The 72,089-nt window shown below is 38.0% G+C and overlaps 2 non-coding genes across 2 annotated transcripts; both read left to right on the top strand.

Annotated features, from left to right (window-relative positions):
• Nucleotides 1-55,805: 55,805 nt before the first annotated feature.
• LOC116141426 lies at nucleotides 55,806-55,912 on the top strand. Its single transcript, XR_004129794.1, has one exon. It is a non-coding gene; the product is annotated as a small nucleolar RNA R71 (small nucleolar RNA).
• Nucleotides 55,913-71,640: 15,728 nt separating this feature from the next.
• LOC116141425 lies at nucleotides 71,641-71,747 on the top strand. The gene has a single exon (XR_004129793.1). It is a non-coding gene; the product is annotated as a small nucleolar RNA R71 (small nucleolar RNA).
• The last annotated feature ends 342 nt before the right edge of the window (nucleotides 71,748-72,089 follow it).

Raw genomic sequence — 72,089 nt, 5'->3', positions numbered from 1 at the left:
ATGGATGGTCAATAAAAGTTAGAGATAAGGGTCATTTGGGATAATTTTTTTCATATCAGGGTATTTGGTCATTTCTCCCACAACATAAAGATAAGAACTCATTAATGCCATTTGACTTCTTAAAAACACTTAAAATTAAGCAATCCCAGAGGTAAATGACGAACTTACCCTTAATGCACTTTTATGGATACTTAGTACATTGGATTGGTATAAAAGACCATTATACCCTGGTTACGTTTACGCTATTAACCATATCAATCAACTTTAGAACCATTCTCACTCATTTCTCTTCAAATGACTCAATCACCCCTTACACTTAATACTGGCCACATCTCGAAATACATGGTTAAATTGACCATTGACCCTTCCATTCAAAAAAAGGAAAATTACTTGAAAAGTACATTTAATACCTTAAGCATTGGAATAATAACGCGGGGTTTCCCCATCTCCCCCCGTATAAAGAATTTTGTCCTCGAAATTAGTGAAGAGTCTGGCTTATCTTCTTTCATATACTTGACAACCTCCATGTCGCTTCTTTCACATTATTTAATTCATCCATAGTATTATACAAGCGGGGTACTTTTTTATTTCGGAGGCTATTTTATTTCTATCTAGAATCTGAACTGGGGCGTTCTTATAAATTAGTCATTCTTTTAACTCCACTTCATTTGCTTGTAATATATGCGAAGGATCAAGAACATACTTCGCAAAAAGGGAGGAAAAATGGAAAAACAATGGATCCAGTCCATCACTAGCTGGTAAGGCAAGTCTTATAAGCTACTTGACCCACTTTACTCAAGACGCATATGGACCGGCATATCTAGGGGCAAGCTCCCTTTTTTTCAAACATCATAACCCCTATAAAGAGATATTCCCAAACTTGTCTCCTCTTGGACTCTATTCCTTTCTTTCGGGTATGCATCGATCTTCTGGCTGTCTTGGGTCGATTTCATTCTCTCGTGGAAAATTTAATATTCTATCATTTTTTGTGTCATGGGTCTGGACAGAAGCTTAGTTAATGCATCTTTCTCCTATTCATCCAATGTAAGGAAGATCTACATCTTTCTTCCATACAAAAGCTTCATATGGTGCCATTTAAGGTTGCTTGATAAATGTTATAAGCGAATGCAACGAGAGGGGAGAATGTCACACTAATTCAATTGTGATCATATAGCAGGCCCGACATATCCTCCAATATTTGATTTGTTCTTTTGTCTGTCCATCGTCTTGTAGGATGATAGGCTGTGCTGAAATTAAGCTAGTACCCAAGGCCTTGTGCATGCTACTCCAGAATTTACGACAAAAATTACATCCTTGTTGAGACAATACTCCTAGGTACTCCATGTAATCTCCTATTTCTGGGACAATAATCATGCCTAGCTGATCAAAGAGATATTGTCTGTAACTAGAATGAAATGGGCAGATTTAGTTCAATCCTATCTACAACCACCCCAAATGGCATTATAACCCCTTTTGCACTCTAGGAAGACTTAAAGAAATCTATAGAAAGATCTTCCTTCCACAAAGGAATACAAGGGGCTTGAAACAAGCCTGAAGGCGCTGAGTTCGATTTAACCTGCTGACACACCAGGATCTGGTAAATACCTCAGTTACCATACTTTTTTCCTTTTTTTTAACACATAGCCTACCAATAGCTCTCCTCAAATCCTGAGACATACTTTAACTCCCTGGATGAGCAGGGTAAAGAGTACTATGTGCTTCCTCAAAAATCTTCTTTCTTAGCTCAATATCCTGAGGAACAACAATAGATCTCTAAATTTCAGGATCCATTCACCCCTTGTGATCTGATTCTCTGCCATCTTTCAACTGTTGCTCAATTCCTTAATAAACCCATCATTATTTGTTTTTCTCTAATTTCCCTAACAACTTAGACTGAACTTTCAATTGGTGGATAATTTCCCAATCTCCAAATCATCCCCTATTTCATTATTCTCTTGTTGCAAGTTGTTTCTGAAAAGTTAATTGAGATAAAGAGACTTTCCTGCTGAGGGGCATCTGCAACTACATTAGTTCCCTGCGATACTAATATCCCATCACGTCCTCACCAGCTCAAGCACATCTTCTCTACTTCATATCAATTCTTTCGGGTGAAAAACAGTATTTAAATTTTGTGATATGTGCAAAACTTACATTTACCCCAAAGATAAGTCTCAAATCTTCAAAGCAAAAACGCAAATGCTAATCAAAGATTCATGCGTGGGGTACCTCTTTCATAGTCTTAGCTTGATGAGAGGTATAAGACAATCACCTTACCTTTTGCTCAATACGCCACCAAAACAATTATAAGAGGCATCAATGTAAATATCATAAGCACTCCATCCTCTGGAAGGGTTATAAACAGGAGCAGTAGGTAATCTCTTTCATCTTGGAAACGCTTCTCAGAGGCTTCAGCCAGCTAAACGGGGCTTTTTTTTGTCAGAGCTGTGAGTGGAGAAGCTATTAGCAAAGCCTTTCCACAAATTCCTGTCAATCCTGCTAAACCAAGAAAAATTCTAATTCTTCTAATAGGATTTGGTCTTGGCCATTCAATCACGGCTCAATCTTACTTAGGGTCTCCACTGAAATACCTGTTTGTGAAACAACATGTCCAAGAATGTTACTTTGACCAACCAAACTCAGATTTGTGAGAACTTAGCATATAACTGTTTCTCCCTTGTCTTGTAGCACAAATCTCAAATGCTCTTCTGATCTCCCTTTGTTTTGGGAATAGACTAGGATATAATTCTAAAAAAAGTACTAGAAATTTAGATAGACAATCATGGAAAAATCCTATTCATTCAAATGCCATAACAACGCTAGTGCATGAGGCAATCCCAATGGCATCACTATAAATTCATAATGCCCTATTGTTTGAATGCAGTATTGGGGAATATCCTTGTCAGCAACCCTCACTGGATGGTAGCTTGACGGAAGATCAATCTTGGAAAACACAGAAGCTCCCTTAGTGATCAAGCAAGTCTCAATTCTTGGCAATGGATAAGTGTTTCACTGTCACTTTATGAGCTCCCTGTAATCAAACACTCTACACGAACCATCTTGTCTTGACATAAATAGGAGCTCCACATAGGAGAATGATATGGGATGAATGAAACCTTTATCTAAACCTTCCTGAGCGCTTCTTTACTCTTGTAACTTGCTAGAGCCATTCTATACGGGAGCTTTAGATATTGGTGGCGTACCAGGAGATAATGAGCTAGGTACCTACAACCTCCTTATCATCTTCATTGCCTTCCCTGCACTTATCATCAGGCGGGTAGATGACCTTCCCCACAGGTGAAATGTTCTCCAGCATCGAAGTTAACAACTGGCCTTCTTCTTCTGACAATCTATCAATACTCCATATTTGCTCAGGAAGTACATCCCGAAATCTATCAAAATCAGCATATCCAAAACAATAAAACACATTCAACTCATGCTAATCAATCACTATATTTCCCCCATCAACAACTTATCAGCAGCAAAATAATTCTCCCATTTAGGCATCTCCAAATTTACTAGCAGTCCACGTACAAGGCTCTAAAACTAGATCGTTTATAATACCATTATGAGATAAAGAATGGGTGCCCCAGACCGAATCAATCAGTACATTAAAGAGGTAGGTGGAATTGTAACTGACCAGTAACTGCAGATGGATGGCTTCAGCGCTTTTGAGCCATTGAGTAAACGCAGACAGTCGAACCTGCCAACATATCTGAAGGGAAGTAGCTTGAGTAACTGTACAGTACTTTGCCATGTGGTCCCGGTTGTTTTTGTTTACATTTGAACACACATTGGTCCCTAATAGACATTCCTAGTATGCGGCCTCCCACAGTTTGGAAAATGGGGAAGATTATTCTTCTCGTGTGGTTGTAGAGTTCTCTTATTCTTGCCAACCTTCGTTTGAATCTTGCTGAAATTTTTTTACCTTTATCGTCGGGGCTTGAGTGGATTCCCAACTTTAGCTTTCTAAACTACGGTCCTGGCCTGAACTAGAATACCAATCACAACTTGGGGTTCCTCCATCCCTCGCTTATTCACCTCAATCTTGCTCTAAGGCCCATTCCAAGGGCCTCACTATAAGTCTTGGTAGGGATGACCACGCTAATACACATCGGGCAATTTTTGGTGCAAAATCCATTAATAAATATCTTAACCGCACTGTTGAGTACTCACCATAGTAGGAGCAAAACGGGGGAAGGAGTTGACACAGTGTAGCATACTCGTTAACGTCATATACCTTGCTTCAATTCTGTGAAACTCTGAAGCTTACGGATTAACATGTCCGCTGACCTATTATACTTCAAATAGCCTTTTATGTCATTCATAGAAGACGCACTCTGTCCATAGGTATGCTCCATAGCTTCCACCATAACCGGCATCGCTCTCAAAACAAGGGGATAGGGTAAGCATAGGGCTTTTCCGGGTCACTCATGGAGAAACCAGGCCAATTACTCGTTCGCGTCTCGAACCACCCTCTGGTCAAAGGGGTCATTGAAACACTGAACTCTGGGGGTTGGTGTTTTTGAGAAGATTAAGATTGGCTCCACTTGTACAGAAGGTTGTAGACCATCGGCAATAACTGGTTCGGTACTGGAGGTGGAATTGGTATTTGGAAGTGAGGATGAACTTGGAGCTGAGGGATGTATGTTCACTTGGTTACTTATACTCTCGGGATAACCCTCCTAAAGGCTCTCAGTAAAGCATGCCGAATCATCCTGTTGATTGTAGCCTCTACAAAACGAGCATTTGGGCAGACGTAGATGGTCCCACTATCGGGGGCACAATGGTAGTCGGTGCTAACTGGTCCCTAGTGCCTGATCATTAATATTCTCCTCGCCCCCTCCTAGTAAACATTTCGTGGAAGGCCTCGTAGCCCACCCTTACTCACACAATTTCAATCAATATTAGCAATCTTTCATAACAATTAAAGAAAATATTACCGCAATCGGCTGGAGAGAGTATCGTGGGGCGCATGAGGAATGGTACGTCCATTAATTACAACACCATTTGCATCATTCAATTAAATAGGACAAATAACTATTACAATTCAACAAAACATCCATTCGAACACAAAATCGTACTCTGATACCAAATGTAAAAACCCCTCCCAAGCAAGCGTATTCCTAAGTATCACTAGCCATTGGAACCTAGAAAACGTCTCCGAGGAAAGAAGGGTATTTTACAATCCTATTTAAAGAATAAACTGTAGTTAAAAATATATCTATTTTTATTTAATAACCTTTTATATTCTAAACTATATAAGTTCATTGTACAAGTCAAAAATATAGTTCTTTCTTGGAGGACATTATGAAATCCATAGTAGTGCTACGAGGAATCATACCACACTGTACAAAATGTACGAGCAATTTGAGTCTTTGATTACACAAAACATATATACTCAGAATAATTCATGACATATACGGCATATGAGATATAAAACATAAGTACTACACTAAATACTAGCAAAACCATTCAAAAGTCATAATTAAAAACATCCCTTCCTGTCATAGAAGTCCCTCGGAATCCTCTCCCAGCTCTTCATGCTTAATCCTACTGCAAAAACATTTTAAAAACATTCGTGGGGAGAAGCGGCTAATCGGTCAGTAAGGAATATTGCCATTTATTAAAATAGTAAGGTCATATAATCATTATACAAGTGCTAGTACTAGGACCTTACATACTTACAAAAATATGCCTTCATTCTTTACACATAAAAACAAGTTCATAAAAACATACATTACACTTTGGACGTTTCTCAATAAACATAAGTATAACATAATTTCCATACCTAATATAACAGAGAACAGAATAGGACTTATGAAATCTTCATGTAAATGGAATTTTATTCTTTTGCGTTATACTGAGGGTTTCATTAGTCTTGGGTATCCGATCGGATTCATTTAAACCATTACCTTGTCTTGGTCGTCAGCACTAAGGACTCATGGAATCCTCTTTAACATTCATAAATTTTTCTAAATGACAACTAAATAAAGCTATATGCATTACCATTATGAATGCAAATAATGGACTGAACATTTTTTTGTGCACAGCCAAATCATACTAATTCTCCTACTAAACTTTTAAGTAATTCATTCAATTTCTCTACATACAAGGAATTTCGTAGTACGATATTCAGGGGTTATTGAATTAGAAACAAGGGGAATTTCCAATTAAGAAGGTGGAGGTGATGCCATACAGTTCGGTCGACCTGTTCAAGCGTAATTTTCCAGTATCTTCAAATGCGAATTTATTTGTGGCTAAAAAAAATAAAAGTTTAGGTCTGTTTCTCAAATTTTTAACACTTCAAGATCAACTCAATCGGAATTCTCTAATTTCAGTTATGACTGATTCACAAAGTGAAGCATGTACAGTATAGTAGCAAAAAAAGCCAAAGCCGAATTCTAGTAATTTTAACCATGTCACCTTCATGTTGTCACATCATATCATTTTCCATATAATTCTTTAGTATAAAAGGCATAAAACCTACCGTTTTACAAGAACCAAAAAGTGCAAACATCGTCCAAACTACAAACTCTCTTAATGGCATCATATCTCCACATGCCAACAATACACAATCAAACACCCATTTAAAACAATCATCACCAAAACATAGCATCACACTCATATAACATCAAAAAGTAAGTTTAATAAACCCTAGGTGTTATACATTTATCATAAGGGAGATTTTTTCCTATACCTTAGTGTACAAAGCACAAGGACAAGCTCATTAGCTACAAAGGTTCACCCTTTTACTATACACGTAACCACTTATGAAATTTCTCTTTTAACTAAAAGCTCAGAACAACTAGGGTTTGAAACTCACCTTTAAACTCTGAAATTGAAGTTCTTTATGTGTAGATGGTGATCTCTTTGAAAACCACCTTGAAATCCTTATTGAAAATTTGAGAAATAAAATGCTTGAATTAGTGGGGCTTTTATGGTGGATTTGAGGAGATGAAGAAGAAAGATGATGACTTGGAGGGTGTAAAAAGGCCGGACTCCTCTCACTAAAATCTGGAAATACTATTCAAATTGTTATTCTAATGGCTTGGTCAATAAACGGTAGATATAAGGGGTCAAATTTGGCATAAATTTTTCATATCAAGGCTATTGTGTCAGTTCTACCACAACATTAACGATAAGCACTCATTTATGCCATTGACTTCTGGTTACAAACACTTAAACAATTAAGTAAGCCCAGTAGGGTATAATGACTAACTTACCCTAATGTACGTTTATGGATACGAGTACATATGGATTTGTATAAAAAAGACATTATACCCTTGGTTACCGTTTACGCATTTAACAAATCAATCAACTTTATGACATTCTCCAGTATTTCTCTTACAATGACATCACAGCCTTACACTAAGAATGGTCCACATCTCGAAATACATGTAAATTGGAACAATTTTACCTTCCATTCAAAAAAAGAAAAAATTACTGGAAAAGTAAATCTTCATACTTAAGGCATTGGTAATAATAAACGCGGGGTTTACATTTACGTTTATATTAAATTAGAAATCTGCAAAAAATTAATCATGAATTTAGAAAACATACACGTTTGGAGGCGCTCCAAATTTTCAATGACGTTTTTGCTACCGACCAAGTGTAGGATCGAAACCCACGTAGTCCACACGAAGACAATCACAAAGAACTAGGAGGGATTTGCTCGATCCTCCTAGCTTAAGATTAAAGAAGAAAAATCAAATGAATGATTTGGGCAAAAGAATATGCCGTTGTGAGGAGAGTTTTGGGCTGTGGTAGTTGCTCTTTAAAATGAAAAGGAACTAATGAGAAAAAATCACCTTTCTTTCAATTAACACTTTTCTTTTATAGTGTATTTTAATGCCCTATTCCCATATGGAATAGGCTTGGGCTCCAACCCAAACACCCCATGGTACCAAACACCCAATTAGATATTATTTTATTCATCATATCTCCGTAAAACTCAATTAATATATTTAATCTATATATTAACATTTAACAAATGATGATTAATTAAATATATGCGAACACATATTTAAACGAATTCTATTTAATTTTCTAATAAATTAAATAAAGGCTACGACCTCAGCAAATTTAATTCACTGTGAAATACCAAAATACCCTTTCCCTAAAAAGACGAAAACAGCCTTCTTTTTCCTGAGTCTTAAATTTCTTATGTGTGTGACCCATAGGCTCCTCATCATACGGCAGTGTACAGTATCGCGATTAACACAATTAATCGTCTCACTATACACAGCCAAGATTGGCCCTACAAGGCATCAGGCCAAGATAGATTCGGATTCTAGCCAAAGTAGTTGGTCACGATATGGTACCGCAACGAGCTTTCATGCATACGTTATCTCGACGAGACAAAGGCATAGAAATAGTGTCAACCTTCGGTTATTCGATATTATGTATAGTTTGGACCAATGACTGTATTATAAACTAGATAGAGCCACACTCATCCACTGTGGCTACAGTTTAGTGTCATTGCACATATATGAATGCGCCATGAGATAACTTCTCCAGTACCGGAGTGATGAATCCTCTTATCCACCATAGTCTTGATACACTCCTAGATACAGCCAATCACCACCGTATTGAAGCTCTGAATGAACTGCGTTAGGCTAGTGTCAAACTGCACCAATCGTGCACAAGGCCTCCGTGATCTCAAGTCTAAATCAAATGCACCACCATCTGTGAGAGATTTTTCCATAGGACCCTGGGTTACCACCATATGGAATCCTCTGGTGGGTCGGTCGTGAAGCTTGTGGTGTATTCGCCTACAGCAAACCCATGTGTTGCACCAGGTGTCACAAAACAACCTTGACAAGTGAGATAGTCACTGCCTTTGACAGGGTCTTCAAACACTATGATAGCCTTACGTATTATCTGTGCCCTTACTGAATAACTAGGCTACAGACTTTCTAAATGGCCACCAATGTGCTCATAGGGTTTCTCTATCAAGATTTGAAACACTTGATACCCTCGTCATGGTTCTCCATTCTAAGACATATATCATACATATTGAATAATAATGATTTAGCGATATAGAATAAAATGCCTTTTTATGATTAATGAACATTATTACAAAGAGTAATTCTACATAATTGATGCTCTAGGGCATCTACTCTAACAATATCCACTTGCACTATAGCAATCATTCATGTATTTAATACCAAATGATCTCAAGTGTCTTCGCTCTGCTGCGACAAGGCTACAGGATCTGAGATTTCGTCAGTATGCACTTTACTAATCTGCAAGTCTTCCTTCAACTATCTCTTTGATGAGATGGAATCGTCGAGTATGTGTGGACTTCTGATGAGACTGGCTTCCTGCTTGAGCAATTGCTCATTTTGTCACACTAGATGTCTATAGGATCGACAATCTGGGAACCACACCAAGTTCAGTAATGAACTTCTTAATCAGATGCCTCTTGCCTTTGACAATACAAATATATCTCATTTGTAGGCGCTACAGTGCTTTGCTTGGAGCTTTTCCAGCTCACTGCACCGCCATTGAGACAAATACAAACCCTTTTGAGATCGATAATCTCTTTGTCAGTTTGGAAACTAGCATCACTGTATCCTTACATGAGCTCCTCTTCCTCCATAAACCAAAAACATATCCTAGTCTCTTCACAGTACTTAGAATATTCTTGATAGCCATCCATGACGCTCACCTGATCCGATGATATTACTACTAAGTGCTCAAGCAAATAGACATCAATCGAGTAATAACTGGCATACATGATGGATCCAATTGTTGATGCATATGGGATCTCTTCATCCTATCTCCTCATCTGTGTTTAGGACACAATCCTTAGAGAGATAAACACCATGTGACATCGGAAGAAATCCTTCTTGGATTTTCCATACTGAATTTTTAGTACTTTGTCAATATATGCACTCTGACTTAAGCCAAGCAACCTACGCGCGTCTATACGATCGATAAGATGTAGGCTGTTCCCCTAAGTCCTTCATGGAAGCACTGGATAACAAGTCTTTACCATGCAAGTTTGGTATATCATTCCAATCAGAAGTATGTCATCATACAACATCTAGGAATACTATTGCGCTCCACTCACTTTTCTTGTAAACAAGGACTCACTTCTTCTTGAGAAAACAATTCTTTACAGCTTTATCAAAACGAATGTTCCAGCTCCTTGAAGTTGCTTGAGTCCATAAATGGATCTCTGCAACTGCATACTTATTACCTTGCTATCAAGAAGAAACCATCAGGTTGTGTCATAACACATCCTCCTAAGGTTTGTTCAGGAAAGCAGTTTTGACACCATTGCCAAATTCATAGTCATGATATGCGAATTGCAAGCATAATCCGACGAATTTAATCATGGCAACGGCAAAAAGGTTTCTTCATATCAAGCCATGAATTGTTTGAAACCTTTGGCAACCAGTCGTGCTTTAAGTAGCACCTTGCCATCCATGTCAGTTTCTTCTTGAAGACCCATTTACACCCTATTGGTTTTACCCCTTAAGTGGTTCCACCAAGACCACATTTTGGTAATGGAGTCCATCTCGATTTCATGCTCAAGCCATTTAAGTACAATCTGATCCAATATAGCTCTAGTTCTAGGTTGCATCGTTTTGGTAGACTAGTAATACCATGTTGAGTCACGAGATAACCATATCTCTCGGGCTCATGGCGTACTTTTCCAGTACGTAGCTTTGTGCTACCTGAGGGGTTCACTTTGATCCACAGTTGTGGAGTAACCTCTATTTGCCAACCACTTCCGTGGCACATCATCTCCTTTCGTTATAATCTTTGGTTCTAGAACTTCATCGAGTTCTACTTTCTCCCCTAGTACTTCTTAGAAAATATTCCTTTTCTAGAAAGACACCAGATGACAACAAAAATTTTGCCTCTTCTGGGTGGTAGAAGTAGTACCTTTGGTCTCTGGATACCCCACAATATACATTTAAGGATTTTGGCCCAGCTGGTTCGAAGTCAATTTATTAACAAAAGCTTGCAACCCCAATCCTTAGATAAGACAAGTTGGGCTTTCGCCCACTCATAGCTCATATGGAGTCTATCTACAGATTTGATGGCACACGGTTCAAAACTGAGTGCAGTTTTAGGGCATAACCCCAGAACGATGCAGGTAAATCATAAAACTCATCTGACCTAACCATGTCAAGTAAGGTCCTGTTCCTCCTTTCTGACACTCATTGTGTTGGGTGTATAGAGAGGGTGAGTTGATGCTATCCACATTCCTTCAGGTACTCTGAAAACCCTAAGACTTAGTATTCACCCTCTCGATCCACTGAAGAGCTTTAAACTTTTGCCCAAGAGATTTTACCAGTTCTGAATTCTTGAATTTATCAAAGGTTCAGATTTATGTCCATGAGGTAGACATAACATATCTACTAAAATCATCAGATAAATGTGGGAAGTATAATATCGACCTCTGCGCAACTGTTAGTGGACCACATACTATTGGAGAGGTGCCCTAGAGCCAATCAATTATTGTGGAATTGACTTTGTAATGATGTTCATAATCAATAAAAGGCATTTATTCTATATCGGTAAATCATTATTATTCAATATGTATTAGAATGTCCTTAGAATGGTAGAACCCTGACGAAGGTATCAAGTGTTTCAAATCTTGATAGTGAGAACCCTATGAGCACATATGGTGGCCATTCTAGAAACGTCCGTAGCCCTAATTATTATGAAGTAAGGGCACAGATAATATGGTAAGGCTATCATAGTGTTGACAACCCTGTCGAAAGGCAGTGACTGATCTCACTTGTAAGGTTGTTGTGTGACAACCTGGTGGCAAACATGGGGTTGATTAGGCGAATACACCGTACAAGTCACTGGACTACCACCAGAGGATTCCATATGGATGGTAACTCCAGTGTCTATGGAACAAATCCTCTAACAATGGTGGGTACATGTGATCTTAGACTTGAGATCACGAAGCCTTGTGCAGATTGGCAGTTTACATAGCTAACCAGTTCTATTAGAGCTGTCAATAGGTGGTGATTGGCTGCATCAAGAGGTGTATCAAGACTTGGTGGATTGACAGAGGATTCATCACTCACGGTATAGGAGAAAGTTATCTCAGCGCAATTCAGTATATGGCAATGATACTAAACTGTGGCCACATGGGATTGAGTTGTTGCTCTATCTGAATTATAATACAGTCATTGGTCCAGAAACTAAATAAAATAAATCGAGAGTAACCGAAGGTTGAACTATTTCTAGCCGTCATCTTCGGATAACGTACATGAAAGATCGAATGTACGGTAACCATCTGACAGGTAGGCTTTGCTGAATCTGAATCTATCGGTGGCCATGATGCCTTGCTATGGGCCATCTTGGTCGGGTATTAGTGAGAAATTAATTGGTGTTAATCGCGATATATACATTCCGGTATGAGAGGAGCCTATGGGTCACACACATGAAGAAATTTAAGAGCCAGGAAGAAAGAAGGGGTTTCTCTCTTTTGGGCAAAGGGTATTTGGTAATTTCACGGCAATTAAATTTGCTGAGGTGTAGCTTTATTTAATTTTGTTGGAAAATAAATAAGTGAAATTACGTTTAATATGTGTTCGATATATTAAAATATTATCATTATTGTTAAATGTTAATATATATTAATATATATTAATATATATTAATGATTTAATTGAGATGATGAAATAAATAAAATATCTAATTGGGAGTGTTTGTAAAATGGGGTGTTTGGGTTGGAGCCCAAGCCTATTCCATATGGGAATAGGGCATTAAAATAACACTATAAAAGAAAAGTGGTAATTGAAAAAAGAGAGATTTTTTTCATTGTTCATTTTCTCTTTGAAAAGCAAGGAAACACAAGCCCATTTTCTTCTCCCACGGCAAATTCATTCGCCCAAAATCAATTCATTTGATTTTCTCTTAATCTTAAAGCTAAGGAGATTTGGCAAATCCCTCCTAGTTCTTTGTGATTGTCTTGTGTGACTACGTCGGTTCGTCTACACTTGGATCAGTAGCAAAAAAGTTCAAAGACAAATTTGGGAGCCTCCAAACGTGATGTTTTTCTAAACTCATGATTAATATTTCTGCAGATTTTATTATGATAAAAATGTAAAATATACCCTTGATCTTGGCTCTTGGGAACGATCCTTGTTATTATGATTTGTTTTTTCGCCCTATATGGACCGTTTTTAACAGTTGTATCGAGCCGGGTACCAAATTTTATAGTTTTTATGTGGATGGTGTTGATAACATGTATTTGATGATATATGTTGCCTTATAGAATCTGCCTTAAATCGGCCTTAAAGCTGTTTGAGAAATTATTAATGATTAATTTAATTTGTTGATGATTGCCAGTTTGGTGATATTGGTGATGGATTTTTGGTTGAAATCATGTGTATGATTGATTGAAAATCGTTTTAAGTGTATATGGTTACTGTATGAAAATACGGAGCTACAGATCTGGTGTACGCTCGCGCAGTATACCATCCCGCACGAGCTTACTCCCGCACGACTGTCCGAACGTGTGTCGAAACCAGTGCTCCCGGGCAATTTAAACCATCGTGCGGGCAAACGTACGTTGAGATGAACTCAGTAATAGTGCCACGTTGCACGATCTAACTCATCACGCCACGAGCGCACTTTCGAGTGTCGAAGGGGCCGCTTGTAAATTTCAAAACTTTTGACCAAACAAGATCTCAAAGTTAGGGGGTAATTGTAAATTAACCCAAAATCTCAAAAATTGATTGTTTTTGAAATGTATGTTTTGTATGTTTGTATATGCATGGTGACCTACAATGAGCCTTAGACTAAGGTGAATGTTTTAAATAATTTTGGGTATGTATGGTTGTATAATTTATAAAATAGGGTGCGTGTCCTCCTTTCTCTTTCTCGATGTACATCTCTTCTCATCTCATTCCCCTCGAAGTAAATGAGGGTTCTAAATTTATTGATAAAGAATGTATAATATTTTATTGTAAATAGAATAATTTTGTAATGTACTTGAAGACTGAGCAAAGGTCAAGGCAACCATACTTAGACTCAAGATGTTTATTACAGACCCTAGGTGACCCACCGATTCCTTAGGCTCGAGGAAATCGGTTTTAGTTGGGCCATGTACCGGACGTTTTAATATTTGTTTAGAATGCATGCTAAGGTTGAATGTTGAATAACATGCCAAACAATGTCATTCTAACAAAGATATAATTTGGTGAGACATTACGAACAAAACCCTCAATTAAAGTATATTAAATCACGTAAGCCTTCCATACCATGGTTTTAATCAAACCACTGTCCCGTCGTCGAAACCTTGTTCGCCAAAGCGAAGGGTACACTTTACCAGTGGGAGGTTAAAATGCATTAGAGTTTTCTTAATGGTGATGGGTGACTAAAATGACGTTTTGCTTGTCGCCAAAGCGAAGGTTGATAAAACACAGTCATAGGCATAGTAGAGCAGTACACATATTGTGGTACAGTGGTATATGTAGTGTCCATCTACTGAACTAGAATCACACTTGAGGACGATGGCTTAGGACCATTGGATTGTGTGATGGCTTGTTGGCTTTTTCACTTCGAGGTTGATAGTAGGAGCTATAACTAGGTGCATTAAGTTTGTGCTACCAATCAACCATTTGGGTTGTTCGCCAAAGGAGAGGTTTGAAATGGGAGGAGGGATCTTGGCACTAGGGAAGTCACGACTTTCCGAGTAATGGTGAGGGCTATTGACTTGAGTAAAATAGTGGAGCATGTTTATGAAAGAGCATATAAACAATAATAATGAACTGGTAATAATGGTTACTTTTCTGCATTGTAGATTCATTAAAATTGAGCAAAAATGAAACCACAGAATTAACTAACAAATCATCGAACTGGGAGAAAAATGGAATGGTGAAAATTGGTGACTGGTATAGAAGTAAATAATATACTAGTCAAGTGATAGATTACACCTATTGAGCAAGCTCTATCATCAAAGCCTACTGATAGTTCTACCATGAGATAGAGTATGATATGTGCATCATATGGCACCATATACGTCGACAACAGTGCCAGAAAAATGGATTTAGCTTCATTCTTCAGTTTTCTAAAGAAATGAGAAGATATGAGTGTTCGTTGTATTAGATGTAGATGGAAGAGGGTACCAAAATTGGCACCATATACTCAAGTGGGACCGAGTATATGAACAAGTGAGATTGGGGATGTAGACTAATGAAGGTTTAATGATAAACCTAGTATTTACAGTCTTGCCAAATTATTCTCAATTGTCTTGACTTCATTGAGGAAGATAAGAAGATAACCTTTCGAGCTTTGGATTTGTTAAAGGCTACTGAGTCAGGCATGAGAATGTCAAGAAACATTGAAGTTGGTTGAACCAGCTCAAGTGAAAAGGAAAAGGCTCATAAGTCAATGGAAGAACTTTGCAAAAAGGAAAGGCTTTGTCCCACTGTGGGAATCCCAACCACTGGAGAGAAACATTGCAAGGCTTCCTAGCAAAAGGAAGAAGAATGTACCTTCGTCAGTACGTGTTTGAGATTAACTCTCTATAAACATCTAGTTGACACAAGATGTGGTTCTCACATTTGATTAATGTGTAGGAACTACGGTAGAGTAGATTGCTTGCGAGGGAGAGGTGGACCTACCAATTGGAAATGAACGAGTCGTGCTGTGCATTTGCGTAGGATCTTATGTTTATTGCCGATGGACATTGTTCTTAACTTGTGGATTATTATGGTTTTCTTCAGTTTCTAGAAATTATATTCTGTGTCCACATAGGAAATGAGAATATTAGTTTACTAATGGATTATTGTCCTTGGTATAAATAATATTCTTTATGGAATTGTTTCATAAAATATGTTCTTAAGAAAGACAACAAGGATAATCTAAAATGACAACTATGCCAACTTTGGCAAGTTGAGCTAAACATACCTTAAAGAATGGGATAGATCACAACTCACCCTCCTTATACACCCCAACACAAAGGAGTGTCAAAAAGGAGGAACAGGACCTACTTGACATGGTTAGGTCCATGATAGTTCAGTGCTTACTGCATCGTTCAGGGTTATGCCTAGAAACTAACCAGTTTTGAACCGTGTGCCGTCAAAGTTTATAGATAAGACTCATATGAGTATGGAGTGGGCGAAACCCAACTTGTCTTATCTGAGGATTTGGGGTTGCGAAGCTTATGTAAGAAATTGACTTCAAACAATTGGGCCCAAAATCTTGTAAATGTATATTGTGGGGTATCCAAAAGAGACCAAAGATACTACTTCTACCAGAAGAGCGCAAAAATTTTGTTGCTCGATCTGTTCTTCTAGAAAAGAATATTTTCTAAGATGTACTAGTGGGAGAAAAGTAGAACTCGATGAAGTTCTAGAACCACAAGATATACTAGTAGAAGGACGGGATGATATGCCACAGGAAATGGTGTGAGCATCATGAGGAGGTTACTCACAACTTGTGGATCAAAACCAACTAAGTAGTAGGAGCTACGTAGATCTAAGAGAGTACGCCATGAGCCCAGAGATACGGGTATCTCGTGCTCAACATGGTGACGTACAGTATCCAAGACGATGAACCGGAACCTACGAAGAGCTATATCAGTCCAGATTCCATTAAATGGCTTGGATCCATGAAACTGAATGGACTCCATGTACTAGAACCAAGTGGGTCTTGTGGAACCACTGAAGGGTAAAACCATAGGGGTGTAAATGGGTCTTCAAGAAAGACTGACAGGATGGCAAATGCATACTTATAAAGAAGACTGGTTGCCAAGGTTTCAAACAAATTCATGGCATTGACTATGAAGAAACCTTTTCGCGCGTTGCCATGATTAAATCCATCCGGATTTGCTTGCAATTGCTGCATATCATGACTTGAGATTTGGAAATGGATGTCAAAACTATTTTTCTTGACGGAAAACCTTGAGAAGTGTATAGACACAACCTGATGGTTCGTTTTGATAGTCAAGCTAATAAGGTATGCAAGTTGCAGAGATCCATTTATGACTCAAGCAACTTCAAGGAGCTGGAAATTTGTTTTGATGAAGCTTAAAGAATTCGGTTTTATAAGAAGAAGATGAGCCCTGTGTTTACAAGAAAGTGAGTGGAGCTTAGTAGTATTCCTGTGTTTATGTCAAGAAATACTTCTGATGCGGAGAGATATACCAATTGCAGTTGGTAAGACCTTGGTTACAACGTGCTTCTCCAGAAGGACTTAGGGGAACAACCTATATCTTTGGAATAAGATTATTGTGATAGATCGTGTAGGTTGCTCAAACTAAGTCAAGTAATAGAACAGGTACTGAACACATACAGTATAGAAAAATGCAGAAGGGATTTCTTCTGATGGATATGGTGTTCTATCTCTGTAAGGATATGTGTCCTTAACCACATAATGAGACGAGAGACATGAAGAGGATGCCACAGTTCAGCAAGGATCTATCGGTATGCTCATGATTGATATTCTAATGTGCATTTCAACCCTTGTAGTGGGATTCAAATCAGGCTCAATCGAGAAGATGTTATGTACTTAGCACTGGAGGTCTTATGTGCAGTCAGCACATAGTAGAAGATAGTCAACCTAAATCCAAGTGAATGACAATCGGAATGAGTGTCAATGGACATTCTAAGTACTTGAAAAAGGCTTAAGAATATATTATTTCTTCTTGGATTATGGAGGAAGATGAGCTCACTGTAAGAAAACAGTGATGCTATTTCCAAACGGGAAGGGAAAAGAATGATTATAGTCACAATTTGGGATTACACAATTTTGTCTCAATGGAACTGCAGTGGTGGAAGAGGCCAACTCAGTATACTGCATGTGAATTCTACCAATTTGTGCTAGAGGTATCACATTTTTAATGCTACTGTGTAGCAGTTTAGAATCAAGAAGTGCATACTGAACTTTGAATTGTGTGATTTCAAGCATTGCAATATCAGTTATAGTTGACTGCCAATATACAATGGAGCCCATTGGTTGTGCTGAGGAATCACGGTATCCTCAGTAACCAAAACACTTACTTAGTTGATTCAATTAATCTGAATGGTCAATAAGAAAGGGAATGTGAGATTTGTAGAATACCTACGAACCCACTATTAAGTGTTATTCTAGCAGATCATGATGGGGCACTTGGGTCATTCATGTTGAGTGCATGAATGATGGCTATAGTGCAAGTGGGAAATTGGTAGGATTAGAGTGCAAAGGGAGACAATCAATTATTGTGGAATGGACTCTTTGTAATTAATGTTCATTAATCAATAAACAGACATTTTGATTTTATATCGCGGTAAATCATTATTATTGCAATATGGATGATATATGTCCTGTTAGAATGGTAGAACCAGAATGAGGGGTAATCAGTGTTTCAAATCTGATAGTGGAAACCAATAGCACATATGGTGGCCAGTTAGAACGTGTGTAGCTACAGTATATTCTGAAGTAAAGGCACAGATAATCCGGTTTAAGTCTATCACTATTGTTGAACGACCCTGTCGAAAGGCAGTGACTGATCTCACTTGTCAAGGTTGTTTGGTGACAACCTGGTGCAACACAGGGGTGCTTACTGTAGGCGAATACACAATAGCAAGTTTACTAGACTGACCCACCAGAGGATTCCATATGGATGGTAATCCCAGTGTCTATGGAACAAATCCTCTAACAAATGGTGGTACATGTGATCCTTAGACTTGAGATCACTAGAGCACCTTGTGCACCGATTGGTGCAGTTTGACACTAGCCTAACGCAATTCTATTCAGAGCTATCAATACGGCAGTGATTGGCTGCATCAAGGAGTGTATCAAGACTATGGTCGATTGACAGAGGATTCATCAGTCCTGGGTACGGGAGAAAGTTATCTCACGGCGCAATTCAGTATATGGCAATGACACTAAAACTGTGGCCATAGTGGGACTGAGTTGTTGGTCTATCTGAATTATAATACAGGTCATTGGTCCAGAAACTAAATAAATAATATCGAGAGTAACCGAAGGTTGACACTATTTCTATGCCTTTGTCTCATCGAGATAACGTACGATGAAAAGATCGAATTGTACGGTAACCATGTCATTGATAGCTAGTTGCTTTGCTGAATCTGAATCTATCGGGTGGCTATGATGTCTTGCTAGGGGCCAATCTTGGTCTGTGTATTAGTGAGACGATGAATTGGTGTTGATCGCGATACTATACACTACCAGTATGATGAGGAGACTATGGGCCACACATATAGAAGTTAATTTAAGAGCCAAGAAGAAAAAAGGGCATTTTCGTCTTTTGGGGTGAAAGGGTATTTTGGTAATTTTACAGTGCAATTAAATTTGCTGAGGTCGTAGCCTTTATTTAATTTGTTGGAAAATTAAAAAAGTGAAATTACGTTTAAATATGTGTTCGCATATATTTAAATATATTATCATTATTGTTAAATGTTAATATATATATATGTGTGTGTGTGTGTGTATATAGATATATATTAAATATATATTAAATGATTTTAATTGAGATAGTGATGAAATAAAATAAAATATCTAATTGGGAGTGTTTGGTAAAATGGGGTGTTTAGGTTGAAGCCCATGCCTATTTCATATGGGAATAGGGCATTAAAATAACACTATAAAAGAAAAGTGTTAATTGAAAAAAAAGAGAGATTTTTTTCATTAGTTCATTTTCTCTTTGAAAAGCAAGAAATACACAGCCCCATTTTCTTCTCCCACGGCAGAATTCATTCTTGCCCAAAATCAATTCATTTGATTTTCTTCTTTAAACTTAAAGCTAAGGAGGATTTGGCAAATTCCTCCTTAGTTCTTTGTGATTGTCTTCGTGTGGACTACGTCGGTTCGATCCTACACTTGGATCAGTAGCAAAAACGTTCAAAGACAAATTTGGAGGAGCCTCCAAACGTGCGTATGTTTTTCTAAACTCATGATTAATATTTCTGCAGATTCTTATTATGATAAAATTGTAAAATTATACCCTTGATCTTGGCTCTTTGGGAAAGATCCTTGTTATTATGATTTTTTTTTTCCGCTACATATATGGACCGTTTCCTAACACATACATCACTATGGATGATGCCTAATAGCTCAATAGCCCTTTCACCTTGTCCTGTGAAAGGAGACTTGGTCATCTTGCCTAACAGGCATGACTCGCATACCTCAAATGACTGAAAGTCAAAAGGGTCCAAAACTCCATCCCTTTGAAGTTTTGCAATGCGAGTCTTATTAACATGACACAATTTACTGTGCCAAAGATATGTTTGGTTTTGATCGCTATGTTTAGCTTTCTTGGTTTCAATATTGAGAATATCTTTATTGTTTAAATCAAGAACATATAATCCATTATATAACCTTGCAATTCCAAATAGAATACCATTCAAACTAAAGGATAACAATCCATTAGATATCTCAAAATGATACCCTATATTATCTAAAGTGGATACTAAAATAATATTTCTAGAAATAGAAGGTACGTGATAATAGTTATGTAGTTCCAATAAACAGTAAGTCCCTACAGCCAATGCAGCCACATGTGCTCCATTTCCAACTAGTAGGTCCACCTCTCCCTTGGCGAGCACTTAACCACTTAACTCTGCCTTAGTCTTTGTACATCAGTACAAATGTGAGTACCACATCTTGTGTCAATGACCCAAGATGTTGAGAGAGAGAAATTAATCTCAATCATAAAAATACCTGAAGTCGTAGCCTCTGACTTCTTCTTGCTTGCGAGGAAAGCCTTGCAGTGTTTCCTCCAGTGGCTAGGCTTGCCACAAAAGAAGCAGACTACCTTGCCCTTCCCTATGCCACTTTCAGGCCCAAGAGCAACCTATCTTTTGGGCTTGGGCTTGGGCTTGGGTTTGGCCTTGGCCTTAACCTTACTATTACCCTTTGCTTTACTGGCAGCAACCAGTAAAATAGGCTTGGACTTTTTCAAGTCCTGTTCTGCAGTCCTCAGCATGTTCAAAAGTTCTAACAAGGTTTTCTCTATTGTGTTCATATTGAAATTCATTATGAACGGAGCATAAGAGTCAGGCAAGGATTGCAGAATTAAATCCATTTGTAATTCTACATCTAAGCCACATCCCAAAGTCTCAAGCCTCTCTATGTGCTCGATCATCTTGAGCACATGAGGACTAACTTAGGCTCCCTCAGTTAGACGACTCTCAAACAATGCTTTCGACACCTTGTACCTCTCTTGTCGAGCATTTGTTTGGAAAAGCTCCTTGAGGTGTAGAATAATGGAAGAAGCATCCATATTCTCATGTTGCTTTTGTAGCATATGTGTCATCGATGCTAACATCAAGCATTGAACACTATAAACATCATCAAGGAACTTTTCATAAGTATCCTTAACTTCCTGAGTGGCATCAGGGTCAGGCTCAGCCATGTATGGCTTTTCAAAGATATACAATTTCTTTTCTGACTTGAGTATAATCCGAAGATTACGATACTAGTATGAGAAGTTGGATCCATGTAACTTGTTTTCTTTCTCGATTATCGGTCGCAGGTTAATAATGCTCATTTTGGTGAATCTACAATTGCAGAAAAATAAAGTCATTATAAAGTTCATTATTATTTAATATGGTCTTTTATTAAACGATGCTCCCACTATTTTAATCAAGTCAATAGCCCTTACTATTAACTCGGGAAAGCCTGTTGACTTTCCTAGTGGACTGAGATCCCATCCAACCCATTTCAAACCTTCGCTTTAGCGAACAAGCCAAAATGAGTTGATTAGGTAGGCCAACAAACTTAATCCACACCAGTTGATAGCTCCTACTATCAACCTCAAATGTGAAAAAGCCAACAAGCCAATCACATAATCTAATAGCTCCAACCATTATCCTCAAGTGTGATTCTCAGTATCAGTAGAGCGGACAGTACATGTCACCATGTACACATAATATGTGTACTGCTCTACTATGCCTATGACGTGTTTATCAACCTTCGTTTTGGCGAACAAGCAAAACCGTCATTTTAAGTCGGCCCATCACCATTAAGGAAAACTCCAATGAATTTTAACCTCCCACTGGTAGAAGCATACCTTTCGCTTTGGCGAAAAAGGTTTCGACGAACAGTGGTTTGATTAAAACCATGGTGATGGAAGGCTTACATGACTTAGTATACTTTATTTGAGGGTTTGTTATTTAATGTCTCACCAGATTATTATCTTTGCGAGAATGACTTTGTTTGGCATGTTATTCAACATTCAACCTTAGCATGCATTCTAAACATAATATAATATGTGTCGGTACATAGCCCAACTAAAATCGATTTCCTCGAGCCTAGAGGAATCGGTGGGTCACCTAGGGGTCCTGTAATAAACATCTTGAGTCTTCAAATATGGTTGCCTCATCCTTTGCTCCGTCTTCAAGTATATTACAAAAATATCATTCTAAATTTACAATAAAATAATTATACAAATTCTTTACATCAATAAATTTAGAAACCTCGATTTACATTCAAGGGGAAAGAGATGAGAAGAGAATGTACATTGAGAAGAGGAGAAAGGCAGGACACGCAAGCCCTATTTAATAAATTTACAACCATACATACCCAAAAGAATATTTTAGAACATTCACCCTTAGGTCTAAGGCTCATGTACCAGGCACCATGCAATATACAAACAAGTACAAAGCATATATTTCAAAAACAATCAATTTTTGAAATTTGTGGGTTAATTACATTTACCCCCTGACAATTTGTAGATTTCATTTGGTCCAAAAGTTTTAAAACTTTACATTTTAGCCCCTGTGCACTCGGAAGTGCGCTCGCTGCGGCGATGAGTTATATCGCGGCGTGCGTTGGTTATGCTGACGTCCACACTCTAAGGACAATCGCCGCACCACGACAGGCGCTGTTTTCATACCGCGCTCATCCAAAAGACGATCACTGCGATGCTGGTTTCGTCACCAGCGTGAGCGTGAATAACGCCCACTGTGGTGATGGGTTAAATCGCCACGATGATCGTACACAGATCTGTAGCTCCGGATCTGTTCATACAGTAACCATATACACACCAAACGGATTTTTCAATCAATCATACACACTGATTTCAACAAAAATCCATCAACCATTATTCCAAACTGGCAGATCATCAACAAATTAAAATTAATCGATTAATAGATTTCTTAAAACATGCTTTTAAGGCAGATTTTAAGCAGATTCTATAAAGCAACATAATATCATCAAATACATGTAATCAACCATCTACATAAAAACTGTAAAATTTGGTACCCTAGGCTCTGATACCAATGTTAGGAAACGGTACATGTACGCAGCGGAAAAACAAAAAAACAATAATACAAGGATCGTTCCCAAAGAGCCAAGATCAAAGGTATAATTTTACAGTTTATATTAAAGTAGAAATCTGCAGAAAAATTAATCATTAGTTTAGAAAACATACGCAAATTTGGAGGCTCCTCCAAATTTGACAATGAACATTTTTGCTAAAAACCCAAGTGTAGGATAGAACCAACGTAGTCCACACGAAGACAATCACAAAGAACTAAGGAGGGATTTGCTAGATCCTCCTTAGCTTTAAGATTAAAGAAGAAAAATCAAATGAATTGATTTTGAGCAAAATGAAATACAGCCGTTGGAGAGAGTTTTGGGCTATGTGTATTTCTCTTTTACAATGAAAATGAACTAATGAGAAAAAAATCACCTTTCTTTCAATTAACGCTTTTCTTTTATAGTGTTATTTTAATGCCCTATTCACATATGGAATAGGCTTGGGCTCCAACCCAAACACCCATGTTACCAAACACTCCCAATTAGATATTTATTTTTATTTCATCATTGTCTCAATTAAAATCAATTAATATATATTTAATCTATACATTAACATTTAACAATAATGATGATTTAATTAAATATATGCGAACACATATTTAAACGTAATTTCACTTATTTAATTTTTCTAATAAATTAAATAAAGGCTACGACCTCAACAAATTTAATTGCACTGTGAAATTACCAAAATACCCTTTCACCTAAAAAGATGAAAATGCCCTTCTTTCTTCCCGAGTCTTAAATTATCTTCTATGTGTGTGACCCATAGGCTCCTCATCATACCGGCAGTGTGCAATATCGCGATTAACACCAATTAATCGTCTCACTATGCACAGACCAGAATTGGCAATTATACCACTTAGATGCAGAAAAATTCATTTTCCTAACCAAATGATTAGTTGCGAAATCAAAGAAAGCAAATTGGCCAAACACTTTTAGCAACTAAAATTGAGTTGCTTTCGCCATTGATAATTTAGTCATTAAAACACATTTTTTGCAACTAATTTGATGGTTGCGGAAAGGAAATTACCATATTTCGGTTCAACATTCACCAACTAATTTTTTTTGGTAATTACCACTAAAGTTTTAGTCACTAAAAGAGGCATTTTGCAACTAAAAAGTTAGTTGCAAAATGCTTTTACCAAATTACCTTTAAGCATTCAGTGTCTATGTTTTTGGGAATTATTATCCATTTTCTAGTCACTAAAATCTACATTCTGTGACTAAATCAATAGTTGCGATGCAATTTTATCAAATTACCCTTATTCATTATGCGTCTAATTTAGGGGACCACTTTTCGAGGCAATTAGTAACTAAATTACTAGTCACTAATGACAAAGCTTTGGGGTCTAACCATGTTTTTAGTTGCATATACTTTCTGGGTCAACGGTTTTGCAACTAGTTAGCGACTAAGGAATTTTAGACGTGATAAACAATCAACATCTAAATTTGACTATTAGTGTCTATTTTTGATAGACGCGAAATGCCATATTTCTTGTAGCGGATAGAACTTATATTATTATAAGTTAATAAATATTTACCTAATTTCCCTTGAATAGTTTATTTTAAACCTAAAATTCAGTGTTTTGAAAACCAACCCAAGGTGAAACCTGACAAAGTTTCTAGGTCTCTAGTTGACCAATCTGATCGGCCAATCAAACTGGGTGTCCAAAAGTTTAAAATTTAGCAAATACGCTCCTAAAAATTAACATTAAGTCCTATAGGTTTGAAATCCAATAAACACACCCCAAATGAAAATTAGCGGTCATCCTTTGACACACCAAATGCCTAAGATCTGACTGAAATTGGTTTGATTTTGGCCAGATATCACCCCCGTTGGCATTGACAACCTAGGCTAGATCTCACCATCGTCGGCGTCCACAACCCAAGTTAGATCTCACCACCGTCGGCATCAACAACCTTCCTTATCACCACAAAAATACTTCCCTCAGTCTCCTGACAAAAACCCATCTCACCCCACCCCCATTCACCTCGCTAATCACCAACAACAGCCAACTGATGTTGTTGCCGATTTTTTCGATTTCTAGTCAATTCACTAACCGAAAATGACCTCTGTCGGCACCCTTGCACTCACCGACCCTTCCTCTTCAAAACAACTAATATCCCATCCTTCAATTGGTCACTGGTCATCATCCTAATTTCTAGGGTTTTCGGTGAATAGGAAAATTTGTAACCCGGATCGGTGAAAGCCCTAGGTCTCGGTTCAATGAGTGGGGCTGAGCCAAGTCTTAAAACACTACTAAAATTTAATGGTAGGAGGATTTTTGTTATTTCTAGATTTCTCATGGGGATTTTGTTAACAATATTTCATTTAAGTAACAAGTCAATTTTGGCTTCATATTTATATTTAACTAGGTGTAAAGCCTGCGCGTCGTATGGGTATGTTTATTGCTTGTATTTCATGTATTCAAATTTACCAATAAGATAAGAAGACTTACTTCACATTTTGAATCGCAAAAAAAAGATTAAGTTGGTATACATTGAATTAATCCTATCTAACGTATATCGAATTATTTAAATTTACATTTCACGCATGTAACATTTGATATCAAATTGCTATTTTTAATTTCTTTATTATTTGTTGCTTTATTTATCAATTCAACATTAATTTACCTTCAATACAAACCCTTATATATATATATATTCATTAGTATCAATAACACTTCGTAAACAACATTATATTAACAACAAACACCGATTATATTAAGCCACATGTAACCAAATGTAATATTATATTTATTAAGTAGTTGATGTATTAGATCCGTAGGAACCATTTTTAACTTCAATTCAATTATGGTTCAGCAACTGGTTTTTTACAATTAAAACTTGTTCACCTTTTTTTTTTTTTAAATAGATGATAGTAATGTTGATTTTGGATTTCTTAAAGACAATAACAATATCCAATGTTATTTTCATGCAACTTTATATTCCGGTTAGTACTCAATGTATTCCATTAGTAAGAACCATTTTTTATTTTCATTTAAGATATGGTTTGGCAACTTGTTTACTACAATTAACAATTGTTCAACATATTTTTTTGAATAGGTAATATAAACAGTGATTTGTGGATTTGTTAAAGATAAAAACAATATGAGTTATCATTATTAGAGTACATTAACAATTGTTATTGTATTTGACAAAGAAAAATAGAGTTCGTTATAGAGAATTAATTATCAGTTGAATATTCGAAAATCAGTAAATTGAAGTGAATTTTATTTAATATATTTTAATAATAAAGCAAATGTGTACACTATTTTTTTCTTTTTCTCAAGTACTATTGGATGGTGTACATGGAGGTTATTTATTCTTCTCCTCAAGAATTTTCAATTCCTTTGCAACAACTAAATACTTCTGTGTATTTAGTTTAGAAAGAATAACTATGGCAGAATGTAGTGGCGGACCCAAGATTTTTGCCCCAGAGGGGGGGGGGGGGGGGGNCATGTTGAGAGAGTTGAGGATTGTGGATTAAAATTAAGTTGAGTTTGAATTTGTCTACCTGATCCGCTTGAAGATGCATTTATTTGGGGATGCTTCTTCTCTACGTGTCGTCGCATCGTCGAAGTCCCCTTCTCAACCCCAATAATGGTTCCACATAAATTACATATCCCACACGATTCTTCCCCCTCCCCATTTGTCTTTGACTGTTTTGATTTGGTGAAGTATCGCCAGACATCGGACACGACTCTCTTTGACGGTCGGGGGGGGGGGGGGGGGGGGGGGGGGTTGTCCTCCATTGCCAATCAATTAGTGAAAACTTTTAAAAACCACCAAACCTTGAGCGAAGGAAATAATACAATATCAAGAATCTGAAAAGAAATAATGCAATAATACAATACTTTCCTACTTGAAAAAATCTATAAAAAGCAAAACCTTGAGCAAGTGTGTTAAAAATAACATCCAATTCCTGTGGAAACACAAGAAAATTTTTACGTGGAAAAACATTTTTAATGTGAAGAGAGCAAAAAACCCTAAGCCTAAACCCTAAACCCTAAATCTTGACCTAATTTACTTTTTATTCAAATTCTCTTATCAATTGATGTTATTGATGTCTTATGAAAATTTGTGATGAAATTGGAAGTGAATAAGCAAATGCCCAATGGAAAAATGAGTTGAGTTATATGCACTTTTAAAGTAATGTTTTATATGATTAAGTTGTTTAAAAAATTAAATAGGAAACAATTTTGCTTGCTCTTAACACTTGATTGTCGTGGTCAAAGTTTAACGAATGATTCAAATTGAATTATAATCTGATTATTTTTTTAATTATGTCACGTCATTGTTATTAGTTAGAGGATAGATTTGTAAAAAGAGTATAACATAATCATTCGAAATTTGTTAAGATCAAGGAAAGATAATGTTAATTATTAAGCAAATTATTAGTTCATAATTATATTAATTATTAATTTTTATTTCTATTCAAAAGGGTTGTAAGTTACAAAATGGAATCTTTTATTAGTAGAGGGAACTGGGGTATGTTAAGTAATTAATTATGTACAGGGATGAAAGATAGAGAGGTAAGCATAGATGAAATGACAGTGAGGCCAAGTCAAAGAATTAAAAATCACAATTAATAGTGATTTCTGTGGTATATTATATGGACTAAATTAGGGGAAAGGGGGAGGACAGGAAAGTCAAACTAATAAAGACAAGTATAATCCCAAAGGATAAAGAGAGATTCTAGGGAAAACTTTCCATTAGAAAATTTGGTTTTTTTTTTTTTTCTTTTTAATAAATTTGAGTGTAGGCCTGGGCCTACCCTCAAAGGGGTTGGGTTTGCCTCCGGTGGAATGCATGATATGTAACAACCTATCAATGACATCATTGAATTTTTGTCTTGTAGCATTCAGATTCTCTAAGTGGGTGCTAACTGTATGTAGAATCTATTTCAACTCTAGCGCTCTGTTAGCCATTGCCGAATCAATTGGGAAAAAAAACAATGAAGTTTTATAAATTTATGAAAGCGCTACAAATACAAACTTCCTCATAGTTGTATTGAAATAAACATTATAGGTAAAGGTGGAACATTTGGGCCGGGTTAGGCAGGTCAACCCTAACCCGGCCCGTAAAAATGCGGGTTATACCCGGACCACCAAGATGGCGGTCCGGGTTGACCCTAACCCGGTAGCAACCCCCAGGCGGGCCGGGTTGCACAATGGCAACTCGCAACCTGACGGGTTGCTGTTTTGTCTCTTTTGCAAGAGACCCACCAACCCGCCGGGTTGGCAGAAAAAAATAAAAAGTTTTATTTTATTTTTCAAATGACCCCTTTACCCTTGAAATATAGCCGTTTCATAGCCGTTGGAGGGGTCTTTTTCATCATTTTTCTTTCCCATTTTTTCCTATAAATTGGCCCTAAACTCTCACATTTTTCTCACAACTCAAATTCTCTCATTCTCTCATATTCTCTAATCTCTAATCTCTCAATTATTCATTTATTCTCTTAATCTCTTTGTTATCAATTTGCTCGTATTTTAATTTTTATTAGTTTTTGCAATTTTTAATTCATATTTCCAATTTTCCAAATTCCAATTTCCATATTCCAATTCTCTTTCTTTAATTTTTATTTCTTCTACATCAATTTTTTTTTTTTCAACTACAATGGATAGATATTTATCTCCCATCAATTACAATGATGAAGGAAATTACTATCCTAGTCCTAGTCCCGCTGATTTTACTAACATAAATGCAGGAGGAGATTCAAATAGTCCCGCTTTCCCATTCTCAGAATCCGATACACCTCAAAATATGCCCCCGATTCCAACAGCTCCCGGTGGTTCTAGAAGTCGTCCTCGTAATCGTCGTGCTCGTCCAACTTCATCTCAAGCTGAGGCGGGATCATCAACTGCCGTCGAAAGCGAAGACAGACACACATCAGACGTTTGGGCGCATTTCGACAAGTTTTACGAGACAGAAAATGGCGTTCAAGTCAAGAAAGCAAGATGCAAATATTGTGCAAATGTTTATAAAGCTGATTCAGGTAATGGTACTAGTACTTTAAAAAGGCATGCTAATAAACATATTAATCAACATGGAAATAGAGAAAGCAATCAAACTCAAATAACTAATATGGGTACTACTTGGCGTTATAATTCTGATGTATATAGAGAACAGTTAGCTTTATATATTGCTGCATCTGATCAACCTATTAATATGGCAGAAGATAAATATTTTGAAAGATTTGTTCAAAATTCATTTTTTCCAGGATTTAAAAGTTATTCTAAAACTGCAACTAGAAATGATTTAATAAAATTGTTTAAAAAAATGAAATTAGAATTAAAAAATAAATTTCATACTTGTCATATTAGTGTGGCTTTAACTGCTGATATTTGGAGTGGTAGAGCTAAACAAGATTATATTTGTGTGACTAGTCATTATTTTGATAATGAATTTAAATTAAATAAATCTTTATTAGGATTTAGATTAATGGATGTGGATCATAGTGGTTTAGAAATCTATAATAAAATTATTGAAGTTTTAGAAGATTATGATATTATTGATAAAGTGATAAGTTTAACTTTAGATAATGCAAGTTCTAATAGTAAAGCTATAGAATTTTTTCAAAATAATTATCTTTTATATAATAATTTGAAGTTTTTTCACCAACGTTGTGCATGTCATGTTATTAATTTAATTGTGAAAAGTGGTATGAAAACAATTAAAAAAAATATTGATAGAATTAGGGAATCTTTAGCTTGGATTACTAGTAGTAATAAAAGAAATGCTGAATTTCAAGAAGCTTGTATAAAATCAAATATGTCTCCTAGAACTTTTGCATTAGATATGCCTGTTAGATGGAATAGTACTTATTTAATGCTTGATTCATGTTTACCTTATGCTAATATAATTAGTTATTTTGTAGCAAATAATAGAGGTCCTCATCATTTGGTAGAAAATGATTGGAAGATAGCTAAAGTATTTCATTCTTTTCTCAAATGTTTTTACCAAGCCACTTTACAACTTTCTGGTGTGTATTATCCTACTAGTCCATTGGTAATACATGCAATTATAAAAATTTCCGAGTTATTTACAAAAAACAAAGATGATGAAATTTTACATGCACCAATAAAGGCAATGGAAAATTTTTTTTTGAAATATTGGAGACCCGTTCCTTTTCTTTATTGTTTAGGTGCTATATTTGATCCTAGAATTAAATTAGCACGTTTAGAAAATGGTCTTGACAATTTAAGTGAAAATTTACAAAACGAATCATATATCAATCAAATAGGAGAGGTAAAAAATAGTCTTTTCGAAGTATATTTCCAATATGAAAACAGGTATGGGAACCCGCAGTCGCAAAGAGGCGAAATATCCAGAGAAGCTGTAGCAGAAGAAACAAATGAAGACTTATTCTCTTGGAATGCACTGAATAGGCCGAAGAGGACCCGAGTCCGAAGCACAGCCTCCTCTTCAGACGCACCACCACCAACAACAACAACAACTAATATGCTGTCCTCCATGGAGTCGCAGAGTAATGAACTTCAACAATATTTGGCAACCCCCGAAATGTTTTCAACAGGTCACTTTGATCTCTTAGAGTATTGGAGAGCCAGAAAATGTATTTTTCCGGTATTATCAAGACTTGCCTTGGATGTTTTCGCTGTTCCTGTCTCAACCGTCTCATCCGAACAAACATTTAGTGCAAGTGGAAGGATTTTAAATGAAAGGAGGACTAAACTTGCTCCAAAAATGATTGAAGTCCTCACATGTCTTCGAGATTGGGAACGATCGCGCCATCAAGATCAATACGAGGTTATCGACAATACTTTAGTAGAATCGTTTCAATTTTGTAATATAGATGATACAGATGAGGGAGGTCCTAGTGAACCACCCCCAAATTAGTTGTTTTGTAAAATGTAATTTGTAAATTAATTGTCAATTATTGCACTCTTTTTTCCTTACCAAGTTTTTGTCCTATTGGGTTTTTCTTGGTGAGGTTTTTAACGAGGCAATAATTATTGTAATTTCTTATTTTATTTTTTAATAAATGAATAAATTTAATTATTATTATATTACAATTTTAATGTATTAAAATTGAATTAATATTTGGAATGTTAACAAAAAAAAAAAAAATTTAATTTAATTTAATTATTGATATTTTAAAAGAAATTAACAATTAACTAAAAACAATTACATTTATAAATTGTTAATTATTCATTTGAAAAGTTAATTAAACATTTAAACTTAAACAAAATAAAACAAAAAAAAATTCAAAAAAAAAATTCAAAAAGCAGGTTAACCCGGCCCAACCCACGCCTAACCCGACGGGTTAGGGTTGGCGGTCCGGGTTGGGCTAGCCAATTCCTTAATATTGGCAGGCCTAACCCGGCCCGCCAATGTCACGACGGGTTAGGGTTGGCGGTCCGGGTTGGGCTAGCCAATTCCTTAATATTGGCAGGCCTAACCCGGCCCGCCAATGTCACTGGGCGGGTCAAAACTGACCTGCCATTAACAGCAACCCGCCGCGGGCCGGGCGTGTTGCTTTTCCACCTCTAATTATAGGATGGGTTAAATGTGAACATCAAACGAACCACCGACAAACCAGTGGGCAAATTCTAATAAATAAAGACACCCATTGAAATTTGTAGTTTTTTTTTTTTTTTTGGCTTTTATATTACACAAAATATCGATTACTGTTTCCTTTGATGTTTTCATATTCTGAGTTCGTACCTTTTAGTTTCTTTCTTGTAGTATTTAAATTTTCAATGTGGGTGCTGATATTGGCTACAATCTCTTTCAACTCTGATGTTCTGTCAGCCATTGGAAAATCAAATAGGAAAAAAAAAACAATGAAAGTCTACAAATTTATAAAAGCAATACAAATAGAGACTTCCTTATCCCTACATAGAAAGTAGTTGAAAGTCCCACACGTTGAGCAGGTTGCTTATGATATTGGTTTTGACACCACGTTTGTTTGAATAATTGGATGTTTCAATTGGTTAATATTTACTATTGTATAGGTCTACCATATTAACGATTTTAATTATATATAGTTTTGCATTATGATTTTATTGTGTGGTGTCATTTTTTAGCATCAAAATGTCGAATGTTTTAAAATAATGTCATTTCATACATTGTTTGAAATAACTTGTCATTTCTTTTAAGTGTCATTCGGCCATAATCAGAAGGCTCTAGAGTTATCAAAATTCATCATATAATATATCAAATAAAGCCCTATCTATCTAGTTTCCAAAGATTTAAACCAATCATCAATTGGATTTTTATTGAGCAAGTTATGGCCAATTTACTGCTAACTATTCACTGAAAATTTAGAAATAGGGGAAACAAAAATGTGTGTAATGATAAAATGAATGGTTTGGAAATGGGTATAGAGTTATCCAAATTCAGCATATAACATATCAAATTAAATTTTCATTTGTCTAGTATCTAAAGATTCAAACCGCTCATTAATTAGAGATTTATTGAGCAAGTTATGGTCTATTTACTACTGACTATTCAGTGGAAACCGAGAAACAAGGGAAACCGAAATGTGTATGAGGATAGAATGAATGGTTTGGCAGTGGGTCTACAGTTATCCAAATTCACTATATATTATATCAAATTAAAGCTCTATCTGTCTAGTTTCCAAATATTCAAACTGTTTGTCAATTGGATTTTTATTAAGCAAGTTACAGTCAATTTACTACTTACTGATAAGTGGAAAATAAGAAACGAGGGAAGCCGAGATGTGTGTGATGATAAAATGAATGGTTTGGAAATGAGTCTACAATTATTCAAATTCAATATATAATATATCAAATTAGATCATTTTCTGATTAATTTCCAAAGATTCAAACCGCTCATCAATTGAACTTTTATTGAGCAAGTTATGGTTAATTTACTACTAATTGTTCAGTGGAAACCCAGAAACAGGGGAAACCAAAATGTGTGTGATGATAAAATGAAATGGTTCAACAATAGGTCTATAGTTATCCAAATTCACAATATAATATATCAAATTAAAGCCCTATCTGTCTAGTTTCAAATATTCAAAGCGTTTCTCAATTGGATTTTTACTGAGTAAATTATGGTCAATTTACTATTGACTATTCAATGGAAACCAAGAAACGGGAGAAATCAAAATGTGTGTGATGATAAAATGAATGGTTTGGAAGTGGGTCTACAATTATCCAAATTCAATGTATAATATATCAAATTAAAGCCCTGTTTGTCTAGTTTCCAAAGATTCAACTGCTCATTAATTGGACTTTTATTGACAAATTGTAGCCAATTTACTACTGACTGTTCAGTGGAAACCAAAATGTGTGTGATGATAAAATGAATAGTTTGGTAGTGGGTCTACAGTTGTCCAAATACATTGTATAATATATCCAATTAAATTCTTATCTATCTAGTTTGTAAATATTCAAACTGTTTGTCAATTGGATTTTTATTGAGCAAATATGGTCAATTTACTACTGACTGTTTAGTGGACACCGGGAAACGGGGAAACCAAAATGTTTGTGATGATAAAATGAATGGTTTGGCAATGAGTCTACAGTTATCCAAATTCAGCGTATAATATATCAAAATAAAGTTATATCTATCTAGTTTCCAAATGTTCAAATCGTTTGTCAATTGGATTCTTACTGAGTAAATTACGGTCAACTTACTACTAATTGTTCAATGGAAACCGAGAAACAAGGGAAACTGAAATGTGTGTGATGATAAAATGAATGGTTCGGAAGTGGGTCTCAAGTTATCCAAATTTAGTGTATAATATATCAAAGTAAAGCTCTGTCTCCAAACATTCAAACCATTTGTCAATTGGATATTTATTGAGCAAGCTATGGTGAATTTACTACTGACTGTTCAGTAGAAACTGAGAAACATGGGAAACCAAAATGTGTGTGATGATAAAATGAATGGCTCGGCAGTAGGTCTACAATTATCCCAATTCATCATATAATATATCAAATTAAAGCCCTGTCTGTCTAGTTTCCAAATATTCAAACCATTTGTCAATTTGATTTTTATTGAGAAAATTATGGCTAATTTACCACTAATTGTTCAGTGGAAACTGAGAAATGGAGAAACTAAAATATGTGTGATGATAAAATGAATGGTTTGGAAGTGGATCTACAGTTACCCAAATTAAGCATTTAATATGTCAAATAAAGCCCTGACTGTCTAGTTTCTAAAGATTAAAACCACTCATCAATTGGATTTTTAGTGAGCAAGTTATGACCAATTTACTACTGACTATTTAGTGGAAACCAAGAAACGGAGGAAACCAAAATGTGTGATGATAAAATGAATGGTTCAGCAGTGGGTCTACATTATCCAAATTTAGCATTTAATATATCAAATTAAAGCCCGTGAGTCTAGTTTCCAAATATTTAAAGCCCTGTCTAGATTGAAGACAACTGTTTGTTCGTTCTCCAGGTGGAATGGCAGTCTTTCAATAGCTGGTTCTCTATAATACATATTAAATTGATATATCCTCCAGCAAGCTTCCATAACAGAGACATATTTGTAAATTTAGTCATTTAATTGATCAATATTATATTTACAACAAATACTATCATAACATTATATGTTATACCTTAGTATGCATACTTGTAATCAACATAAGCTTTTATTTCATCCTCCACTCAAACATTCATGGATTCAAAATTCAATTGGCTATTGTTATCAACCTCCATAGAAACTGTAATTTTGTCAGGCCTTTGTTGACATACTTGAATAGATACTTGATTGATTTATGCTTATTACAGATCTCAATATTCATGTGACCGTCAAACTTAATTAATAGATTCACTTAACTAATAGATTCCTATTATAAGGAACAACAAAAAGGTTATTTATTTTGACACCTTTTTTCTCAACAAATGCTCTAGTATCTTGCCTTCTATACATTGGGTATCCTTCAGCATCTGTAGTCATTGCATTCACAAATTTCTTTGGAAAATGATTTTTGCCTTTCCTATTCTCCATGCAAGGTGAATTTCTATTTAAATCACCACATGGACCATGTAGCATGTAGTTCCCAACAACTGCAAAAATAAGAGGATCAGTTTCCTTATCTGGTATTTCAGCAGAAACCATTCTACCTATCTTTGACGACAAAGGATTCTTATTATCATGATAAAGGAAAACCAATATATTTGCATGCTGAATACCTCTCTTCTAGAACTCAATAGTATAAATAACTGGGAAAAATAGTATAATATGGTCAATAATGGTTGGTATGTTGTAATTACATATTATAAATGACCAATGAACAAATAATTTTAAAAAAATCTGCAAACTGCAGTTACTCTACCTTCTTCATCACATTGACCAATGATGCGTTGTAACTACAACATGCAAAAATAGCAAGTGCACTAGTCGCACAAAGTAATAAAGTGATGAGTGAGTACCGTTCTCACGAGGATTGGTTGTTACGCACTAAATTTCCTAACTGTTTTCAAGTTGGAGGAACCGAATGTGTTTGGATTAATGGGAGAGATTAAATCTAAAACTAAAACAAAACTTACTGAGTATTAAAGAATAATTAATGGAAGCTAGAATTTAAACGTAAGAATAATATCAATTTAACAAACGGTTAGGTTTTGACTTTATTTGGACTCTATGGATGAATTCTACGGATTATGTTAATTCCACACTCACATGCACAGATTGTAAATCGGATTCTCTAAGTTGCTAAACATACTTCTCAGACTATGAATTCCTACTTTTCCCTATTAAACTTCCGCACCCAACAATTTGAAGAGTAATAGATCTAAGTCATTAAGCTAAGGGAATCCTAGATTGATTTCATTGATTTAAAATCTATCTCTAGCATTCAATACTACAATGGTGATTACCCAAGAATCTCAATATGATTCATTTCTCAATCTCGTCATATTCATCAAATAAATTCCATTAAAAACATAATAACCACACAATCTATGCAATAGAATATGGAAATAGCAATAATCAATTTATTAACCCATAGAAATCCGAACTTAATCAAAACCCTAACCCAAAATGGGTTAGTTCATAATTAAATCAAAATACACAGCAAGAAAAACAATAAACACAAGGTTCAACATATTGAAATTTAGAGAAAAGAGTAGAGATCTCCCCTAGTTGAAGAATCCACAAGATTCAAGCTCAAATCTTCTCTCTAAATCTCAAATCTATTCTAAACTCAATGAGAACAGACGAAAACTGGACGACCCCCCATGAAAATGGTAAAGTTTTTCTTTTATACCTCGCTTAAAGACCTAAAACTTTCCTAAAATAAAATAGTGTGTTTTGGAGAAACTAAAATTCCCAGACTTCGCCACGGTGACGAGGACAAATGAATCTCGTGCTTAATAGTTTTCGCCGCGGCGAGCCTTCATGAAGAATTATGAAATTATAGAATTGGCCTCCGCTTGCTTCTTTGTTTTAATCTTTGATCTTTGATGCTCTCCCATGGGAACAAGCTTCATAATGCTTAACTTTGCTTCAGAACTCTCTGAACTTCTGAGATCCACTTACTTCTGAGTCCAGAAACTCTAATTCGTTCATTATTTGCTCAAAATGTCCATTTTGGCCTGAAACACAAAATGTAAAGAATTAAGTAGCAATTCAGGCAAAAATGAACTAAGAAGTATCTACAATCTGACCAAAAAGCCTAATAAAAATAGTATAAATCTCGGATTATCAAATACTCCCAAACTAAAGATATGCTCATCCCCGAGCATCAGATACGAAACACAAAGAAAGAAAAACAACAAACGCCCAAAACAATGCAAAATAACAAAACTGAAAATAAAATAAAACATTAGACTCTACTCAACACAACGAACTGCCTAGAATTTAAACAAGTCTCAAAGATCTTTAAAAGTACTAGAAAAATGTCCAACACTCCAAGAAGTTATAAGTTGCATCAACTATCTTTCTCTATTGGTTCCCCGAGTAGGTAATCCCCACTCCAATCCACATTCCAACTTCCCGGACTATTTTTATGCAGAAAAACAAAGTTTATCAAATGGTGGCAGACTCCATAAGCCTAAGTATCGAACTACTCTCCACTAATGAGGATTAAACATTATTAAAGATCAGAAGGTCTTTATAGGCTTGAAACATTAGGCTCGGTTAATGGGCTTAAAATAAACGGACAAGATTAACAAAGCAAGAGAATTTAGTTTTCTTTAAGCAAACATCAAGACTAAACTCAACTTCCACTTTCTTCCTCAACCACCACTACAAGGTCAACCAATTTATAACCCTCAAGCATGTGCATTTCTCAATATATATATATATATATATATATATATATATATATTATATATATATATTGTTAATCAAATGGCAATAATCATTTTATTGAGGTTAATTACCCCTTTTATTCTTCTTGCCCTTCTCACAACCCCCAAACTAATCTTTTAGTTCATTCACACAACTCTCCAAGCTCTTTGTGTTTGCATTAGGTTTAGAAATCTCTTAAAGGTCGCGGACGTGTTTAGGGTGAAAGGTTCGGGCATTATTGGTTGCACAAGAACACAAAAAGGGACAACGATGATTTCATAAGGTTCAAATGGGTAACTAGGGATAAAATTCATGGTCGGTTGGAAAGGCTCAAACGTTCCGAAAAAATCGCCTAAATCACTTCCTCAATAATGTCTATTCCTAGAATTACGCCTCAAGCATTTCTAAACTAGGTTCTAGAGTCTACCAACATTATCAAGACTTTACCTAACCACATAAAATGAATCTAAGCATGCCGAAATAAATGAAAATGGTGGTTGAACTACTCAACAAACCTCAATCAAAATTCAATCAATCAACATAAACTTGAAACAATGCTTAACATTTCTCAACAATAAAATCCTAACAACCCTATTCTTATCATAGACTTATATAATTCATCAATGGCATACACAACAAAACATGAAAATAAAATAAACACAAATAAAAAATTTTCAAAATTTTCCTGCCCCTAAACTAAAGATGACATTGTCCCCAATGTCACATTATGCACAATTGAAGAATAGAAAAACAAAAATCACAGAAATCTACAAAGGTACGAGATAGTTCCCTGATTAATTCGTGAAGTTGAAGTTTCAATCAACAGCATGCACACCCGGTCCTTGGCTTTTTTTTCATCACCAAATTCTGAAAAACAATGGAAAAAGTGCGATGTCCAATGTGTTAGAAAAGTTCACTGACTAATGTGAAATTATTACAATCCTAATCTCGCCTTTTCAACTACTAGGAAACTAAAACAAAATTTAAACAATCCAAAACAAGAAGCAAATTAGTTCACTGTTCGAAATGAAAATACAAAAACAACTGAAACAAGAAAAAATTAAAATAACAAAAATAGCTGTTCAGGTTCATTCTTCGGCCTCCTTCTCTCCCTCAGTATCGTCCTCTCTGAGTCGGAGTCCATCCATTCTTCTAAATCCCAGTCAGCCCATTGGAATTCCAAAGTATCAACATTGAGCTTGGTGAAGCAACAGTTCTGTATGTCATACATCATCTAGGTCTGTTCTGCCAGCCAATCCTGACATTTTGCCATCCGTTTTATCTAACCCAGCATCTGTGCATCATCTCCTTCATAGTGGCTGTGGAATTGGATGATGTGGTAGTGCCTTGTGTGGTTCTCTATCGTTTTGTCCCGATGCTGGGTTGCTCACCGGCTGGACGTTCAAGATGCTTGTGATAATAGTCTGAGTCGAGAACTGGGGCAGCGTGGATAAGTGGGTCATCATTAGCTACCTCGACTCCTGCTCGAGTGCACAACTCTGTAACGAGATGTGGGAAAGGGTAACTCCCTCACCCTGGTTTGGCTACATATTGAATGTTGTTCAAGATAATTTTTCCCACATCCATTCTCTTTCCTGTGGCAATAGAATTAAGCAATAATGCCTTCTCATAAGTCACCGTGCTATAGTACGTCTCCAACATCATCCTTGCAGAAATAAAGTATTGCCACAACCAAGCTACCGGTGTCAAATTAGTTCCCTTGATGCTCTTCCTGCCCTTTTTTGAAATCTCCCAAGTGGTGTCCGGTTTTGTAATGACCGGAAGAATAATATCATCCTCAAACAGTGTCTTCCTAAAATCCTCATAATCATTACGATCAATATTAGGCAGGTTATAAAACTCATTGATGACCTTCGCATCAAATGTCACATCAGTACCCCTCACAAACACAGCACCAGATTCACACTCCGGGAGGTTGGCATAAAACTCTCGCATTATTGGCTCTACGGCCGCATGTATAGGTGCACTCATAAATAATTCCCAATGTCTCCCTCGACTCCAATCCGTAGCCTAGCTCGCGGTCAACCCACGCTCGGCAACAAATCCTTTATCCTTCTTTTGGATTGCCCCTTCATATCGTTTTCGAGCCTTGTCGTTCACAAATCGGTTATCCACTTTCTTTCCTTTTCCTTTACCCTTGGATTGTACCTTGAGTGGTATTTTTCCCAAACTCTACTTCAACTCAACAATGCAACTCAAAGATTCAACCCTAAGCGCCCTATGAACAACCACAATCAATTCTGCAAGAAAAACAACACTTCCAAAATTCGCACCTAGACCCCCAAAATTCGATTCTTCCAAACTCAACCAAACACTCAAAAATTCAAAAACCCAAACTCCTCAACACCACACAATTCACAATCTACACTTCCTCAACCAAAATCAAAGCACAAAAACACTAAAAATCCATAACTCAATCAACAATCAAAATTTTCAGATCTGCAACTCTAAACTCGAAATTGTGCAATTAAAAGCTTAGGGAACTTGAAATCTTACCAAAACTAGGGAGTATTCACCACCAAATTAGCCAAAAATAGCCTAGATTGTGAAATCCCCAAATTATTGAACCCACAATTTTCTTCAATTTTTTCACAAAAATCTTTGCTAGAACGAATTGTTTTGGTGTTTAGAAGGGTTAAGGAGTGAGAAACTTTGCTGGGAAATCACTAAGAAGGCTCTGGATTGAAGATGGAAAAGGGTTGCTCTCGGATGTGTTTGAAATGCTTTGCGAAAAATGAATAGTCGCGGTGAGTATTTATAAAAAGTAGGTTTTGCGGCAGTGAAGAACGAGCTTCGCCGCGTGGAAGTTCTTCAATTCAAAAACCCTAGATTTTTAACCCAGTTGATGTCGCGGCGAAGAGAAATTCTTCGTCGCGGTGAAAAATTATAGAAGCTCATCACCTCGGTGAAGAACAAGCTTCACCGTGGCGGAAAAATACAGAGGCTCATCGCCTCGGTGAAGTCTGGGACTTTCTGAATTCCAAATTTTGCAAAATGTGCTTCGCAGCGGCAAAAACTGGAAATATTCCATTTTTCGCCTTGGTTCGATAATTCACCTGAAACACCCAAAAACACACAAATTAAACTTCATCTTAAAATTATACGAAAACTACACAACTACAAAACAATAAATAAACAACAACAAATGAAAACACTTGGGTTGCCTCCCAAGGAGCACTTGTTTATAGTCAAAGGCTCGACTCTTTCAAGTCTCATGTCGGAATGTCAAGCCGGAGGGGAATTGACTTGCAACTCATCACTCCGTCGATGTATGGCTTCAACCTCTAGCCATGGACCTTAAATGTGCCTTTTTCTTCATGTGACACCTCCACCGCTCTGAATGGGTAAACTCTTGTAACTATGAAGGGCCTGGACTATCTAGACCTAAGTTTTCTAGGGAAAAGCCTAAGTTTAGAATTAAACAACAACACTTTCTGACCCACTTCAAAGTTCTTCTTCCTGATATGCTTGTCATGCCACATACCCTAATTTAATTATCATTCTATTGTTGTTTGATGAAATGCCTAAGGAAGTATGAGTTGAGTAGAAACCTTAATTTTATGCAACATTGCATATGTGCATTCCATAAGTGCATTTAAGTAAGAAATTTTAAGCATGAGCCATCCATATGCATATAATTGTGTATGTGTAGAAACTTGAGAAAGAATGAAGAATAAAGAATAAAGAATAAAGAAAGAAAGAATAAAACACTCTAAGAATAAAGAGAAAGGAAAAATAAGCATTAAAGAATTAAAGAGTGTTAAAGAAGAGAAAAGAATAGGTTGTTGTGATGGGGAACCGTGAGTGTTAAGAAGAAATTTCCACATACACACCACCTTTTTTGAGTGGCATAAGAAGAAGAAGAATTGTACGGCCCGTAAGAGTGTATGTGGATGAGGGTTGTACCGAGAAGAATTCCTACATGCACGCCAGCTTAATTGAGTGGCCTAAGAAGAAAGAAGAAGTTGTACGGTTCGCAAGAGTACATGTAGATGAGGACTGTACTCACTCACACGGCCAAGGTTCCAAATCCATACATCAACTGAGTCCGATCAGCAAAGAATAAGAAAGAATGAGAAAGAGTAAGAAAAGAAAGAATGAGAAAGAATAAGAATAAGAAAGAATGAGAAGGCTTGAACAAGCCAAGAAAAGAAAAACAAGAAAGAAAAGAAAAGAAAAGAAAAACAAGAAAGAAAAGAAAAGAAAGGAAAAACAAGAAAGAAAAGAAAATAAAAGAAAGGAAAAACAAGAAAGAAAAGAAAAGAAAAGAAAAGAAAAGAAAAAGAAATAGAACAAGAAAATAGAAATAAGAAAGAAAAAGCATTTTATGCATTATTGCATATGCATTTTATTCATGCATATTACCATGAAAGGAAGAATAGAAAGAATAAGAAAGGAAGAACAGAGAGAAGTAGAAAGAAAGAAAAGAACAGTGAGAGTAAGAAATAGAGAAAGAAATAGAGAAAGAAAAGAAAAGGAATTAAGTAAGGAAAGAATCTAAGAAGGAGAAGAGTTAAGGGATTTACTTACTGAGCATTTTTATGCTCACCCCGTTGTTTTTCCATATTTTTGCAGGAAATAGGTGAGCAGCGGTCGAAAGGACATCGACAAGCGGGGAGGATTGGCATTATTGTCCACTGTCGCTAAGTTTTTGTACTTCTTATTTTGATATATGTAAAGAATTATGTTTTGTAAGTAAAGAAACAATTTGGGCCCAACTATTTTCATATACTAATTATGTATGTTTTTATTGTATATGTTCTAAAGTATACTAGTAGAAAGCAGTTATTACATTTTTGGTATCAGAGCAAAGGTTTTGGGATTTGACAGTGTACCATTCTCACCGTCGCGACGTTCCGTAACCGACTATTGTAAGTTAAATTCTTTCATTACTTAAAGTATTGCATGAATTAATTAAATGTGGTTGTTTTGTAGATGAGGCATAGAACCTAAGCAAGTAGTAAGAAAACAATGGATACAGGGGAACCTTCCAACCCACTAGAACCTAGTCCCCCTCCCTTTGATGAAGCTAGAATTCGAGGGATTGTACAGCAAGTCTTAGGAGAAAGACAGGGGAGAGTCGAACTAGAAAGAATTGAAAACCCTGTTCAAGTACCACCTACTAGAGAAGAAAGAGAAAGGCCGGTACCCCCGACAGTACAAAATCGGATTGAGCCGATTTATGGGCTTCCAAGCCAACGTCAGCCATCAGAATTTAAAGGTACAACGGATCCTTTAGTGGAAAAAGAATGGCTTAGGTCTGTTGAGCGTACGACGACACTGTTTCCTATGACAAACAGGGAAAAGATCTGGTATTCTAGTTTCTTGTTTCGAGGTGATGCCTGAATTTGGTGGGAATTGATGGAAGACACTCATGATGTTTCGGTGATGACCTAGGGTGAGTTCAGAGGATTATTTGAAGTTGAGTATAGAACGAAGGACCGAGTTCATGAGAAGGTCCAAGAATTTATCAGTTTACAACATGGGTCTAATACAGTGAAAGAGTATTCAGTGAGATTTAATTCCCTTACCAGGTTTGCACCTGGAATAGTCAGTACTCCAGAATTGAGAAGAGATAAGTTTGTCCATGGGTTGAAGTCGGAGATAGCTCATGATATAATGATGGGTGCTGATCCCCCTCAAACCTATAATGAGGCCTTACGACGAGCATTGAGGTGCGAAAATATTTGAGAACAAAATCACCCCAATAGGTCCCTCGATAGGAGGATCAAGTGAAACATCTCCCGCCCCGCAGAGAGAAAGATTTGAAAGTGCAAGAAACAGAGAAGTAAAGAATAAGAAGAAGTTTCAACCGAAGAAGAACAAGAAAGATTGGCAAAATAAACAGCTGAGAACAATAGAGTTTCCTCTATGTCCTAAATGTGGGAAGACTCATCTAGGGGAGTGTCTGAGAGAGTTGGGCCGTAATGTATGTTATCAATGTTGGTAGCCAGGGCATTTGATGAAAGATTGTAAAGTTTCCCTTCCATCTGCAGCACAGACCTCCAGAGGCACTAATGCTAGGGTATTTACAGTAGCACAAGGTGAAGTAGAAGCCAGTCCATCAGCTGTTACGGGTCAGTTATTATTTCATGCAGTTCCTCTTTATGCTTTAATTGATTCTGGATCCACTTATTCATTTATATCTTATGGGATGATAGAAAGATTAGGTTTGAAACCTACTATAGTGAGCCAACCCGTTAAGATAGAGTTACCTGATGGGGTTAGTGTTGTGACCCATGAGATGCTGTCAGGAGAGTCTGTGGTGATCCATGGTCGGGAGTTAGCAGTTGATTTAATAATGTTTGATATGCCCGACTTTGATGTGATTTTGGGTATGGCTATTCTAGGGAGGTATGGGGTAGAAATTGACTGTCGGAAGAAGAAAGTGAGATTTAATCTTGATAGTGGAGATAAGTTTAGTTTCAGAGAGGGCTATCAATTGAGTATGTTGATTAGTAGTATGAAGGCTAGAATTTTTTTAAGAAAAAGGTGTTTGGGGTATATAGCTCATGTGATGCAAAGTAGAGATGTCCCACAACCAGAATTGTAGAGCGTGCCAGTAGTCAGGGAATTTCCAAAAGTATTTTCGGACGACTTACTGGGTTTGCCTCCGGAAAGAGAAGTTGAGTTTAGTATTGAACTGGCACCAGGGACAGCGCCGATTTCTAAAGCCCCTTACCGAATGGCCCCAACCGAGCTTCAAGAATTGAAAAAGCAACTCTAAGAGCTCCTAGATAAAGGTTTTATCTGACCAAGTCATTCTCCCTGGGGAGCTCCAATTTTGTTTGTAAAGAAGAAATATGGGTCATTACGGATGTGTATCGATTACAGAGAATTGAATAAAGTGACAGTGAAGAATAAATACCCGTTACCTCGGATAGATGACCTTTTTGATCAGTTAAAGGGTGCAGCAATATTTTCCAAGATTGATTTGAGGTCAGGTTATCATTAGGTAGAAGTGGCAGAACAAGATATAGCTAAGACTGCCTTCCGGACAAGATATGGGCATTATGAATTTGTGGTGATGCCTTTTGGGTTAACTAATGCCCCAATAGTATTTATGAACTTAATGAACAGGGTGTTCCATGATTGTCTGGATCAGTTTATAGTGGTATTTATTGATGACATCCTGGTTTATTCGAAGTCGAGAGAAGAGCATGAGGAACACTTAAGATTTGTGCTGCATCGATTGAGAGAAAAGAAGTTGTATGCCAAGTTTTCTAAATGTGAGTTCTGGCTTGATCAGGTGATATTTCTGGGCCATACTATTTCTAGCGAGGGAATTTTAGTGGATCCTAGTAAAGTAAAGGCAATCCTAGAATGGCAAAGGCCAAAGACAATAGAAGAAGTGAGGAGTTTCTTGGGACTAGCAGGTTACTACCGTCGGTTCGTGGTAGGGTTTGCCTAGTTAGCTAAGCCATTGACAGCTCTTACCAAACAGAGTGTTCCTTTTATATGGTCAGTTGCCTGTAAGGAGAGTTTTCAAGAGTTGAAGAAAAGATTAACGACAGCTCCAGTGTTAGTGTTACCACAAGAAGGTGTAGATTATGACATTTATACAGATGCCTCACTGCAGGGACTTGGTGCCTTATTGATGCAGTTAGGTAGGGTTATAGCTTATGCTTCTCATCAATTGAAAGAGTACGAGACAACATACCATACACATGATTTAAAGTTGGCAGCAGTAGTCTTTGCCTTGAAGATTTGGAGGCATTACCTTTATGGTGCCAAGAGTAATATCTACACCGATCATAAGAGTTTAAAGTATTTCTTTACTCAGAAGGAGTTGAATATGAGACAGAGAAGATGGTTAGAGCTGGTTAAAGATTATGAGTGTGAGATTAAGTATCAGTCGGGGAAAGCTAATATAGTAGCCGATGCTCTGAGTAGGAAAACTTATTTGTCCTGACTCACAAGACAGAAAGAGTTAATAGAAGAGTTGTGTAAAGAGAAGATTGAGGTCATACCAGGACAGATTGCCAAGTTAGAGGTTCATGGAAGAAATTAAAGAAAAGTAGCTAATTGATGAGTGGTGTCAGAAAACAATTCAACAAGTGCATGAGGGCAAGATATCAGAGTTTCAATTGTTGGATGATGTTCTCTTGAACTGTAAATAGGGTAAGCAAGGGTCGATCCCACGAAGAGTGTCTAGCCGAGTTTGATGTTATGTGAACAAAGCTGGGGCGTTTTGTGTAAAACAGAAAACGTTCTTAGCAAAGACCAAAAACAAAAACAGTTCAATTCGAAATCAATTAATATAATGAAACTCGGTCTCCGTCAACATCCACCATCGGAATCTCACAACTGATCATTGATGCAAAAATAAACAATTCATACATTGAATATTCACCGTTGGAACTATTTTCCTATCTCTCCTTAATTTTAATTAATTAGGAAACAAGCGCTCTTAATTAATCTTACCACTAAACAACCCTAGACAAGCGCTCAAGATTTAATCTAGTGGCAGCCTTAAGAATTAGAGAGATCGATGAAGCTAAACAACACAAACACAAGCGGTTGTATTTAATTTAGTTGAATGTTCTTCATAAGGTTATTAATTCCTGACGCAGCAAATTACTAACCCTAATTGCTTCACAAGTTGGAGGGATCAAACAATTACGGATTTGATATCAAACTTAGCGGTAGATTTCAACAAATAATACACTAGTAGGCCTCCTAGTAATTAAATGCATCAATCATGAAAATATGCACAGAATAACATTCAATACTCAAACACGAAAATTGAACACTAAAATAACATAGATTAGATCTCACAGTTGGTTGATTCCGAGGTCTCCGTTTCCGACGACCAAGTTACAAAAGTTCTCGCCTCTCATGGCCATCACAAAACTCAAGTGAAAGAAATTTCAGAGAAGAGAGAGAGAGAGGCGTGTCCCCCCAAAACCTAATCTGATCTCCCTTTAAATCTAATTTAAGAATCAAATCCCACTCAATCTCCTAAAAATATTCTCCTATCCTAAAAATAACATTAATCCTAATTTATTCTAATTGGAAATAAAATAAAATAGAGTCCTAATAATAGGAAGGTGGTTGTTCCAGCTGTAATTTCGTGAGCATGTATGTCTTCAAACGGCAATAATAGACTGACTTGCATAACAAGTCAGAACGCTCCGACGTCTTAATGCAGGTGCGTCAACTTCAAGCTCGATTACAACCTTGATTCGTCAGTACTCTAAAAACTCAAAACATGAAAGTTGTAGATCTCTTTCTTGCGTTCCAAAGAATTTTGAATCATCTCAATCGGAGCTCAGATGAGAGAGAGTATGCCCAATACGAAACAATGTCAAACTGTCCGAATTCACTTAATAGTTCCGTTTTGCAATTAACGCTCCCATTTGCTCCTAAGTCAAAATAGAATAAAAATCAGTACATTTTAGGCAGCAAATAGGTATAAAATACTGGCATTAAGGGGCTAAATATGACATTTTGCATTCTCATCAAATTCCCCCACACTTAGCTTTTGCCGTCCTCGGGCAAACTAATTCAAACAAACACTACACTCCAGTCAAATCCAGAACACCATCATCTCAATCATATCCAGACATTACATGATGCATAAGAAACAGTATTTAATCCATGCTATTCATACCTAACTTAGGAGCAGCAAAATAAAATAAAGTAGAGTTAATGACATTCATCTCTCTTCATCATTTTCCACAATTACTCTCAATTAGTCATGCAAATAGGAAACTAATCACAACCAATTCGTGTACAACTCACCTCAATTTTTCTCAACTGTTACTCTTTACTACACAAACTGGTAGCAAGCTAGGGATAATTTTTTTTTTTTTTTTCTGTTTTGAAAAGAATGAGTGCATTTTATGCTCCATCTCATTTCATGGTTGTGTTTATGAGTGAGTGCGTTTTACGCTCCATCTCGACTCACCACATACCTTTCTTTTCTTTTCCTATTTGCTTAAACCCAAATTTAGCTAGCTTAAGGAAACAATTTTTCTGTTTCCTTTAAGGGTTGTTATACCTCCTCATCATGCTTCGTCACCAAGTTCACACAACTTCTCAAGACATATTGTTTCAAGACTACAAATTCAAATCTGATTAACTCTATTTTTATGAAATATTGCTAACATCCTAAGTCAAGGAATAGCTCAACAACAACGTCAAGTTACTATTCATGCATCACTAGACGTTCAAAGACATGACTTAAAGCATAAACCTTCCTAAACAACAATGCGGATTTCGTTTAAGGTGTACATGGCTTGTTATACCCAGGTTGCCAAGTACTGCTAGGCAGTTTTTAAGGCGGGTTCTGGTTTCCAGCCGATATACCCTTAAACTAGGCAGATTTTTTTTTTTTTTTTTTTAACACTAAAAACAGAACCTACAAAACCTAAATCCCCTCCCCACACTTAAAACTGACATTGTCCCCAATGTAAATGAAATGCAAAGAAAAGGCAACAATAACCAAATTTAAAATGCTAGAAAAGAAAACAAACTCCCCTTGTTGCCTCCCAAGCAGCGCCTTTGTTTATTGTCGTTGGCTCGACCTAATGGTTTTCTACTTGCGATGGCACTGAGTTTACCAAGATTTTCACCGGTAACGTTTCTTCGTCTCCAAGGAACACGTACTTGAGGTAACTAGGGAGAGGCTTCAAATCTGGAAGGGATCCTGCAAAACAAAAGGTAAAGGCCTCTCGTTAGAAATTGGTAATGCAATATAAGGAACGTTACCGACTGTTGTTGTACTTTGGAGAATCATTTAATGCTGCAACAGTCTCCTGAAAATCAGTACTCAAAGCTAACTCCTCATTCTCTCCCAAGATGCTTACTAATGGCAACTCCCATTCCATCTTTTCCATCAAGTTCAAAAACTTCCTGTGCTAAAGAATCAACCACATCAAATAATAAAACATGATCACATCATCATCATCAGGATATTTCGTGAATCATAAATTTAAATTGACAAGTTCACCATCAAATCCATGGTAAGTATGCCACATGAACATCTATCTTGTCTTGGATGTCTTTAAAGGTCTTCCTAACAAATAGGAGCAGACTGATCTCCATTTTCCATATCAAGCACATAGAAATCAGTAGGGAATTAAGCCATTAACTTGTACCAACCATCCTCAACTACACCCTTAGGAAAGCATTATATCCATCAGCTAATTGAATTACAACACTATTTTTATCAAAGGTCCAAGTTTCAAAGAAGCATATATGGATATGGCTGACATTGATAGAAGCTCCTAAATCTAACATGGCCTTCTCAAACCTGTGTTACCTATCATACAAGGGATAGTAAACTACCTGGATCTTTGCACTTCGCTGGGAGTTTTCTCTGAATCACAGCAGAAACTCTCTCCCACTCTCACCTTTTCACACCCTTAAGTTTCTGTTTCCTCGCGATCTACGAAAAGTCTCATCATATCTTTGTTTTGCTCATCTTTTCTGGATTCTGCTAAAGCTTGAGGAAAAGGTGGTACTGGTTTATACTCAGACAGAGGTGAAACTTACGCTTAGGAACACCATCGTCGTCGGGAACATTGTTGTCTACAACTACATCTTTCTCCTTTTCTTCCTTCGACAAGTAGGGGCTACCTTTGTTGGAATCTCAACCTCTTACCACTTCTCAAGACGATCGCACTTACATTTTCTCTGGATTCACTACCGTTTAGAGGGTAATTTCCCCGAACTTTGCGCCTCCAACCTATTGATCGCGGTTGCCATCTGACCCATCTGATTCTCCAACTTTGAACACTGGCCCTCGTCTCCTGTTGAAATTGCAAAGTATTAGTTGCAAGAGACTTAACAATATCTTCTAAAGACATACCAGAATTAGTGTTTGGTCCGGTTGTTGTAGGGGGGTATGGCTGCTTGTACTGCTGGTAATTTGGGCGTTTTTGAGGGTAGGGCTGACTCATTTGTTGATTCCCATGGCCCAAGATTAGGTGATCCCCCATCCAGGGTTATATGTGCTCGAATAAGGATCATACTTCCTTTGCGGTTGTCCAGGGAAACCACCTGCTCATTCACTTGCTCACAGGCTCCTCTGAAGAGTTGGCCACATGTCAGTTGGATGCCCTACTACCGAACAAATCCCGCAAGCCTTCACTGTTTGCTGTTACCTACAGCCATTTGACGAACAAGAGAAGTTAGACTCGAGATTTTGTTGTCTAGGGAAGAAATATTTACCTCATTATCACGCCTAGATGGAAGGTCAAGCCTACTGCCAAACTGTTGAGAATGGCTGCCATATTTGCAATCAAAGTTCTCGCGGCCTCGGAGTCTTATCCACCAACGCTCCTCCACTTGCAGCATCAATCATGCTCCTATCAGTATATGTAAGGCCCTCATAGAAATATTGGATAAGTAACTGCTCACTAATCTGATGATGGGGGCGCTTGCACACAATTTCTTAAAACGCTCCCAGTATTCATGTAAGGACTCCCGTTGTCTGCCTATACCACAATTTCTTTCCGATGTTTGCTGCCCTCGAAGCTGGGAAGTATTTCTCCAAAAATAATCTCTTCATCTCATTCCATGTGGTTATAGTTCCGAGGGTAGATAATAGAGCCAATCCTTAGCCGATCCTTCAAAACAGGAAAGCTCTTAATTAATTTGCTCCTCGGTCACCCCCGTAGGTTTCATACTTGTGCAAACCACATGAAGCTCCTTTAAATGCTTAGAGGTCTTCACCTGCAAGACCATGAAAAGTGGCAAGAGATGTTATTAGTCCAGATTTTAATTCAAAAGTAGTGGCAGCACTAAAACAGGAAACGTTATGCATAAAGGTGCTTGATTCAAATCAGGGGCACAAGCTCTTTCAAAGTCCGATTTCCAGCCATGACGTCTTCCTCTTCTAAATCAGAATTGCTTTCCTCAAAATCTCTCCGAACTTCCTTTCTTAACTTGTGCAAGTGGTTCTCTATTTCGGATCAAATGTTAAATCACCAAGATGAGAGGACCTGGTCATAAAACAAAAAATCCCATAAAAGAAAAAGAAAAATAATGAAAACCGACTAAAAAAATAAAATAAAAAAATAAAATTGACCAAAACACCAAAAATGGCAAAAACTGTATCAAAACATTCGAATTTGCCTCAAGAGGGTGGGGCTAGAAACATTTCTAGTTTTTCTCAGACGTCGTTGTCTTCGAAACGGTACTCGCAGCACTCCTAACTCAACCAAATTCCTGCCGTGCAGTACTGCCAAAATATATTTTTTTTCTGGAAAATAAATAAAATACAAGAACAAAATAAAAATCACAACAAACACAAAAACAAAAAAAAAAAAATCAACTAGAATCACTCCCTGGCAACGGCGCCAAAATCTGGTGCTGTCTAGGCACCCAGAATTAAAACCTTCCGAACCTAACTACTGAACTGTAATAGGGTAAGCAAGGGTCGATCCCACGAAGAGTCTAGCCGAGTTTGATGTTATGTGAACAAAGCTGGGGCGTTTTGTGTAAAACAGAAAACGTTCTAGCAAAGACCAACAAAACAGTTCAATTCGAAATCAATTATATACAACTCGGTCTCCGTCAACAATCCACCATTGGAATCTCACAACTGATCATGATGCAAAAATAAACAATTCATCATGAATATTCACCGTTGGAACTATTTCCTTCTCTCCTTAATTTTTAATATTAGGAAACAAGCGCTCTTAATTAATCTTACCACTAAACAACCCTAGACAAGCGCTCAAGATTTAATCTAGTGGCAGCCTAGAATTAGAGAGATCGATGAAGCTAAACAACACAAACACAAGCGGTTGTATTTAATTTAGTTGAATTGTTCTTCATAAGGTTATTAATTCCTGACGCAGCAAATTACTAATCCTAATTGCTTCACAAGTTGGAGGGATCAAACAATACGGATTTGATATCAAACTTAGCGGTAGATTTCAACAAATATACACTAGTAGGCCTCCTAGTAATTAATGCATCAATCATAAAAATATGCACAGAATAACATTCAATACTCAAACTGAATTTAACACTAAGAACAGAAAGATCTCACAGTTTATTTGATTCCGAGGTTTCCGTTTCCTTCGACCAAGTTACAAAAGTTCTAGCCGCTCATGGCCATCACAAAAACTCAAGTGAAAGAAAATTTCAGAGAAGAGAGAGAGAGGCGTGGTCCCCCCAAACCTAATCTGATCTCCCTTTTAAAATCTAATTTAAGAATTCAAATCCCACTCAATCTCCTAAAAGAAATATTCTCCTATCCTAAAATAACATTAATCCTAATTTAATTCTAATTGGAAAAAAATAAATAGAGTCCTAATAAAATAGGAAGGTGGTGTTTCCAGCTGTAATTTTCGTGCAGCATGTATGTCTTCAAAACGTGCAATAATACTGACTTGCATAACAAGTCAGAACTCCAGGACATCGGTAATGTAGGTGCGTCAACTTCAAGCCGATTACAACCTTGATTAAGTCAGTATCTCTAAAAACTAAAAACATGAAATTGTAGATCTCTTTCTTAGCGTTCCAAGAATTTTGAAATCATCTCAATCGGAGCTCAGATGAGAGAGTTATGCCCAAAATACGAAACAATGTCAAAACTGTCCGAATTCACTTAATTAGTTTCGTTTTGCAATTAACGCTCCCATTTGCTCCCTAAGTCAAAATAGAATAAAAATCAGTACATTTTAGGCAGCAAATAGGTATAAAATACTAGGCATTAAGGGGCGTAAATATGACATTTTGCATTCTCATCATCTCTGTTTTAGGAGTCAGTTGAGTATTCCTCAGGATGATGATTTGAGAAAGAGAATCCTTACAGAGGCTCATGTTACACCATACACTGCTCATCCTGGAGCAACCAAGATGTATCAAGATTTAAAGAAAGGCTATTGGTGGCTAGGGATGAAGGAAGATATTGCAGAGTTTATGGCTAAATGCCTGACTTGTCAACAAGTGAAAGCAGAACACCAAAGGCCATCAGGGTTGCTTCAGCCACTTGGTGTTCCTAAATGGGAATGGGAGAGTATCTCGTTGGATTTTATTACAGGTCTCCCTAGAGTGCAGAAAGGATATAATGCTATTTAGGTGATAGTAGATAGATTAACGAAATCAGCCTATTTTCTTCCAGTAAAGGAGAGTACCACTTCGGATCAATTGGCCCAGAAGTATATTAAAGAGATAGTGAGACTCTATGGTGTACCCAAGACAATAGCATCAGACAGAGATGCTAAATTTGTCTCAACTTTCTGGATGAGTTTATAGAGGAATTTGAGTACCAGATTGGCTTTTAGTACTACCTATCATCCTCAAACAGATGGCCAGACAAAGAGAACAAATCAAGTGCTTGAGGACATGTTGAGAGCATGCTGTATGGATTATAAAGTATCCTGGCATGAGATGTTACCCTTGGTGGAGTTTGCTTATAATAACAGCTACTAGTCTACAATTAAGATGGCTCCTTATGAGGCTTTGTATGGTAGATGGTGTAGATCTCCACTGCATTTGGATGAGATGGGCAAGTGAGATGAGTTGAATATAGCTCTTGGGCCAGAAATGACTCAGAAAATGATAGAAGATGTAAAGCTGATTAGAAGCATAGTGAAACAAGCCCAAGACAGGCAAAAAAGTTATGCTGATCTGAAAAGAAAAGAATTTGAGTTCGAAGTGGGTGACAAAGTTTTTCTGAAAGTTTCCCCCTACAAACAGGTGATGTGTTTTGGTAATAAAGGAAAGTTAGCACCGAGATTCATTGGTCCATTTGAGGTGTTACAGCGAGTAGGAAATGTGGCCTACAGATTAGCACTACCACCTAATATGGACAGAGTTCACAATGTATTTCATGTCTCGATGCTTCAAAAGTATATAAGTGATCCCTCACATATTTTGAGCATAGAGGACGTAGACTTATAAGAGAATCTTGTGTATGAGGAGCAACCAGTACAGATTTTGGACAGAAAAATTAAAGAGCTCTGGAACAAGAGTATCCCTTTAGTGAAAGTCCTCTGGAGAAATCATAAAGTTGAAGAAGCTACATGGGAGACAGAGCAAGATATGCAGAACCGTTACCTGAAGTTGTTCGTTTGAATTTCGAGGATGAAAATTTTTTTTTTTTGGGGGGGGGGGGGGGGGGGGGAGGAGAATTGTAATGCCCAATGTGGAGGTACATGATTTAAAGAATGAGAAAGAGTAAGAAAAGAAAGAATTAGAAAGAATAAGAATAAGAAAGAATGAGAAGGCTTGAACAAGCCAAGAAAAGAAAAACAAGAAAGAAAAGAAAAGAAAAGAAAGAAAAAGAAAAGAAAAGAAATAGAACAAGAAAATAGAAATAAGAAAGAAAAAGCATTTTATGCATTATTGCATATGCATTTTATTCATGCATATTACCATGAATTTCATCATGGTTAGGAAGTATAGAAAGAATAAGAAAGAAAGAACAGAGAGAAGTAAAAAGAAAGAAAATAACAGTGAGAGTAAGAAACAGAGAAAGAAAAGAGAAGGGATTTACTTACTAAGACTTTTTATGCTCACCCCGCTGTTTTCCATATTTTTGCAAGAAATAGGTGAGCAGCGATCAGAAGGATGTCGACAAGCAGAGAGGATTGGCATTACTGTCCACTGTCGCTAAGTTTTTGTACTTGTTATTTTGATATATGTAAAGAATTATGTTTTGTAAGTAAAGAAAAAATTTGGGCCCAACTATTTTCATATACTAATTATGTATGTTTTTATTGCATATGTTCTAAAGTATACTAGTAGAAAGCAGTTATTACAGAGACATACCACTCGGAGTCTTAAATGGTCGGCCCAAAATAAGACACATTTCCTTATCCTCTTCCATGTCCAATACAACAAAATCTGCCGGAAAGATAATCTTGTCCACCTTCACCAACACATCTTCGACTATACCCCTTAGATGTTTGATGGATCTATCTGCAAGTTGCAACGACATGGTTGTTAGCTTCACTTCACCAATTCCAAATCTCCTAAACATAGAAAATGGCATTAAATTGATGCTAACACCTAAATCACATAAAACTTGATCAAAGGTAATGTCTCCTATAATGCAAGGAATAGTAAAACTCCTTGGATCTTTGAGTTTCGGGGGTAGCTTCTTCTGGAGAATGGCACTACACTCCTTCGTGAGCATCACTTTTTCCTTATCCTCTAACTTCCTTTTGTTTGATAAAATCTCCTTGAGAAATTTTGTGTAGCTCAGCATCTGTTGCAATGCATCTGCGAAAGGAATGTTAATATTTCTAAATATTTCAATGAATTTGGAAAATTGCTTATCCTGAGTCTTTTTCTTTAGTCTTTGAGGAAACGGTACAGGCGAAGTGTGATGTGCCAATTCTGGTGGTATCTTGGGAAATGGCAATTTCTCTTTCATTTGTCTTTGCCTCACTTCCCGTTTTTGTTCTGCTTCCCTAGAACTAGATGGTTTATCTTCAGCAACTATCTCTTCATCAACTTCCTCATCAGAGTCTTCCTTTTCCTTACCCTTTGATGGACTTTCTTCTTCCCTTGATTTTTTCACCTCTTCTAACATTGTCCCACTTCTCAGAGTTATCGCATTTGCTTGCTCACGTGGGTTAGTCATTGTGTTGCTTGGTAGTGAGCCCTGTGGTCTCTCATTTAACTTATCAGCCAATTGACCCACTTGTACCTCCAAGTTCCGAATGGACGCCCCTTGATTTCTAAAATTCGTTCTCGTCTCATTCATAAAACCTGTGGTCTCTTGCATAAACTTTCCAAACATGTCCTCCAATTTTGTCACTCTTTTCTCTCCTGGTTGATTGTTCACACCTATTTGGTTGTTTGGCAATGCTCTTTGGTTCCATTGATTTTTTTTGTTGATTCTGTTGATTCTAATTGCCCCAAGATAGGTTTGGATGATTCATCCAACCAGGATTATATGTGTTGGAGTACGAATTGTTCAGTTGCCTTTGATTTCCTGCCAAGTAGTTAACCAACTCCGATGATGATGCTGAAGCAAACGTGTTCCCCACTTGACATTCGCTGCTCACGTGATTACCTGAACAAAATTCACAAGTTAGTTGAGGTGCTTAAATGGAATTTACCTGCATACTTCCCAACTGTTTCTGAAGTGCTGTCAGTTGGCTGAAATGGTTGTATATGCATCAACTTCATAAAGGCCCATAGATTTCTTCAGTTGCACCCTCTTATTAGGTCTTTGATAATTGTTGCTTGCCAGATCTTCAAGCAACTCGTGAGCTTCTTCCGGAGTCTTATTTTGCAGTGCTTCCCCCGATGCTACATCCACCATAGTTTGCACATTCACCATCAATCAGTTATAAAATGCTTGTACTTGCGTCCAAACTAGCAACCCATGATATGGACACCTCCTCAACAATTCTTTGTATCTCTCCCAAGCCTCATACAATGATTCCGACTCTTCCTATAGAAATAATGTGATATCGTTTCTCAGCTTTGTCGACTTTGCTGGAGGAAAGAATTTGGTCAGGAACTTTTATGCTAAATCATTCCATGTTGTAATCGTTCCTGTTGGTAATGCCATCAACCATCCCTTAGCTTTATCCTTCAATGAAAATGGGAATAGTCTCAATCTGATGGCGTTATCTAACACTCCGTTTGATTGGAAAGTATCACAAATCTCTAAAAAATTGGCAATGTGTAGATTTAGATCTTCCTTCAAATTTCCCATGAGCTGTACCGACTGCTGGATCATCTAGATGATTGCCAGCTTTATCTCAAAGTTGTTGGCTTGTACTGCTAGTCTAGTAATATGCGATCCACTGCCATCAACTGAGGGAACTGAAAACTCGCTTAGTGTTCTATTTTCTTCCATCTCAACAACTATAACCTCTGGTTCCACTGTAGCCTCTCTTTTTTTTCGTTCTCTGTTAAGTCTTCTAGTGGTTCTTTCAATCTCAGGATCAACAAGAACCACTGGCTGACGTCTGGCTCTTTGCATAAACTACACAAAAAAAAAAAATAGAAAGAGTGAGATCACAAACCAACCTAAAAGAATAACAAAAATTAAACAAACAACAATTAGGTGAAAATAAAGCTCCAATCTAGCTAACACAAGAAAAAATTAATGTTAACACAAAACTCAATCCCCGACAACGGTGCCAAAAACTTGATGCGTTGTAATTACAATATGCAAAAATAGCAAGTGCACTAGTTGCACAAAGTAATAAAGTGATGAGTGAGTATCGTTTCCACGAGGAGTGGTTATTAAGCACTAAATTTCCTAACTGTTTTCAAGTTGGAGGAACCAAATGTGTTTGGATTAATGGGAGAGATTAAATCTAAAACAAAAACAAAACTTACTAAATATTAAAGACTAATTAATGGAAGCAAGAATTTAAACACAAGAATAATATCAATTTAACAAACGGTTAGGGGTTTGACTTTATTCGGACTCTATGGATGAATTCTACGGCTTATGTTAATTCCACACTCACAGGCACAGATTGTAAATCGGATTCTCTAAGTTGCTAAACATACCTTCTCAGGCTATGAATTCCTACTTTTCCCTATTAAACTTCCGCACCCAACAATTTGAAGAGTAATAGATCTAAGTCGTTAAGCTAAGGGAATCCTAGATTGATTTCATTGATTCTCAAATCTATCTCTAGCATTCAATACTACAATGGTGATTACCCAAGAAGCTCAATATGATTCATTTCTCAATCTCATCATATTCATCAAATAAATTCCATTAAAAATAAAATAACCACACAATCTATGCAATAGAATATGGAAATAGTAATAATCAATTTATCAACCCATAGAAATCTGAACTTAATCAAAACCCTAACCCAAAATGGGTTAGTTCATAATTAAATCAAAATACAAAGCAAGAAAAACAATAACCACAAGGTTCAACATATTGAAATGCAGAGAGAGAGTAGAGATCTCCCCTAGTTGAAGAATCCACAAGATTCAAGCTCAAATCTTCTCTCTAAATCTCTCAAATCTATTCTAAACTCAATGAGAACATACAAAAACTGGACAAGCCCCCACGACTGAGTAATTTCTGCATGTCGCTTTTTTCAGACCGTAAAAGAAATGGACCCTTCAGCGACCAGGACAGATGAGGGAACAAGCTCACCGGTGCAAGATGCCCGAGTGGGTCCCTCTTAGAGATTCTGTCAATAGCCACCGTAGAGGAGATTCAAAAAGTGGTAGACCAATACGTTCTTAGCGTAGAGGTCTACCAACATAGGACGTACACAGCTCGGAATCCACCAGAAGGAATGGCTGCGATCTCTAAGAACATTTTTAAGTGTGGAGCGATGATCCCCTCCCACCCTTTTATTAGGTCAGTCCTCGATCATTTTGGGGTCGCACCATTACAGCTTACACCAAATGCGTATATGATAGTCGTGGCTATGTATATCGCATACGACGAGAACGGTTTAGGCTAGCTAACTGATCTAGAGCTCGATTGCTCATATTATCTAAAGAAGAGTAAAGACAATGACTCTTTCTACCTCTCGAAGTGATCTACGATCAAGGGAGGGATACACAGTTACCTCAGCAATGTCGGGCCGTATGAGACGAAGTTTTTCTTTTTTCACTATGATGGCATTTTCCAGTTTAGGGAGCCGAGTAGGTTTTTCCTTTCTTTTTCTTGGCGAATTCTCTTTCTTTTTGTCTTTGCTAACGAACTTTGTTTTTTCGCAGTCAACAAGACGACCAGGTTATTGGCTCTCACTGATTTTGACATGATCACTATTTTTGGTGTTTTGCCCGAACAAAGTCACAACACGAGGCTGCTCGTGACAACTGCGGACCTACGGAAATACAGTTTCTTCAATCCCAAAGCGACCTTAGAAACCTTACCGAGTAAGTACCATAACCTTAGCCAATTTTGTTATTCGAATGTAGCGAACTATTTTACTAATGATGTTCACATGCATCGACCATGCCTCCTAAAGTGCCCAAGTCGTTGCAACCAAGGGAGTTCACCTTCCCCCAAGTTGGCCTCACTAGACAAGCTGGGGTGGCCCCCAATGGTCCCCCCATTAGAGGGACTCCGACGAGTGCACCGGTTTGACCTACAGGTGCTCCTCAACCTTCGACTATTCGCCCCAAGCAGAAGACATTGGCCCATAAGTCCAAGAAAAGGAAACAGCTTCAGGCTGAGAAGTCAAAATATGAGCCGGAGGGTTTGGGCATTCAGCCCGAGAGGTTGCAGCCTTACCAGGCATTCTGCTCGGGAGGACCTCCCGGGGGCACGACTGGTATTACCATCACTCTAGAGGGTCTGCGAACAAGGCAAAGGGAGGCTGCGAATCTTGGGATGAGACCGGGCAAGTAACCAGCAGATGAGATGCTACCTGCTGCTGGCACGAGCGTGCCCGCGCCGGACTCTATGGGGCAACTTCTGGATCATTTGCGGCTGGTGGTGTTTACCCTGCTGGAGTGCTAGCTCACAAAAGTGATCGAGCAGTTCGTGGCCTTTAACCCCATGGATTTGATGTCCACGTCCTTTCAGTACCTAAGCCAGGTAAAACGAATTGTCCTCGGTGAGGACTTTTTTACATTTCCTTGCTTTTTTCAATAGAAAGGAAATTAACTCTTTACTCTCTTCGTTATGCAGGCCCTACTCGCCATGCACTTGTCCTTGTAAAAGGTTCAGCTAGGGGCTTCTGAGGGGCTGGTCGAGCTGAGAGAAGAGAACGTGTGGCTTAAACGAGACTTAGAAGCCACACAAGTAGAGAAGAACCTATCCACCATTCAGACGAATCAATACCTATCTGAGAGGAACGCTGCACTTCGCACGGTGGATTTCTAGAAGGTCGAGCTAGAGAAGCGAGGAGAGAAAGTTAAAGAGCTCCAAAGGATAGTGGCTAGGCTTACTAAGGAGGCTGGCGAGAAAGAGCTAGAGCTACGAACGAACTCCGAGTAGGCCTTGTGAGCAGAGCAGGAAAGGGCGCAGTTGTGGGAGACCATCGAGAAGCAAAGGTGGGTGCTTGAGGCTGAACTCCAATTCGCCCAAGGTCATGTCGCTTTGCTGACCGAAGAGATGTAGCGACAAGAGTTGGAGATTGAGGGGAGGGCTGTTGATTAGATGATCCAGTCCATCTATGCCCTTCGATCGAAGAATCCTACCATCGATCTAACCGACCTCCTAGAAGATTACCAAAGTACCCTCACTTCCATGGCGTGGGCCAAGGATGAGGAGGCAACTCGGGGACCTGATCCGAAAGAGGAGCATCCAGAGGGGTATGTCCCAGAGGAGCCAGCAACTGGCCAGGTGGTTGGCGACCAACTTGGGGATGCTAAGGTCGCACCTTCGGGACCTGGGGATGAAGGCCAGTGATTGCCTCTACTTTTGTACTGCTTTTCCTATGCTCGCTAATATGTACTTATTTTATTTTTTTAATAAATAAAAAGATCGTTTCCTTAATCATTTGTGAGTACTTACAATTTTTCGTACCCCACAAACGTTACAAATGTGGACATGAGGTCGCTTTCTAACTATTTACAATAGTATTTGTACAGATAATATCTATGCGAACATAACTATATACATGCGGGAAAATATATTACAAAAGAACTTGTGTTATTTACAAGTCTTGAGAAAAGTTAAGTCTTTACAGAGAATTGAAAAGAAATGAGTTTGGAATTACTGATAATATGGGCGGAGATGTTCAACATTCCAAGCTCGCAGTACTTCGAAACCGTTCAGCCTTTTGAGGTGATAAGTCCCCAGTCTTATCACTTTGGCCATGTGGTACGGGCCTTCCCAATTCGGCCCCAATACCCTTGTACTTGGTTCTCTCGTACATAGAAGGACTTTTTTCAAAACGAGGTCACCGACCTGGAAGTCTCTTCTTCTAACCTTAGAGTCAAAGAACCTTTTCGCACGCTACTGATAGGCTGCTATTCTTAGTTGAGCCGTACTGTGGTGTTCTTCAACTAAATCCAAACTTGCGCGCATAAGCGCTTCATTGTTTGCTTCGTTGAACAGGTCTCTCCGAAGCGAACCAGTTCCTACCTCCATAGGGACCATCGCCTCATAGCCATATGTTAGCGAGAAAGGTATTTTTGAAGTAGAGGTTCGCGGAGTGGTCCTGTATGCCCATAGAACTTTGAAGAGATCATCAGCACAATTTCCATTGGCAGCACCAAGTTTAGCTTTCAGAGTGTGCTTGATGGTCTTGTTAACAGCTTCAACCTGACCATTTGCTTGTGGTCTTACGACTGGGGCAAATTTTTTGTGGATACCTAGCTTATCACAAAATTGCTTGAATTTCTCGTCATCGAACTACTTTCCATTATCAGAGATGAGGGTGTGAGGAATTCCATAGCGGCACACAATGTTCTTGAAAACGAAGTCCTTGAGCTTTTTGGTGGTGATCAAGGCCAAAGGCTCGGCTTTGACCTACTTGGTGAAGTAGTCTACCGCGACCACAGCATACTTGACTGCTCCTTTACTAACTGGTATAGGTCCGATGAGATCGATTCCCAACATGGAGAATGCCTAGGGACTAGACATGGTTATTAGCTAGTAGGAAGGAGCTCGCGGTATGCTCGCGAACCACTGGCACTTGTCACACTTTTTAACAAAGTTGTAGGTGTCTTCTTATAGTAGGGGCCATAGTACCCTTGACGAACAACTTTGTTGGCGAGAGATCGTGCGGCTATGTGATTACCACATATCCCTTCATGTATCTCCCTCATGATATAGTTTGCTTCCTTATTGGTTACACATCAGAGGAGAGGGGTGTTAAACCCTCACTTGTACAATTGATCTCCTATAAGTTTGTAACGAGCAACTCTGGTTTGCAGGGTTCTTGCCTCGATCTTATTGTTGGGCAAGGTCTCGTCGTGGAGATACTGGATGATTAGGGTCATCTAGGAAACTGATTCGGTCATATTCACGGCCTGTTCGGGCGAGCTAATACTGGGGGCCTCTATGAACCGAACAGGAATACTCTCCGACACATCTAAGTCCAGCGACGAGGCTATCTTTGCCAAGGCATCCGTAACAGAATTACCATCTCTAAGAATCTGTTTGATTGTGAAGTGCTTAAATGGCTCGAGTGCGGCCTTAGCTTTCTTCAGATAGCCAATCATGTTTTCTTCCTTGGCTTGACACTTCCCCAAAGTCTGGTTGACAACTAGCATAGAGTCGCTGTGAATGCTGATCGCGATTGATCCCATTTCTCTTGCCAACTGCAGTCTAGCGAGCAGACTTCATACTCGACTTCGTTGTTGGTTGCTTTGAACCCAAACTGAAGAATGCCATGAATACGAGTCCCTTCGGGAATAAGGAGAAGGAGGCCTACTCCGGCCCTTTTCCTGTTTGACGATCCATTAATGTAGAGACTCCAGGTCGTAAGATTTTGGATAGTTTCCTAGGTGACTTCACTGGCTTATTGCTCGGGTTCCTTGATTGGATGATATGAGAATTTTGAGATGAAATCGGTAACAATTTGCCCTTTGATGGTTGCTTTCGATCTGTACTGCAGATCGAACTAACTTAGCTCCATGGCCCACTTGAGCAACTTACTTGAAACCTCTGGTTTTTTAAGGACTTGCTTGAGTGGGTAATTGGTTAATACATGGATTGTGTGGGAGTGGAAGTAAGGTCGTAACTTTCTGGAGGTGATCAGTTGGGCATAAGCCAATCGCTCCATTTTTGGATACCACATCTCGACGTCCAGCAGACGCTTGCTCACGTAATATACTGGCCATTGGACCCTGTTCTCGTCCCAGACTAAAGTTGCACTGGCTGCGTACTAAGAGACGAACATATATAGAAGGAGAATTTCTTGTGGTAGAGGCTTGGACAGAAAAGGTGGCTTTCCAAGGTGCTCATTAATGCTCTAGAATGCCTGTTCGCACTCAAGAGTCCATTCAAATTTCTTGTTGGCCTTGAGTATATTAAAGAATGGCAAGCAGCGGTCTGTTGCCTTCGATATGAAGCGATTCAGTGTCGTTATTCGCCCATTGAGACTCTAAACCTGTTTTTGGTTGGTCGGGCTTTTCATATCGAGGAGAGCTTGGATTTTTTCGGGGTTGATCTCTATTCCCCTCTGATTAACCATATACCCCAGGAATTTTCCCAAGGAAACTCTGAACGAACATTTGAGAGGATTCAGCTTCATTCTGTATCTCCGGAGTATGTTGAATATCTCAGCGAGCTGCGCTATGTGATCTAAAGCGACACGCGATTTGACAAGCATGTCATCAACATAGACTTCCATCGATTTCCCAATCTGTTCGAAAAACATCTGGTTAACTAGTCGCTGGTAAGTTGCTCCAGCATTTTTTAGGCCGAAGGGCATAACCCTATAACAATACAACCCCTGTTCTGTAACAAAGGAGGTATGATCAGAATCTGATTGTATCCTTGTAACAGCCACTTTCTACTCAAATACTCATATGATTTATATAAGAAAATACATATAAAATAGCATAAGAAAATTGAGCCCAAAAGTTTCTTTTTATTAAACACATATATATATGCTTTACAAACATATATATTTTTACACAAAATTAAAATATGTACAAAAGTCGTCACAAACATGGTGGAGAGTGTAACCGCTTCCCCTCGTGTGTTGACGTCCATCCGACCGCGTCCTTACCTGGATCCTACAAACATAGGAAATAACGGGGTGAGCACTAAAACAATGCCTAGTAAGTAAATCCTCTACCCGTCTAACCCTGTAACTCTCACTCTAATTCTTTCCTTACAACTTCTCATTCAATTTCTCTTTGGTACTTCTCTCTCTCTCTTTTTCTCTTTCTTAGAACTATTTTCTATTAACTCTAAGTCACGGCCCCATCTTGCCGGGGGTACGGCTGGGACTCGCTCCCGCTCTACGTGACCTTTACTCGTTCTAGCTGATCGGACTCGGTTATGCATGGATTCGGAACCCTTGGCCATGTGAGTGTATAATCTCTCTCTCGGGTACTCGGGTATAGCCCTCATCCGCATGCACTCTCACGGGCTACACCACTTCTCTTTCTCATACTCATGCCGCTCTCTCAATGCGGCGTACATGCGGGAATACTCTACCCATTACTCACGGGTTCCCCATCGCACAACCTACTCTATTCTCTTANGTAGACTAGAAGCGAGGGATGCTAGAGACAGCGGGACTACACGTGAGGGGAGATGATTTATTATCATCTCGATGTTTTTATCTTGATGTAAATATGTAAATGATAAATATTTGTGAAATACATTTGGAAGCTTCCACCCTATAAATATGTTTTGATTGTGTAATTTCTTAAAATTTGTAAATTATAAGTTTAGATCCTGCGTGATATTTTATATGCATGTTTTGGATATTATTATTATTATCCTTATACAGATTTTTTTTCTAAATACAACTCGTTCTCCAGACATGTATCCTCGGGATTCTCATTGAGGGATATTCAGAGGATACCTGACTGGAGGGGGGTTTTACACCTTAGGATGCTTTAGATGAAATCTCTACCAAAAATTCCCAAAAGCTCTCTAAACTCCTTAGAAATCTTGGAAGATTGGATAGAGAAATTGAGAGAAATTAGAGAATGGAAGAGGCGATGGAAATGGATGACTTAATGGGTTTCTCTACACTTAACCCTTTTTAGCTCACATTATAATCATCATTTCCCATTTTGCCCTTACCCTTCCTTGGAAATTCCATCTATATCCTTTGATTCTTTACCAATACACCCGCATCCAAACACAATCTCTACTAAATTTCCTTACATTTTACTCCCCACTTTTCCTACTAATTAGGGGTAGAAAGGTCATTGTGCCCCAAAGGAAGAATTCTCTAGAAAACTTGAGAAAATTTTTGTTAGGCTCTTCGCTGCGGCGAAGAACAATACGTCGCCCCGGCGAAACACGGCAGAGCCTACCCATGGGTGCAGCTCCTCATCGCCGCGGCGAAGCTTCTTCTTTGCCCCGACGAAGCTCGAATTTCCAAACTTCACCAAATTTCAACCAAACCAAGGCAAACACTTAACCAATACAACATACCATTTTAATTAAAGGCTAACCAACTAACCACAACAACATACAAACTCAATTGAAGCTGAAACAGTGAATCTTTTAAGTAATACATCAAATCTGAAGTACGTACCTCAAGTGGGGTGTTACAATTCTCCCCTCCTTAAAGGAATTTCGTCCTCGAAATTCACACGAATAACTCTAGGAACCTATTCTGCATGTCTTGTTCTGTCTCCCATGTGGCCTCCTCTACTTTGTGATTCCTCCAAAGAACTTTCACTAGCGAAATACTCTTGTTCTGGAGCTCTTTAACCTTCCGATCTAAAATCTATACAGGGCGCTCCTCGTACACAAGATTCTCTACGAGATCAACATCTTCTAAGCTCAAGATATGGGAGGGATCACTTACATACTTTCGTAGCATCGAGACATGGAAAATGTCATGTACCTTGTCCATACTCGGTGGTAGTGCCAATCTGTAGGCAACTTTTCCAACTTGTTGCAATACCTCAAATGGACCAATATATCTCGGTGCTAACTTCCCTTTGTTCCCAAAGCGCATTACTCGTTTATAAGGGGAAACTTTCAAAAATACCTTATCACCCACTTGGAACTCCACTTCTTTTCTCTTTAAATTGGCATAACTCTTCTATCTGTCTTAGGCTTGCTTCATTCTATTTCGGATTAATCTTACATCCTCAATCATTTTCTACGTCATCTCTGGTCCAAGAGCTATACTCAACTCACTCTTTTCGCCAATCTCATCCCAATGTAGTGGAGACTTACATCGTCTACCATACAAAGCCTCGTAAGGCGCCATTTTTATTGTAGACTGATAACTGTTGTTGTAGGCAAACTCCACCAAAGGTAACATTTCATGCCATGACATTCTATAATCCATGCAACATGATCTCAACATATCCTCAAGCACCTGATTTGTTCTCTCTGTTTGGCCATCCATCTGAGGATGATAGGCAGTACTGAATGCCAAACGGATACCCAAATTTCTCTGCAAACTAGTCCAGAAAGCTGAGACAAATCTCGAAGCTCTGTGTGACACTATTGTCTTGGGTACACCATGTAATCTGACTATCTCTTTCATGTAGATCTGAGCCAATTGATCTGAGGTGGTACTTTCCTTTACTGGAAGGAAATGGGCGGACTTAGTTAATCTATCCACAATCACCCAAATAGCATTATAACCTAGCTATACTCTAGGGAGACCTGTGATAAAATCCATCGAAATGCTCTCCCATTTCCATTCTGGAATACTAAGTGGATGAAGCAATCCTGATGGCCTTTGGTCTTCTGCTTTTACCTATTGACAAGTCAGACATTTAGCTACAAACTCTGTAATGTCTTTCTTCAAACCTGGCCACCAGTAGCCTTTCTTTATATCTTGATACATCTTGGTTACTCTAGGATGAGCAGTGTACAGTGTGTCATGTGCCTCCATAAGAATCCTTTGTCTTAACTCACCATTCTGAGGGATACACAATCAATTCTTGAAATAAAGGACACCATCCACTAAGTGGAATTCCGTCATCTTACCCTCATGTACTTGCTGAACCATTCTCTGACACCATTCATCAGCCACTTGGTTAACTCTGACTTCCTCCACTAAAGTAGACTGAACTTCTAACCTGGCAATCCTTCCCGAGATCACTTCAATTTGTTCTTTACACAACTCTTCTATCAACTCTTTCTGCCTAGTGAGCCGGGACAAATAAGCTTTTCTACTCAAGGCATCGGTTACTACGTTGGCTTTCCCCGGTTGATACTTAATCTCACATTCATAATCCTTAACCAGCTCTAACCACATTATCTATCTCATATTCAACTACTTTTGAGTGAAGAAATACTTTAAACTCTTATGATCGGTGTAGATATTACTCTTGGCACCATAAAGATAATGCCTCCAAATTTTTAAAGTGAAGACCACGGCTGCCAATTCTAGGTCATGCGTAGGGTATCTCGTCTCATACTCTTTCAATTGCCGAGAGGCATATGCTGTCACCCTACCTAACTACATTAACACAGCACCAAGTCCTTGCAAAGAGGCATCCGTATAAATATCATAGTCTACACCCTCCTGTGGTAACACTAACACTGGAGCTGATGTTAACCTCTTCTTCAACTCTTGGAAACATTCCTCACAACCTTCTGACCACACAAAAGGAGTCTTCTGTTTGGTAAGAGCTGTCAATGGTTTAGCCAACTGGGCGAACCCTTCAACAAATCGTCTGTAGTAACCTGCCAGGCCCAAGAAACTTCGAATCTCTTTTACTGTCTTCGGCCTCTGCCATTCAAGGATTGCCTTTATCTTGCTCGGATCTACCGAAATCCCTTCCTTCGATACAGTATAGCCTAGAAATATTACTTGATCGAGCCAGAACTCACATTTCAAAAATTTAGCATACAACTGCTTTTCTCTCAATCGTTGCAGCACTATTCTCAAATGTTCCTCATGCTCTTGTCTTGACTTAGAGTAAACCAGGATATCATCTATGAAAACCACTATGAATTGATCTAAACAATCATGGAATACCCAGTTCATCAAAGTCCATAAAAACTACTGGGGCATTAGTCAAACCAAACGGCATCACTACAAACTCATAGTGCCCATACCTTGTACGGAAAGCAGTCTTAACTATATCCTGCTCAGCCACTCTTACCTGATGGTACCCTGATCTCAAATCAATTTTGGAGAACACTGCTGCTCCCTTCAACTAATCAAACAAATCATCTATTCAAGGTAGTGGGTACTTATTCTTCACTGTCACCTTATTCAGCTCTTTGTAATCAATACACATCCGCAGTGATCCATCTTTCTTTTTTACAAACAAAATTGGGGCTCCATAGGGAGAATGACTCGGTCGGATAAAACCTGTATCTAAAAGCTCTTGGAGTTGCTTCTTTAATTCTTGAAGCTCTGCTGGGGCCATTCGGTAAGGGGCTTTAGATATAGGTGCTGTTCCTAGTGCAAGTTCAATACTAAACTCAACCTCTCTTTCCGGCGGTAAACCCGGTAAGTCTTCCGGAAACATATCCGAAAATTCCTGAACCATCGGTACCCTCTGAATTTCTGACTGTGGAATATTACCACTCTGTACTACATGAGCAATGTATCCAGAACATCCCTTTCTCAACATCTTTTTAACTTTTACACTACTAATCAACATACTCAACCGATGGCCCTCTCCAAAACTAAACTTATCTCCATTATCAAGATTAAATCTCGCTTTCTTTTTCCGACAATCAATTTCCACTCCATTCCTCCCTAGGAAATCCATGCCCAAAATTACATCAAAGTCAGGCATATCAAAGACTATTAAGTCAACTACCAACTCTCGACCATGGATCACCACAGACTCTCCTAACAACATCTCGTGAGTCAACACACTAACCCCATTGGGCAACTCTATCTTAATGGGTTGACTCACTCTAACAGGTTTCAAACTTAATTTCTCTATCATTCCATGAGATATAAAAGAATGAGTAGCTCCAGAATCAATCAAAGCATATAAAGAAACAACATGAAATAACAACTGACCAGTTACGGCGGATGGACTGGCCTCGGCCTCACCCTGAGCCAATGAAAAAACCCTAGCATTTGTACCTCTAGGGATCTGAGTCATCGGTGGGAGGGGAGCTTTACAATCCCTCCACATATGCCTTGGTTGTCGGCACCTGTAACACACGTTTTGATCCCTCAAACACTTTCCTAAATGGTTCCTCCCGCATTTAGCACAAAGGGGAAACCCTTCTGTTCTGGGCCACTTGTTCTGTCTATCTCTTCTATTCTTCCTTGGTTGTAACGTCTTCTTGGCCCTTACTTCTCTGTTCTTTGTGACATCTACTCTCTCCCTCTGTAAGGTGGTGGATGGCTCACTAGGTGTTGTTAGAGCCAACCCTTCTGCAATATATTTGTTTACATAGATCTCTGCCCTTAAAGCCCATGCGAGAGCTTCACTGTAGGTATGAGGGGGCTCGGCTCCTGTCATTACATCTCGAGCAATATCTGATCTCAACCCTTGCACAAACTTATCTCTCCTTAACTCTGGTGTGTACACTATTCCAGGTGCAAAACGAGCAAGGGAATTGAATCTTACTGAATATTCTTTCACAGTACTAGTCCCCTGCTTCAGGTGAATAAACTCTTTGGACTTTCTCATGCACTCGATCTTCTGTTCGGTACTCAGCCTCAAACAACCTTCTGAATTCCTCCCAGGTCATTGACGCTACATCATGAGTCTCCTCCATTAATTCCCACCAAATTCGGGCATCTCCCTTAAACAAGAAACTAGTATATCTGATCCTATCTCTATCATTTAGGGGAAACAGTGCCGCCGTCCGCTCTACAGACTTAAACCACTCCTCTGCCTCGAGCAGGTCCCTCGTACCCCTAAATGCTAGCGGCTGGTGTTGATTTACAAGCCCTTGAATCGGATCACACCGAGTCTGTACTGTATGAGGTACCAGCCCTTCTCGCTCTTGTCTTGGGGGTGGTACTCTACTAGGAGTCTCGGTTCTCTCCTGAACAACTCTCCCCTGACTCTCTGCTAATACCTGTTGTACAATAGTTCGAATCCTCGTCTCATCAAGGGTAGGGGGAGTTGGTTCTGGTGGGTCAGAGGATTCTTCTTCATTCATCAACACTCTTACCCTTCTATGTTACTAAGCCTCACTCTACAAAACAACTATACTTGATCAATTCAAAAGAACACTTAAAGTAAGGAAAGAATTAACTTACACAGTCGGCTATCGGACGTCATAGCGAGAAGAATGGCACACTGTCAAAACCCAAAAATCTCGGCTCTGATACCAAAAATGTGATAACCACTTTCTACTCAAATACTCATAATGAAATACATATAAAATAATATAAAGAAATTGGGCCCAAAATTTTTCTTTTTATTAAACATATATATATTGATATATATTCTTTACAACATATACATTTTTTACACAAAATCATAATGTGTACAAAAGTCATCAAAAACATAATCGACAGTGTAACCGCTTCTCCTCAACCGCCGACATCCATCCGACCGTGTCCTCACCTAGACCCTGCAAAACATAGGAAAACAACGGGGTGAGCACTAAAATAATGCTCAGTACGTAAATCCTCTACTCATCTATCCCCGTAACTCTCTCTCTCTAATTCTTTCCTTACAACTTCTCATTCAATTTCTCTTTGGGTGAGCACTAAAATAATGCTCAGTACGTAAATCCTCTACTCATCTATCCCCGTAACTCTCTCTCTCTAATTCTTTCCTTACAACTTCTCATTCAATTTCTCTTTGGTACTTCTTTCTCTCTCTTAGAACTCTTTTCTATTAACTCTTTAATAAGTCACGGCCCCATCTTATCGGGGGCACGGCCGGGACTCGCTCCCACTCTACGTGACCTCTACTCATTCTAGCCGATCGGACTCGGTTATGCATGGATTCGGAACCCTTGGCCACGTGAGTGTATAATCTCTCTCTCGGGTACTCGGGTATAGCCCTCATCCGCATGCACTCTCATGGGCTACACCACTTCTCTAGCTCATATTCATGCCGCTCTCTCAATGCGGCGTACATGCGGGAATACTCTACCCATTACTCACGGGTTCCCCATCGCACAACCTACTCTATTCCCTTTCTCTTAACTCTTAAAGTAGCTTATACTCAAATTCTCTACTATGTCTCAAGCTACTACTTGAGTGTATAAACAAATGTGTATAGAAAGCTCATACTCACTAATGCACTTATGAAATGTCAAATACAAGATTTCCTCAAAACCGTCATTCTGCACAGGTCACACTAAAAAGGTCATAACTTGCGTTATACACCTCGGATTGCTATGGTTTTGGTCTCGCTTTAAAGCTTAGAAACAGGGCTATAACTTCTATGTTTTGGTCTCAGCCCAGTTAAATTCGTAAGAGGCCCAAAAATTACTTAGAAAGTCACGGCAGTGACAGGGCAGATTTCACCTAGGCATTTCATCAAGCAACTCATGTGCATAAAAACACTCTACTAAAATTACTACTATACTTCATTCTCTAGCCATCCAAAATGGGGGAAAACTCCCTCAAATAACCATAATCCCTATCAAGAAAAGCACTTCCAAAAAGGTTTACACAACATCTCTCAAACTTCATCTCAAATCCCATTTCTCATCACACATCAAAAACACTTCTCATAATACATATTCATCTCAACTCAATTCTCAACAACATAACATACTTATACAAGCATACATCTCTACTCAATCTCTAAATCTCTACTCAAAAACTTATCAAAACTCAAGTTGGTAGGAATTACTTACATTGTGAAAAAGTGACTTCTTTAGCACTTTTCCTTTCCTTTGTTGTCTTGTCTTCTCTCTACAACTCAAAACAACAACAAGAACAATAACAACCAAATAAGACTTCACTATAACTATAAGAAAACTCACATCTAAGGCATGAATCCTTACCTTTTACTCCCCACTTTTCCTACTAATTAGGGGTAGAATGGTCATTGTGCCCCAAAAGAAGAATTCTCTAGAAAACTCAATAAACTTTTTATTAGGCTCATCGCCGCGGCGAAGAACTTTCCGTCGCCCCGACGAAACAAGGCAGAACCTACCCGTGGGTGCATCTCCTCCTCGCCGTGGCGAAGCTTCTTCTTCGCCTCGGCGAAGATTGGATTTCCAAACTTCACCAAAATTCAACCAATTTCAAGGCAACCATGCAACCAACTCAATTGAAACTGAAACAGTAAACTTTTAACTAATACAGAAAATCTTAAATACGTACCTCAAGTGGGATATTACATGGAGTACGGGTTGTTCGGTTGCCTTTGATTTCCTGCCAAATAGTTAACCTGCTCCGATGATGAAGATGCTAAAGCAAACGTGTTCCCCACTTGGCATTCACTGCTCACATGACCACCTGCAAAAAATTCACAAATTAGTTGAGGAGCTTAATAGAATTTACCTGCATACTTCCCAACTATTTCTGAAGTGCTGTGAGTTGGGCTGAAATGGCTGTATATGCATCAACTTCATGAAGACCCATAGATTTCTTCGGTTGCACCCTCTCATTAGGTCTTTGATAATTGTTGCTTGCTAGAACTTCAAGCAACTCATGAGCTTTTTCTGGTGTCTTATTTTGCAATGCTCCTCCCGAGGCTGCATCCACCATAGTTTGCACATTCACCATTAATCCATTATAAAACGTTTGGACTTGCATCCAAACTGGCAACCCATGATGTGGACACCTCCTCAGTAATTCTTTGTATCTCTCCCAAGCCTTATACAATGATTCCGACTCTTCCTGTAGAAACGATGTGATATCATTTCTCAGCTTTGCCGATTTTGCTGGAGGAAAAAATTTGGTCAGGAACTTCTGTGTTAAATCATTCCATGTTGTGATTGTTCCTGATGATAGTGCCATTAACCATCCCTTTGCCTTATCCCTCAATGAAAACGGGAACAGTCTCAATCTAATGGCGTCATCTGACACTTTGTTTGACTTGAAAGTATCACAAATCTCCAAAAAAATGGCAATGTGTAGATTTGGATCTTTCTTCAAATCTCCTTTAAACTGTACCAACTGCTGGATCATCTGGATGATTGCTGGCTTTATCTCGAAGTTGTTGGCTTGTACTGCTGGTCTAGTAATGCTCGACCCACTGCCACCAACAGAGGG

Source organism: Pistacia vera, unplaced genomic scaffold (assembly GCF_008641045.1).
Source record: "Pistacia vera cultivar Batoury unplaced genomic scaffold, PisVer_v2 Contig398, whole genome shotgun sequence".
In the NCBI taxonomy this organism is placed as follows: Eukaryota; Viridiplantae; Streptophyta; class Magnoliopsida; order Sapindales; family Anacardiaceae; genus Pistacia; species Pistacia vera.
Note: the sequence above shows the minus strand (reverse complement) of the source record. Positions and strands in the feature narration are given on the sequence as shown.